General features: G+C 44.9%; 3 protein-coding genes across 3 annotated transcripts; all 3 read right to left on the reverse strand.

Annotated features, from left to right (window-relative positions):
* Positions 1–3830: 3830 nt before the first annotated feature.
* CCL16 (C-C motif chemokine ligand 16) lies at positions 3831–6865 on the reverse strand. Its single transcript, XM_060081946.1, has 3 exons — positions 6790–6865; positions 4371–4491; positions 3831–3942 (listed from the first exon to the last, which is right to left on the reverse strand). The coding sequence occupies exons 1-3, from the start codon at positions 6863–6865 to the stop codon at positions 3831–3833; spliced, it is 309 nt and encodes a 102-aa protein (XP_059937929.1).
* Positions 6866–9213: 2348 nt separating this feature from the next.
* LOC132478639 (C-C motif chemokine 14-like) lies at positions 9214–12629 on the reverse strand. The gene is made up of 3 exons (XM_060081945.1): positions 12542–12629; positions 9818–9932; positions 9214–9358 (listed from the first exon to the last, which is right to left on the reverse strand). The coding sequence occupies exons 1-3, from the start codon at positions 12627–12629 to the stop codon at positions 9214–9216; spliced, it is 348 nt and encodes a 115-aa protein (XP_059937928.1).
* An 11902-nt stretch (positions 12630–24531) lies between these two features.
* Positions 24532–28076, reverse strand: LOC132478444 (C-C motif chemokine 4-like). Its single transcript, XM_060081606.1, has 4 exons — positions 28019–28076; positions 25695–25745; positions 25101–25212; positions 24532–24700 (listed from the first exon to the last, which is right to left on the reverse strand). The coding sequence occupies exons 1-4, from the start codon at positions 28074–28076 to the stop codon at positions 24532–24534; spliced, it is 390 nt and encodes a 129-aa protein (XP_059937589.1).
* Positions 28077–70656: the final 42580 nt, after the last annotated feature.

Consider the following 70656-nt stretch of genomic DNA (forward strand, 5'->3'; position numbering starts at 1 on the left):
CCACAAGACTTCTGTGAATCCCCAATGACTTACTTCACATTTTCCCATCTCTGGTCTAGAGGTGCTGGCCCCGTCTCACACCTCTGGCTTTCAAAGGCAAAACAGTCACTTTTCTTGGTTCACTCAGAGCAATTTCATCCCTTACCCTGAAATCTTGGTCCCAGTCTATGTCCTGGGAGAGTTTCCTGCCTTCACTGGGATTACAGACACATTTTCTAAACAATGGTTGTTTCCTCCACGAGAGGGATTCTTGTTCTATCTGCTAAGAGACTAACAGCATTTTACTGCCACGGTAAGAGGCAGAGTTGGGATCTGAACCTGGATTTGTCTGCTGAGTGTGGAGCCAATGCTTTTAAACCATTGCATCAACCGTGTCCCCCATATCCTCATTGAGGCTGCTGGTGACTTTCAGTGGTTACTCACATACAGGTGCAGGCACACGTGTATTTTCTACAGGGGAAATGCTTGCTCGTCTGGCCCGTCTCAGGAGGCTGCTCCGAAGGCCGAATAGCATTTCTTACAGGCCAGCCAGAGCTAGCCGCGGGACATCTGGTTGTCCTGTGCAAGTCCTCACTTGCACTAGATGGATGCACGAGAGGGGGCGTGCGGCCAGACCTCTCGGTGCCAGGTAAAATGCTCTTTGTACTGCCCAGAGCTGCTTCCTCACTTTCTTCCCTTCCTGTCCCACGCACTGTTTCCTCATGTTGCTATGTGTGGCCTTCACCCCTTTCTCTGACAAAGGAGTGGAAACCCCACTAATCCAGGCCTTATTGTCCACCCCCTTCCAGTCGATCACCTTCATCCACAAGGCTGACAGTCATGTAAGCTGTCTGGGCATAGGTTAATGTGAGTGAGGTCTTCAATGTAGGATGCTCAGGGCTGGGAGACCCCTGTGTGTCAGAATGAGGAGGTCCTTCCTGTGTGTGTGTCTGTGTTCATGCACGTGAATGTTTAAAGCCAGGCATTTATCTACCTTGAAAAGCCTAGGAATAGCCCTCTTTAAAAACAATTGAGGGACTTCCCTGGTGGTCCGGTGGTTAAGACTCTGTGCTTCCAGTGCAGGGGGCACAGGTTCGATCCCGGGTGGGGGAACTAAGATCCCACATGCAGAGCGGAGTGGCCAAAAAATAAAAACAAACAAAAAAACCCAACAAAAAACAATTGAATGCACCTGAGATAAGTACTTTTGGTCCTGAACTGTTAGGAGTTTCTGGCAAGCTTTATATTATGTGCTAGGATAAGAATTTGACTTTGTATATAGATTTTCAATTAGGTTTTTGGACTGACATCTCAACCCTGAACTCCTCTGATAGACAAAAAAAAAAAAAAAAAAAAAAAAAAAAAAGACAAATAATGACATTTCTGTTCCAGCTTGCCAGAATCCTGATCCTGGCCTTTGCTTCTTGTTTTCAGCCTCAGTTTGTCCCTAAGCCCTTTGAACTCGGGTTCCCTGATTTTGACCCTCGCGCTGGCTAAGGACTTTGAAACCTCCTGCTTGGGTGTACACACTGAACTTAGTCTGGCTCCTGTGTCAGTCCAAGCCCTGCCACCCCTCTATGTTCACTCTGGCCCCTGCGAGCAAAGGTCCAGCCTGGCTATGTTGTATTTGTTGGTGATTCTGTCATCCCTGGGATGTGAGCTCCTGGAGGATGTTTGGTCACAGTCAGCTGTAAGCTCTCAGCTTTGATCGCAGGGAGGGTGGAGAGAAATCCCTGGATATAGGAGCAGCTCACAGCCTGGGGGGGATTAGAGCAGGTAGCACTGACCCCTGTGGGGGAACAAGGGGAAGGCCAGAGCCTTGGTCCCTTACCTACCCCGAGCCCCTGCCTGGCCAGCGTGGTGATTGACAGGTCACTGCACAAGTTAAAGTGATTTTGGCACAAGTAGCAGAACCCAAGACCTGCTAACTCTGGCTCATGTAAAGAAAAGGGGGTACTCAGATACCTGTGGACAGATTAATGAATGAACAAAACAGGGTAGATACATACAATGAAATACTATTCAGGCCTAGAAAGGAATGAAATCCTGACAACATGGTTACATTTGGAAAACGTTATGCTAAGTGAAATAAGCCAGTCACAAAAGTGTCAAATACTGTATGATTCCACTTATATGAGGTACCTAGAGCAGTCAAGTTCATAGAGATGGAAAGTAGAATAGTGGTTCCTGAGGGCTGTGGGGAGGGAGGAGTGTGAAGTTGTTGTTTACTGGTACAGAGTTTCAGCTTGGGGTGACGAAAACGTTCCGGAGATGGATAGTGGTGATGGTCGCACAGCAGTGTGAAAGTACTTAGTGCCACTGAATTGTACACTTAAACATGGTAAAAATGTTGTGTATGTTTTAACACACACAAACCAGAACTGACCTAAACCAACGAAAAGTTATTCCAGAGGTGCTAAATGCCACCATGGCCCTTTAGGAATTAAAACAAAACAGGAATAGTGGGAAGAATGCTGGGGCATCTCATGGAACTGAGATTCACCAAACCTCCAAGCCCGGAGTGGGGACAGGAAGTAGGTCAGCTCCAGGGCCTTCAGTGGATGAGTTCACAGGGACAATGAACTTCCCTCGGGACGATGCTCGAACAGCAACCAGTACTCACTCGTTTCTCTGGTCCAAATTTCATCTTTCTAAGAGAGAGTCTCATTGGCCATCTGGAGTCAGGTGGCCATCTGGATCGATTAGCTTCAGTTGTGGTGGGGAGGCAGGGAGGCAGGATGATGCAGTACCACTGGGGGCCACTGGGGGCAGGCATGGGTCAGTTTATCAGAATCCAAGTCATTGGATGGCCAGTCTTCAGAATGATCACTTCAGCAAATTTATTTGTTTCTCTAATTAAATAGCTTTAGTTGCCTGATTTTGCTTTGCGTGCATAACACCATTTTGGGGGAATGTTGGATTTTGTCTGAGTCCACTCCCTGTTGTTGAGCTGGGGACAGAGGGGTAGGGAGAAGGGGAGATTGAGTATATATGTCTGGCCTTGGTACCATGTAAACTTCCCAGTCCCCCAAATTGACAAATTTCTCAGGGGAATGTGGAGAAGCCCCTGAAAAAACTGTGATCAAGTTTCTGCCACCCTAGCAGAAAGCAGGCAGGAAATTAGAAATCAAGTTGGCAATAAAGCAAATTTTATTTATTGAATGGTTGCATTTTAGATCAAGATTTTTTTATCCCCAACCTGGTCTAAGGCCCTTCCCTTGCCATGCAAAGCTTAGAGTGGGAGCTAGGGATTCACATCTCCTTTTCTGTTTTGGCACTGTCTGTACACACGTCACCCTGGGGTAGACCCAATATCAGGGGATCCAGCAAAACCTCTGCAACAGGGACAAAAACCACTAGTATTTGAATATTCCCACCCTGGCCTGCTAAGAAAAAAGTTATGTTTTCAAAGAAAAGATAATAGAAGAAAAAAGAGACCTAGAAAAGGGATAAGGGTGGACAGGAAAAGTCTAGAGTCCTCTGGGTCTCAATAAGTGAGAGGCCAGAGGTGGTCTGATCATTTAGAACGGCTGGAGTGATGTGAGGATCTGAAAGCAGAGCAAGGAGGAGGATGTGAAAGATGCTTTTCTGTGCGTTAAGAATGTATCCCTGCTCTCCTCCCTTAACTTTGGCATTTCCTCCAGAGACTGAGAATATATTTGAAACACTTTACTTTGTAGGATCACTGGCCTGCTTCTCTGAATGTAACTCTGTCATTCAGACCACAAGGCTGCCTGCATTTTCACAGGGTTGCACCTTTTTTCCCCCAAACTTGGGCTCCCACTGAGGCCTGGACACCATGGGGAGTTGAGGATCTGGGGCTGACCTTTCTCAGATCGAATAATGTTAACCTAGACCAACCTCCTGGAATGATGCAAAGATAGTCTGGGATCCTTGATGTATTCTTGGACCCATTCGTTACTGGGGTTGGTACAGATCTCTCGTTTCCTTCTGGTGATGAAGCTGTGGAGGCAGAGTTAGACTGTCATGGGTCATAGCGTATGTTGGGGGTCCAGTCCACACTCCCCCATTTCTAGCTCACAGCGGGCTTGCCTCATGCCCTGGACCACCTCCCTAGGCCTCCCCAACCTGGGTCCCCTCGGAAGGCCTCCCTCTCTGGCCTCTAGACCTCATCATCTCTTCATTCAGCCCCTTCCCCACTCAGCCTAGACCCTCAGGCTTGGATTTCATTATGGCCACCATTTCTTGGGCCACACAGCTATAAGTGGCAAAAGTCAAGAACAAAACCCAGGCCTGTCCCGTGAGAGTCAAAGCCCAGGCCCTTAACCACTGTTCCCCTGTTCTAGCATGGAGACTTGGTTCTGTGCACCCCATTCCAGCCTTGGGCTTCCCTTCCCTCTCCATAGAAATGTCTGCAGAGCGGTGCTTACATGATTGCTGGCAGGTAACAGTTGAGGGCCTTTCTGTATCTCACCACCACTTTTCTTGGCAATACTTTCTCATGATACGTCAGGCAGCAGGTGGGTGGAGGGTTCACCGACTCAGGAATTTCTGAGGGAATGACATTGAATGCTGAGCCAAGGAGGTAGAGAGGGAGCCCATGGCTGCCCACTTCCATGTCCCATCTCTTGCATTCCGTTTTTCTGATGGCAAAGCCATTGATCAGCAGGGACTGATGGTAGCTTGATGGATAATGGAGAAAGTGAAAAAGATGAACCTTCTGTAGAACCTTCAGCCTCTGGACTGAGTGTCACCAAGTACAGAGGACTGGGGTAATCACATTTGCTGATGAACTTGACTTGGCAAACACATATTGAGCTCCTATTACATGCCAGGCTCTATGGGGTTCAGAACATGAGGAAGACACAGTCACTACTCTTGTGTACCTTACAGACCAGTCTGGGTAAAAGAGAAAATGAAAAGATAAACTCTACAATAGAACGTGGTCTGGGATAGAGTAGAATTTGACACAAGATGCTATGGGAACAGAATGAGGGGTACCTAACCCAGCCTGGGTGGTTGAGGAAGAAGTCCCACAGCAGGTGGTGCCTGAGTTGATTCCTGAAGGATGAGTAGGATTTAGGCAGACAGAGGGGTTGTGGGATCTGGAAAAAAGAAATGCATGGAGGCCTGAGGTGGGGGAAGCCCAGTGTGTCTGGGGGGACGGAACAGTTCCAGGAGGCTGCAATGCAAGGTGGGAAGGAAGATGTAGGAAGAGAGGATATTGAAGAGGGAGGGGAGGGCCACACCTCTTCTGAGCTGTGATAGGGAGCCTGGATTCTGTGCTAGAGGCACCGGAGAGGCTGAGGTCAGGGAGGAGGCTGAGATGGGGAGATGAGCAGGAGAAGTCAGGGCAGGAGGAAAAGGCTTATATTTAGGCTTCAGAGTCAAAGACAGCTTGGGTTGGAGTCTCGACTAAGTAACGTGAATCATGGGCAAATTTCTTAATCTCTCTGGGTGTCTTTACCCGTTAAACGAGAGTAAAAAATTACATCCTAGAATCGTGGTGAGGATTAGTTGAGAGAATGCTTGTAAAGCCCTTAACTCAGAGTCTGGCACAGAAAGACACAGCGCTTGCTGTAATTAAGAGCTAATGGTTGTAATGGCCACTCTTCTGGCCTGGAAATGGCTCTTTCCCCCTCTCTTTGACACTCACAGGATAAGAGACTCGGCTGGGTTATCACTGTGTCTCCCTTGGGCTCCCCTGACTGCTCATCAGTTGGGGATATCACCTCACCCGGCACCCAAACCTGCAGAGTGCAAATCCCTGACCCTTGCTTCCAGCTGGTGGCAAAGCCTGAGACTTCTCGAGAGAACCATTTGGCGGATCCGTGCTTCGGGTGGGCCTTTTCCTCTTCCTGCTTGACCTTCCCAAAGGGCACTGTTGCCCCGTCCCACCCACCAGAGGCACCTCTACCCACAGTGACCCTGGTTCTCAAGGCAACGTTTCCAAAGACCAGGGGCACCCTGAGAGCGTGTGGGCAGATTACATGGTGTGTGTGACCCTCGCTCCCCTGAGTGTTTACACAGGCAGAATCGGGCCAGGCTATATGCCAAGGGCAGCCTTAGGGACAAAGAAAGGGCTGGGGCAGTTGGAGGCGGGTATGTAGAAGGCCTGAGTGTCTTGGTCCCTTCCCTGCCACCAGCCTCATAAATGATGGTAGAGGCAGAGGTAGGGAGTGGGCAAAACAAACCCCGTTCTCCATAGGTCCCAAGCATCCCATAGTTCCAAAACCTCAACTTCCTTCAACCAGTTTTCTCTTTTCTACAGACTTTATTTAGTCCTAGGCTGGGGGATGGAGATGGGGGCCCAGAAATCCGCAAATGGTACACGTGGGCATCCCACCAGGACTTCTTTTGGCTGCCGTGATAGTCCCAGCAAACTACAACAGACACTGCGAGCAAGGGGTGTCTAGGTTCAGACTCCCCGTTCCTGGGCTTAGCCCCAAACATCACTCATCCCTGACTCCCTTCATCCTGCCCTCCCAGAGGATCTATGGCTTTTTTCATCCACTTGCCTTGCCTTCCTCCTCATCGCATACATTTATTATTATCTCTCCTGCTTCTTCCTTGGCTCTTCCTCCTAAATGATCATTCCTGCTGTCTGTCTTTGGGATTCCTGATGTAACCTTGACCCAGCTTCCTGAGACTGCCCAACCCCAGAAGGATCTGGATCGCAGCTCAGCTCTACTTACAAAGGGAAGAGTTTGAAGACAGCAGCTCTGTGTGCAGGAGGGAAGAGGCCCCAGGGCTGATGACAGAGACCTGACAGCACTCTTAGCATCACCTCGCTGCCTGCTGCCCCATTCGCTTTTCTCACTGCCGCCCTACAGGGACAGGTGGACTCACCTGGCTGGCTGTGAACAGCAGAAGTAATGGTGAGGATGAGGATGAGGAGAGAGAGGGCCGCCACGGAGACCTTCATCCTCTCAGTGGGGTAGTTAGGCTTCGGAGGCTGAACGGACAGTCTCCTTCCTGGTCATCCACGCTGGGCCCTCAGCTCTCTGGACTCTGACCACTTCAGTGGACGGAGGAGGAGAGACCACGGACCCTCCCTCGGTGTTTGCTGAAGGGGAGGGCGGTGGAGGGCGGGGTCTGGAACAGAGTTGAATTCGGTAAGGTTTGAATCCGTGTGAAGGAAAAAAGAGAGAAAGGGGAAGTGTGGAGAACGTGCTGTGTGTCAGCACCTTGCATGCCCCACTTCACTTAATCCTCCCAGCGGGGAGTAGAGATTTTCACTCCCATTTTGCACATGAGGCCACTGAGGCCTAGAGAGGTTAAATAAATTGTCCAAGGTCACATGGGTAGGAGGCAGATAGGCAGTCCTGAAAACCAGATCCGTGTGGTTTCACCATGTTCCCTGCACCCCATCTCTATGTTGGGGAAAGAGGAGGGAGGAGGGTTGAAACGACTATTTCCCCAGGTGATCGGTCTTTGGGAGGGCAAACAGAAAGCAGGATTAGAGAGAACACAGACCGAGGCAAAGGTAGGGTTAGTGCCCTCGGAAAAGGATGTGTGTCCACCCCCCCACCAAGGACACATGATTGAGCTCACACTCTTTCTTGTCACAGATTATGCTACAAATGTCCACCCCCCCCACCAGCCCCCAAAGTGCCTGATCCTGAGTCCCTGTTTGTTGCTGAAATGTTTGGCTTATTTGTCAATGTTCTCATTTATCTCTTTGGACCTTGGACTTGGAACCAGTTTTACGTCTAATTGGCTGATCCCTTCTGAGTGCCCTCCGTGTGGGTTAATCCAATCTGCCACCATGGCCAATCATGGCCAGCAGAGGGCATCCCAACATCATGTACCTGACAACCTGCTTCTGGGTCCGGACTTCCAGCTGCGGCCCACCCCCACCTTTGGCTAAGCCTGGACCTGCCCCTCAGCATCTTAGCTCTTCAGACTGCCTCAGAACCCTGTTCCAGGCTGAAGGCAGCGTTCAGAGAAGAAATGAAAGATAGAGGGGATTTTGCCTTTGATGGACTCTGAGTTTTAGAGACATGAGGGAGTGTTTCAGGAGATGGGAGGAGAAGGAGGCAGGGGAAAAACAAGGACTATGAAGATACCTGTGGGTCTTGCTGTTTGGCATGACTGCTTATAAACAGGAAAGAAACGTACAATGCAATTAGTCCTGGTGTGTTCAAGGCAGTCAGTGGTGGTGAAGCTGTGGCTTTTTATGAAGCTAGGGAGGGTACGTATGTGAGATACCCCATTGACCTCTGTTTATGGAGGAGAGAAGGTCTGAGGAAGTCTGCTCTACCTTTAGTGTGCAGGCACCCTCTTGGCCCTTGTCTGTGGAGGGCTGGAGGCCAGGAAGGGTGGTCATAGTGCCTACGCTGGATGTGCTCTTCCTCTTTGTATGCAGAGCTCCTTCTTGAACCTGGAAGATGGGGGCATCCCCCACTTTGGGGGCAGCTGGGTGTTATTCCTGGAGCATAAGCTTCCTCTTGACTCCTGAATCATTCCATCTATCCATGCATCCATCCATCTACCCATCCATCCACCCATCCATCCACCATCCATTCATCCATCCATCCATTCATCCATCCATCCATCCATCTATCCACCCACCCATCCATCCTTCTACCCATCTATCCATCCATCCACCATCCATCCATCCATTTCCTGAGCACCTGGTGTGGGTCAGGCTTTTTGCTATGCCTTGTGCAGGACACAAAACTGAGTAAAACAATAGAGTGCAACCTGATGTATGTAAGTGGGTGGGGAAGAATTGGATAAAATATGTCCATGAGTCGTTCCTATCCCAGTCAGCAGGGAACAGAGGCCTTGAGACCAGCCCAGAAAAAGACTATGGAGTTTGCTATAGAGAGGCCTTTATGAAGATTTACCTGCAAAATCAGGTGATAATTCTTAGCTTTACACTTGTGAAGCTTAAATAAGGTAATGCACATAAACTGCTTAGCAGAGTGCTTAGAATATAGAAGGCGCTACAAAAATGGTATCTGTTATGATTGTGGTTATTATTGTGTAAAGGTAGCTTTTACACTGTCTTCCTCATTTTCTGCTCAGTTTTCCTCTACCTCCATCGCAGGCCTGACCCATTTTTTGGCACCAGGCTCTGGCCAAACTTTTGCAGAGTGATGCTTGAGGCTGAGAGTGCCACCCTGTGCTGGGCTTACCAGTGTCCTCAAGTCTACTGCCAATGGGCAATTTAGTAGAAATGAATGAGGGCAGGGAAGGGCATGAGGGTCTTTAATTCAAGGCAGGGCAGCTCCCAGGAGGTGTCTGGGGCTAAGATGGGAGAGGGGTTCAGCCCCGTCTCTTTAAATTCTGAGCTTTGTCCTTCTCCGCTACTTCTGGGTCACTCAGATCTCCTCCAGTTCCTTTGATATAGTGCTGGACCCAGTCATCGCTGGGGTTGGCACAGATGTGTTGGCCCTTTTTGGTGATGAAGCTGTGGAACAAGAGGGGAGAAGGATGACAAACCGAGGGTCCGGCAGCCAGGAAGCAAGAGCCCAGCCTCCCTTCCTCACAAATGCCTCATCCAACCCAGACTGGTTCTCCTTCCTTCGTGAGAGGTAGCCCAGGGCCAGCGTCCTTTCTGAGGCAGGCCCTTCAGCCCCTCAGGGCCCCTGGACCCATCTAGTCTCGGTGTCCCCACCCAGGAAGTGCCCCTTGCCTCCCCTTCCCCTCCCCAACACCTCCCCATCCATGGCACCAGCTTCCTCCTGGCCCCAGCTGGCCCCAGACAGCCCAGAAGCCCCCAGGTTGCCTCCTGGCTGCCTCTCCCTGCGTGGACATTCCTGAGAAGCACCCTGGGGAGCCCCCATTCTGTGTTCTCCCTGCCCCCCTCTCCCCTACCCAGGCCCTGCTGGCTCCCCCTCCTCCAGTGTGGTGTATGAGTGCCACCTACACAATTCCAGGCTTGGAGCACTGGCTGCTGGTCTCATAATAGCCTGAAATCCACTGCCGCCTGACTGCCCGGGTCACGTAGCTGAAGCAGCACTCGGTGGGGTGGTAAGGTCCTCCTGAGGAGAAAGCATGAGGGGGAAGCTGAGATCAGGGCACTGGTTTGTTTGTTTTTTTAATACACTTGTTTATTTTACTTGTTTATTTTTTGCTGCGTTGGGTCTTCACAACGCGAAGAAAGAGAGACTAGAGAAAGCTGCACGCGGGCTTTCTCTAGTTGCGGCGACGGGGGGCTACTCTTCGTTGCAGTGCGCGGGCTTCTCATTGCGGTGGCTTCTCTTGTTGCGGAGCACGGGATCTAGGTGCACGGGCTTCCGTAGTTGTGGCTCATGGGTTCTAGAGCACAGGCTCAGTAGTTGTGGCGCACGGGCTTAATTTCTCCACGTCATGTGGGATCCTCCCAGGCCAGGGCTCGAACCCGTGTCCCCTGCATTGGCAGATGGATTCTTAACCACTTCGCCACCACCAGGGAAGTCCCAGATCAGGACACTTGTTAAAGGTGACGGCTGCTGGCTGCCTCTGCCCCCGAGCCGGTGAAGGAGGGGACAGCCCCCAGAATTCCAAGAGAGGGCTGTAGAAAAAACTCAGTCTTCTGGTCTCCCTTTCAGACTGTTCCCGGGGCTCCCCTTTCCCTCTTCCTCCATTAGTGATCACTCTGCTTTCCATTCTCCACCCCCACATCCCCACCCCAGAAGGACTGGCTGATGACTTTGAACTCCAGATGGAAGAGCAGCAAAGCCCAGATCTCAGTGAGCACACGCCATCCCTGGGGGCAGCTGGCAGAGGTGCTCCCAAAAGGAGGGATATGGGAAGAAATCCCAATAGGGATTGGGATGCATGCCATTTGGGAATGCAGACCCTGCCCCTCCCATTGTCCCCATCCTGCCCGTGCACTGCAAAGAGGGCAGGATGCCCATACCAAGCCCCAAGGACAATGGCCCGGGAGCCAGGACACCCAGATCTGCAGGACACCCCACCTCGCCTCTGCGGGCTTTGCACCCATCACCCCTCATTCCCTCCTCGGTCTCCTCATCTGTGAAGAGGCGGTTAACTGGATTGGTTGTCTTTACATGAAGTTTCCTGGAGGCACTGATGCACTTGAGAGTTCAGTCTTGGGTATAAGACCCCATCAGCCTTTTTGTCTGTTTTACATTTTGGGCCTCCTGTGTAAGATTTTGCTTGAAGAGAAGGTTTCCTGATCTAAAACACTTTTTAAAAAATCACTATTTTTCGGTTATTTTTTGATTCTGAAATTTCATGGCTCTTACAGGAGGTGCAAGGGGGTGACAGCAAAGTCACACCAAGATTGAATTGTGGGGGTAGCAGGAAGGGCCTTTCAGATCAAGGGCCGTGCAGTTATCGGGCGCAGTGACTGGGGCTGTGCGTGTTATGTGACCAGCCTGGACAGACATGTGGGTGTGCACAGCGATGATCTCGGGGTCACCGATGGTGACCGGGTGCTTGGGTGGAAAGGGAAGGGCTGGTCCTCTTATCCAGCACCATTGCCAGCAGCATCCTCACTCCCCAAAGAGCGAAATAAGGGACCCGCTGGTCCCCGGGAACCACTGCCACTGCATTCCTCTGAGCTGTCTGAGTGAATTCTCAGAGAGGCAAATCAAACTGTCCAGATTCTGTCAACTTTAGTCAGGTTTATTTCAACAACTTTCTATGTTTCCCTTCAGTTTCTGAAAAGGAAATAAAGTAAAATTGCAGAGTGAGGAATAGTTTTGGCTGTCTGTAAAGGCAGCTCATCCTAAGAAATAAGCTGAAAAAAGGTGGCCTGGGGATGCCCCCAACTGTTGCATTTCCCCCTACCACATAACTAAGCGATGCTGCACTCATGGGGTAGGGCGGACCCTGAAAGCAGCCTGGGTCCAAATCCCAGGAGGTAAATGGACATAGTGGCCTCGAGAGGCTCCAAATACTGTTCCCCAGTCTCCCTGGGGATAATGACCCCAAATGGGATGGGCCAGTCTTTTGCTTAATGGTGAAGAGAGGTGAACTGAGGGAGTGAAGAGATAGCCTGGCCTCACTGCAAGGCATTGACAGGAAGGGGACTCATCCCGGGCAGGGTGAGGATGAAACCAGTTTAATAAGACACCAGACCTTATATACATACAATGGAATACTACTCAGCCATAAAAAAGAATGAAAATTTGACATTTGCAGCAACATGGATGGACTTGGAGGGCATTACGCTAAGTGAAATAAGTCAGACAGAGAAAGACAAATAACTGTAGGATATCCCTTATATGTGGAATCTAAAAAATATAACAAACTAGTAAATATAACAAAAAAGAAGCAGACTCACAGATATAGAGAGCAAACTAGTGGTTACCAGTGGGGAGAGAGAAGTGGGCAGGGGAAAAGTAGAGGTAGGGGGTTAAGAGGTACAAACTATTAGGTATAAGACAAGCTACAAGGATATATTGCACAACATGGGGAATACAGTCAATATTTTATAACTATAAATGGAGTATAACCTTTAAAAATTGTGAATCACTCTATCGTACACCTGTAAGTTATATAACATTGTACAGCAACTATACTTCAATAACACAAAAAAGGTACCAGACCTCCTTCTAGAGCCCCTTTCTCCTTGTATCCCCGGCAACCCTACTCGTGCTTGTTTCCCCACAAGAACCAGGTTGGAAGGTATTGCACTCACCTGAATAGGATTCAGTCTTGGACCCCAGGGCGATGGTGATGACGACAAGGAGGAGGGGGAGGGATGTGGCTGCCATTGAGACCTTCATCCTCCTGTGAAGGGAGTGGCTGCAGGAGGAGAGCTGACCTGGTAGGGGCTTCGGAGGCTCCTGGGCTGAGGAAGTTTTGAGAAATGTTCACTGAGGCAAAATATTTTTTTAAAATAAGGGAACTAAGATTTCAAAGGGAAGTAGGAAGCAGTAGACTCCTCAGCAATTTCATATCCTGCACATTTGTTGAGGGTGGAGTGAAGGAAACACAGAGAGCCGAGATTTCAGGGAGGAAATTGACCTCCATCCCCAGTGGGAATACGTTTAACCCTTTGATATAAGCTCTTCCTTAGTCGTAGGACGACCATGAGCACAGTGGTAGAGGAGACTGTCTCAGATTCAGTGAAAGATCTCCAAGGCTGGGATGTGTCCTGTGCCCAATTCTGGTTCCTGGCCTCAGAGCAAGGCCGTATGGGGGCTGGAGATTGGAGGGGATTTGGGGTAACAGGATGAGGCCTGGAGCCCCCACATCAGGTCTAAGAAATCCTCACTTAAGCTCTTCAGCAGAACCTTTGGCTCCCTACCTCATCCCCGGCCTTTCACTGTCTCCTGGGGTGAAGGAGTGTCATGGTGCTCAGCAGATAATTTATTTAACAAGCATTATACTTTAAGGGTTGCTATACACAATAGCTGCTGTCCCAAACGCTTCATGAATATGAGCCCTTTTAAGCCTTTTATCAGTAGTTGAGGAAACTGAGGCACAAAAAGCATCCATTACTCCCCCAAGATTTGACAGTTGATAAGTGGAATCGGGCTTCAAACTCAGGCAGTCTGGCTCCCAAGTCTGTGTCCTTAATCACTCTGCTGTGGAGAAGAAACACGGGAGCCTCCAACGAGCTGTCTCTAAAACTGTCCTGCCTGGCGTGGCTTCTCTAGAAAACCTTTATTCTGAGACCTTTCTGAGTTCAGAGAGTGGATCCCTTTGGGACCTTCTCCCAGTTTCTGACTTTCATTACAGAAAAGCTTGATGGGAACCTAGAAAATGCTTCATTCAGGGATGGCTAGCAGGTCTCATTGATTAGTGGTGGACTGGCACTCAGTGTTGGAAATGGTTCTGAGGCCATGTCCATGCGTCATGTGACTGATGTGCTTTCTGTGAAGGTGCAGCTTGCGTCCTCCTTAGATTTGTCTAAACAGGCTATTTACTGAGGAGGAATTAGAGCTCAGGAAGGGCCAGAGACTTGCTCATGTTCACGAAATGATTTGGACGCAGGACAGACCCACCTCTTCACACTCTCCGTCCGGTGGCCTTGACCGTGCTCTTCCTGGGGGACCTTGCCCTATTCTTGCTGTTGTGGTTAGAAGGCTGTTTCCATCTTCTCTCCTCCACTCATCACGGGAGGGCAGGCCTAGCAGATAGCAAGTGATCTGTAAGTATATGTTTTAGAAGGATGAATTGAGCTGGTCTAAGTATGTATATCTCACAGGAAACAGCTGAATTCTCATGCTTAGGTGCCAAGACAGTAATTTATTCGAAATGTTCTGTGTTTGTTATCAATAATAACACTATTTAAACTCCTCAAGTCAAGTGATAGCAATTGTCGTTAGGAACAATCTAAGGAAACAAGATGTTTCTGGGAAGAATATGAGTTGGGAAGAAATAATGATTATTTTGTTTTTGTGGAGACTAGCCTACTTGCCAAGTTGTTGCTGGGATCTTTACAGGAAAGTCCTTTATTTTTCAAGCAGTTATTGAATTCCTACCCACATTAGTCTGGTTACACTTATTGCTATAATGAACAACCCCTAAATCTCAGGGGATTCGTTACATGAAGGTTTATTTCTGGCTCATGTCACAGTCCAGTGTGGGCCAGCAGTGGGATGAGTGTGCGTTGAGTGTGTGTTGGAGAAGGCTGTTTCATGCACCCATTCAGGGACCAAGTCTTCTTCTATCTTGTAATGCCGCCATTTTCCACAAGAGGCCTCCAAGTTTACTACAAAAGGGGAAAAGCAGAGAGGGATGGGCAGATTTTTATGGCCCAGTTCTGGAAATAGTATAAATTACTTTCACTTACGCTCCATGGGCAAAATGAAGTCACCTAGCTCCAACTTAATGGCAAAGGTGTGCCCAGGGAGAAGAGAGAATGGGTTTAGTGACCACATCACTTCTTTGCCATAATATCATGGGCTAGGCTTGGAGGTGACCCTGACCTCAGAGGACTCATAGCTTGAAGAGGGACTCAAAAAAGTAAATGAAAATTGCAAAACAGTGGGATGAATGGACTTCGGTGGCAACATAATCAGAGACCTTAAAGGTTCTCCTGTTGCCCATTGGTGAGTATGCAGTGCCTGTTTAAAAAATGTTAAAAATATCGGACTTCCCTGGTGGTGCAGTCGTTAAGGTCCTGCCTGCCAATGCAGGGGACACGGGTTCAAGCCCTGGACCGTGAAGATCCCACATGCCGCGGAGCAACTAAGCCCGTGCACCACAACTACTGAGCCTGTGCTGTAGAGCCCACGAGCCACAACTACTGAGCCCACATACCACAACTACTGAAGCCCTTGTGTCCAGAACCCGTGCTCCACAACAAGAGAAGCCACTGCAATGAGAAGCCTGCACACTGCAATGAAGAGTAGCCCCCGCTCGCCGCAACTAGAGAAAGCCCACACGCAGCAACGCAGACCCAATGCAGCCAAAAATAAATTAAAAAAATTATTTTAAAAAATGTTAAAAATGTTTTTCAAAGCAACACATATGCACTGATTTAAAAAAATTGAATAATATAGAAATGGTGGGTGGGACCCTTAATACGTTTACTTCTTTGCTTCATTGCCTGTGTGTGAGAAGTCTTCCAGCTCCACTGGCCTCAACCAAGTGGGTCATGCCCTCTGTCCAAGCACTGGCTCACACCAAGAGAAAAGGGAATGAGCTATATTACTTTTAAAATCTTTTTTTTCCTTTACTTTAAAAATCTTGTCTGTGGTTCTAAAAGTGAAATAGTAAAAATATGGATTTGTTTTTTACAGCTTTAAAGCACATATTTTTCTAGCTATTTTGCCCTTCTAAGATTTTTACTTTTAAAAATTCAAAATTGGTTGTCAGACTTATTTAGCCATATTTAAACTTTTCCCAATTGTATATTTCTTTTATAATTAAGTAGCTTTTTTTTTTTTTTTTTTTTTTTTTTGCGGTATGCGGGCCTCTCACTGTTGTGGCCTCTCCCATTGCGGAGCACAGGCTCCGGACGTGCAGGCCCAGCGGCCATGGCTCATGGTCCCAGCTGCTCCGCGGCATGTGGGATCTTCCCGGACCGGGGCACGAACCCATGTCCCCTGCATCGGCAGGCGGACTCTCAACCACTGCGCCACCAGGGAAGCCCTTAAGTAGCTTTGATAAGCTTCATCATGAAAAAAATTAAGAATTAACACAAGTCAAAAGCCTGCCCATTTTGTTGTTTGTCCTTGAAAAAACAATGAAGATTCATTTTTTTTCAATTCTTTGAAATTATTTTTTGGTTACTAAAGAAATATGTGCTTTATATAAAAGTTGCAAACAATGCTGAAGTTACATAGTTGAGAGTGAGAGTTCCTCTTCAAATTTCCACTCCACCCTGCAGCATCAGCATTACCTGGGAACTTGGTGGAAATGCTGATTCTTTGCCCCACCTAGTCCTACTGAGTCAGAATTTCTGTATTTTTGTTTGTTTTTGCGGTACGCGGGTCTCTCCCGTTGCGGAACACAGGCTCCGGACGCATAGGCTCAGCGGCCATGGCTCACGGGCCCAGCCGCTCCGCGGCATGTGGAATACTCCCGGACCGGGGCACGAACCCGTGTCCCCTGCATCGGCAGGTAGACTCTCAACCACTGCGCCACCAGCGAAGCCCAGAATTTCTGGGTTTTAACAAGCCCTCCAGGTGATTCTTTTTTTTGCGGTACGCGGGCCTCCCACTGCTGTGGCCTCTCCCGTTGCGGAGCACAGGCTCCAGACGCACCGGCCCAGCGGCCATGGCTCAAGGGCCCAGCCGCTCGGCGGCATGTGGGATCTTCCCGGACCAGAGCACGAACCCGCATCCCCTGCATCGGCAGGCGGACTCTCAACCACTGCGCCACCAGGGAAGCCCAGGTGATTCTTATGCATGAAAAATTTCAGAAGCCCCAAACTATAGTACAGCTTCCTAACTGATGTTCTTTACTGTACTGGTCTCTTCAGCCTTTGGGCCTCCTGACTGGGGCGGGGTAGGCCAGAGTCCCAGGCTGGTTGCCCCCAGTACAAAAAAACTCATCATTGTAATTCAGTGTTGCATAATAATTTAGAGATTTAGTGATGAATTAGATATGATTTTTGCACACAGATGTCATACCTTAGTCTTATTTTCAGTCTTCTCTATACCCTGAAATAGTCTTTTTTTTTTTTTTACTTTGTTCATGGAAGTTTATTAAAGTCATTGAATAAGTCATTGGACAAAGGGGGTTAATGACAGTTGAATAACACTGAAAGCTCATGCAAGACAGCGATTTTGTCCTTTTCACCATACATTTCCCCAGTGCCTAAAAGAGTACTTGACATATAACAGGAGTTCAGAACCAATTTCTGAATAAATATTCTAACTTTATGAAAGTCACTGTATCATATTCTCCTCTTATACACTGAAATATACTTGAAGGGCAGGAATGTGGTTTGTTTTGGTCTCATGGTTTTCCTAATGCCTACCATAAAGTATAACATAAAGTAGTCGCTCCATCATTATCTGTTTGAGTGATGATAAATATCTGTTTCAGGATTCCAGAGAAAGGGAGAGAGATGCTCTGGCTGGGATAGTGGGGGAAGGTTTTATGGTGGCATCTAAATTGAACCATGCAGGATGGGTTGAATTTTTCTGAGAAGGTTGAAAGGAGAGGCATTTCTGGCAGAAGCACCACAGAAATCAAGGAAGCAAAAGAGAACATTGTTTTTTGAGGAACTCTGAAAAGAGAGTATTACATAATTGACCTAACATAACATGCCATTTTCTCCTCAAAGAGCTCAGAGAACTGTTGTGATTGACCAGATGCTTGGTCAGAAAGGAAATTCTCAGTTTCCACCCCTTATTTCTTTCCAGCTGCTAGAGTCCTGACCAAAAGCCTTGATAAGGAGATACCTGGCCCTCTGCTATCCACACTGCTCAGGTGGTCTGGGCTCGCCATTCATTCTGCTGAGCTAATAACTCGACCAAAGAAACCACACACATTGCCCTTAGGCTTAGCATTTTTTAATCCAGTAACTCTTTGAGATCTTCAAGCCTCTGATAAAGTAAAGTAATTAAAGTAATTATTGATATGTATCTTCTTTTTTTTTTACATCTTTATTGGAGTATAATTGCTTTACAATGGTGTGTTAGTTTCTGCTTTATAACAAAGTGAATCAGTTATACATATACATATGTTCCCATATCTCTTCCCTCTTGCGTCTCCCTCCCTCCCACCCTCCCTATCCCACCCCTCTAGGTGGTCACAAAGCAGGGAGCTGATCTCCCTGTGTTATGCGGCTGCTTCCCACTATCTATCTACCTTACGTTTGGTAGTGTATATATGTCCATGCCTCTCTCTCGCTTTGTCACAGCTTACGCTTCCCCCTCCCCATATCCTCAAGTCCATTCTCTAGTAGGTCTGTGTCTTTATTCCTGTCTTACCCCTAGGTTCTTCATGACATTTTTTTTTCTTAGATTCCATATATATGTTAGCATATGGTATTTGTTTTTCTCTTTCTGACTTACTTCACTCTGTATGACAGACTCTAGGCCCATCCACCTCACTACAAATAACTCAATTTCGTTTCTTTTTATGGCTGAGTAATATTCCATTGTATATATGTGCCACATCTTCTTTATCCATTCATCCAAATATGGACACTTAGGTTGTTTCCATCTCCTGGCTATTGTAAATAGAGCTGCAATGAACATTGTGGTACGTGACTCTTTTTGAATTATGGTTTTCTCAGGGTATATGCCCAGTAGTGGGATTGCTGGGTCATATGGTAGTTCTATTTGTAGTTTTTTAAGGAACCTCCATACTGTTCTCCATAGTGGCTGTACCAATACACATTCCCACCAGCAGTGCAAGAGTGTTCCCTTTTCTCCACACCCTCTCCAGCATTTATTGTTTGTGGATTTTTTTTTTTTTTTTTTTTTTGCGGTACGCGGGCCTCTCACTGTTGTGGCCTCTCCCGTTGCGGAGCACAGGCTCCGGACGCGCAGGCCCAGCGGCCATGGCTCACGGGCCCAGCCGCTCCGCGGCATGTGGGATCCTCCCAGACCGGGGCACGAACCCGCGTCCCCTGCATTGGCAGGCGGACTCTCAACCACTGCGCCACCAGGGAAGCCCTGTTTGTGGATTTTTTGATGATGGCCATTCTGACCGGTGTGAGATGATATCTCATTGTAGTTTTGATTTGCATTTCTCTAATGATTAATGATGTTGAGCATTCTTTCATGTGTTTGTTGGCAGTCTGTATATCTTCTCTGGAGAAATGTCTATTTAGGTCTTCTGCCCGTTTTTGGATTGGGTTGTTCGTTTTTTTGTTATTGAGCTGCATGAGCTGCTTGTAAATTTTGGAGAATAATCCTTTGTCAGTTGCTTCATTTGCAAATATTTTCTCCCATTCTGAGGGTTGTCTTTTTTTCTTGTTTATGGTTTCCTTTGCTGTGCAAAAGCTTTGAAGTTTCATTAGGTCCCATTTGTTTATTTTTGTTTTATTTCCATTTCTCTAGGAGGTGGGTCAAAAAGGATCTTGCTGTGATGTATGTCATAGAGTGTTCTGCCTATGTTTTCCTCTAAGAGTTTGATAGTTTCTGGCCTTACATTTAGGTCTTTAATCCATTTTGAGCTTATTTTTGTGTATGGTGTTAGGGAGTGTTCTAATCTCATACTTTTACATGTACCTGTCCAGTTTTCCCAGCACCACTTATTGAAGAGGCTGTCCTTTCTCCACTGTACATTCCTGCCTCCTTTATCAAAGATAAGGTGACCATATGTGCATGGGTTTATCTCTGGGCTTTCTATCCTGTTCCATTGATCTATATTTCTGTTTTTGTGCCAGTACCATACTGTCTTGATTACTGTAGCTTTGTAGTATAGTCTGAACTCAGGGAACCTGATTCCTCCAGCTCCGTTTTTTGCTCTCAAGATTGCTTTGGCTATTCAGGGTCTTTTGTGTTTCCATACAAATTGTGAAATTTTTTGTTCTAGTTCTGTGAAAAATGCCAGTGGTGGTTTGATAGGGATTGCATTGAATCCGTAGATTGCTTTGGGTAGTAGGGTCATTTTCACAATGTTGACTTTTCCAATCCAAGAACATGGTATAGCTCTCCATATATTGGTATCATCTTTAATTTCTTTCATCAGTGTCTTATAATTTTCTGCATACAGGTCTTTTGTCTCCTTAGGTAGGTTTATTCCTAGATATTTTATTCTTTTTGTTGCAATGGTAAATGGGAGTGTTTTCTTGATTTCACTTTCAGATTTTTCATCATTAGTGTATAGGAATGCCAGAGCTTTCTGTGTGTTAATTTTGTATCCTGCTACTTTACCAAATTCATTGATTAGCTCTGGTAGTTTTCTGGTAGCATCTTTAGGATTCTCTATGTATTTATATATGTATATGTATTATTTCCATTTTGTTTATTGTTTTGGGGTTGTTTTGTTGGTCTTTTTTGTTCCTTTCTTCTTGTTTTGTTCTCTTTCCTTGTGATTTGATGGCTATCTTTATTGTTATGTTTGGATTCCTTTTTCATTTGTGTGTGTGTATACTTATTACAGATTTTTGGTTTGTGGTTACTATGAGGTTTTTATATAGCAATGTATATATGTATACATGATTGTTTTATGTTGCTGATCTCTCATTTCAAATGCATTTTAACAACCCTGCATTTGTACTCTCCACCCCTCATGATTACTGATTTTGATATCATATTTTACATCTAACTGTTTTGTTTATCCCTTAACTGCTAATTGTAGATGTAGATGATTTTACTACTTTTGTCTTTTAACCTTCCTACTAGTTTTGTACATGGTTGATTCTTTACTATATATTTGCATTTACTGATGACTATTTCCTTTCATAATTTTCATGTTTCTAATTGCGGCCTTTTCTTTTTCACTTGGAAATGTCCCCTTAACATTTCTTGTAAAGGTGGTTTGGTGGTGCTGAACTCTTTTAGTTTTTGCTTGTCTGTAAACGTACTGGTCTTTCCATCAAATCTGAATGAGAATATTTCTGGGTAGAGTATTCTTGTTCGTAAGTATTTCCCTTTCATTACTTTAAATATATTGTGTCACTCCCTTCTGGCCTGTAGAGTGTCTGCTGAAAAGTCAGCGAATAGCCTTATGGGAGCTCCCTTGTATGTCATTTGTTGCTTTTCCTTTGTTGTCTTTATTTTTTTTTATTTTTATTTTTTTTGCGGTATGCGGGCCTCTCACTGTTGTGGCCTCCCCCGTTGCGGAGCACAGGCTCCGGACGCGCAGGCTCCGGACGCGCAGGCTCCGGACGCGCAGGCTCAGCGGCCATGGCTCACGGGCCCAGCCGCTCCGCGGCATATGGGATCCTCCCAGACCGGGGCACGAACCCGTATCCCCTGCATCGGCAGGCGGACTCTCAACCACTTGCGCCACCAGGGAGGCCCTGTTGTCTTTATTTTTTAAAATATATTTTTAAAGTTTATTTTCATGATGTTTATTTTGTTTTTGTAATTTTCAGGTGTCAATTTATTTCTCCCTGAACATCCTGGTTGAAATTCCACCCTTGACTATTCCAATGCACTCTCTCTCTTTTTTTTTTTGGCCGCACCGTGCAGCATGCGGGATCTTAGTTCCCTGACCAGAGATCAAACCTGCTCCCCCTGCAGTGGAAGAGTGGAGTCTTAACCCCTGGACTGCCAGAGAAGTCCCCCTTTGCTGCTTTGAATATTCTCTCTTTATCTTTAAATTTTAATTATTGATACAATGTGTCTTGGTGGGTTCCTCTTTGGTTAATCCTGTGTGGGACTCTCTGTGCTTCCTGGACTTGGGTATTTGTTTCCTTTCCCAGGTTAGGGACATTTTCAGCTATTATGTCTTCAAATATGTTCTCAGCCCCTTTCTCTTGCATTTCTGCTTCTGGGACCCCTGTAATGTGAATATTTGTGTGTTTGATATTGTCCCAGAGTTCTCTTAAACTGTCCTCATTTCTCTAATTCTTTTTTCTTTTTTCTGTTTGGCATCAGTTATTTCCACTACTCTCTTCCAGCTGGCTGATCCATTCCTCTGTACCATTTAGTCTACTGTTGACTCCTTCTAGTGTGTTTTTCCTTTCCGTTGTTGTATTCTTCATCTCTTTTTGGGTTTACTTTATATTTTCTAACTCTTTGTGAAAGACTTCTCACTTTTTTTTTTTTTTTTTGCGGTACGTGGGCCTCTCACTGTTGTGGCCTTTCCCATTGTGGAGCACAGGCTCTGGACGCACAGGCTCAGCGGCCATGGCTCACGGGCCCAGCCACTCCGCAGCATGTGGAATCTTCCCGGACGGGGGCACAAGCCCATGTCCCCTGCATCAGCAGGCGGACTCTCAACCACTGCGCCACCAGGGAAGCCCGACGTCTCACTTCTTGCTCTGTGCATCCATTCTTCTCCCAAGTTCTTTGGTCATCTTTACAGTCGCTACCCTGAACTCTTTCTTGGGTAGGTTGCCTATCTCCACTTCACTTAGTTCTTCTTCTGAGGTTTAATCTTGTTGCTTTTTCTGGTGCATCTTCCCCTGTCACCTCATTTTGCCTGAGTTGCTCTTTGTATTTTTATGTATCTGGTACATGAATTATATTTCTTAACCTTGGAGAAGTGGCCTTCTGCAGGAGACGTCCTGTGCATCCCAGCAGTACATGCCCCTCTCATCATCCAAGCTGTATGCTCTAGAGGTTCCCCCATGAGGGCTGTGTGGTTCCTTCTGTTGTGGCGGGCTCTGTGGGTGTCTGATAGGCTTAGTTAGCCCTGGTCTGTTTGTTTGCCAGGTTCTGCCTTGTATGGAGCTGTTGGCTGCTGGTTAGTAGGGCCTGGTCACAAGGCTGCTGACTGCAGAACTCCAGGGAGCCCCAGGGCGAGTGCTGGCTCACAGGTGGGCAGAGTCAGGGTCTAGAAGACTCCAGGGTGTTATCTGCCTACTGGTGGGTGAAGCCAGGTCTTGGGGTTAGTGCCAGACTACTGGCAGGCAGAGCCGGATCCTGGAGTCTGGTTGCAGGGCTCAGGGATCCCAGAGCTGGTGTCAGATCGCTGGTGGTGGGGGTGAGCAGTACCTGATACAATTGGCTATGATGATGTCCGGGTTGTCCCAAAGCTTGTGTTGGCCTGCTAGTGGGCAAGGTTGAGGCCCAGCTGGTCCCAAGGTAGGGTCTGGCCTGCTGGTGGACAGGCTGGTTTTGTAGGCTGTGGGATTGTGGTTTTCTTGCATGTGGTATCTGCCCCCTGGTGGGTGAGGCTTGTCCAGAGGCTGAAGCAGGCTTCCTGTAGGGCAGAGCTGGGGACCTGAGGATTCTGGGGCTGGTGCCTGCCCACTGGTACATGGAGCTGGGTTCTGGAACTCTGGTGGGTGAGGCCATGTCCAGAGGTGGCTGTAGGCTCAGGGGGTCTTAAGGCAGCCTGTCTGCTGATGGTGAGGCTGTGTTCCCACCCAGCGACTTGCTTGGCCTGAGATGTCCCAGCAGTGGTGCCTACAAGCTGTGGGCCAGGGCAGGGCTGGATCCTGGAGCAATAAGCTAGAGGGAAGAGTCCACAGTGGTGCCCCCCAGCGCCAGTGTCCACGTGGTAGAAGGAGCTCCCAAGGATAGCTGCTGCCAGTGTCTGTGTCCCCAGGGTGAGCTGCAGTTGCCTCCTGCCTTTCTGGGAGGCTCCCCAAGATCAGCAGGTGGGTCTGACCCAGGCTCCTATCAAATGTTTGCTTTTGCTCTGGGTCCTAAGGCCTGTGAGATTTTGTGTGTGCCCTTAAAGAGTAAAGTCTCTATTTCCCCCAGTTCTCTGGGACTGCCAAACTTAAGCCCTGCTGGCCTTCAAAGCCAAATGCTCTGGGGGCTTGTCTTCCTGGTTCAGGACCCCTGGGCTGGGGAGCCTGATGTGGGGCTCAGTCCTCTCACTCTTGTGGGAGAACCTCTGCAATGGAATTATTTTCCAGTCTGTGGGTCACCTACCAGGGAGTATGGGACTTGACTATATCATAAGTCTGCCCCCCACACGTCTTATTGTGGTTCCTTCTTTATGTCATGTAACTTGTAGCTTTTTACCAAGCACAGATGCAAGGGATTTTTGTCTAGTAGAAAAAGATAATCCCCAAAGTTACAGATTTATTGCCCTATAGCAGCGGTCCCCAGCCTTTTTGGCACCATGGACCAGTTTTGTGGAAGACAATTTTTCCACAGATGGGGTGCAGGGGAGATGGTTCAGGTGGTAATGTGAGCACTGGGGAGCGATGGGGAGCGGCAGAAGCTTCGCTCTCTCACTCACCTGCCACTTGCCTCCTGCTGTGCAGCCAGGTTCCTAACAGGCTGCGGACTGGTACTGGTCCACGGCCCAGGAGTTGGGGACCCCTGCCCTATAGGATATTCATTTGTTTTTCTCTAACTTAGCATTTCAGAATGCCATCCCCAATAACTATATAAACCTCTGTTCCTCAGATGATCTTTGAATCAGTTTAATTGTTCCTTCATTAATGACTTAAATACATCTTTGACACATATTCAATCTATATTTGAGTGTCATGTTTTTAGCTTTTAAAAAGCTCTACTATGATGTCTGTTTTGACAAAAACGCAAATCCAAAGTTCAGCAATTCCGACAGATTCGTTTTCCTCTTAAAGTTAAATTGGATACTCTTTATTAATGCACCGCTTTTGTAACCAGAACAGAACAGAACAGTAATTGTTGCTTTTTAAAAAATAATTCAGGCCAGGGCCCACCTAGGAGGTAGTCAGGGCAAGAGAGATAGAGGTGAGGGGGCTGACTCCAAGTATCCCTTCTCAAGAGATAGTGTTCTCAGGTCCTTGATCACTGATCTTAGCTTCAGGTGCAACATGCATTTCTGAACTTGCTCATCTTTGGGGTTAGCACAGACCTGCTGCCCCCTCTTGGTGATGAAGCTGGGGAGCAAAGGGGGGAAAGGTTACAAACAGAGGAGGGTTCAACAAATGGGGATGGGGAGGCCCATCCTCCCTGCCCCTCAGATTCCCCACTGGGCCCAGCCTGTTCTTTCCTTTCTCTGCTACAGGAGCTCAGAGTGGCCCCTCTCTGAGACCCTCCCTCTGGCTCCAAGACTCCCTTAGTGACTCATGGAGTTTCCTTGGGCAGCGTTGCTCCTGCTCTCTCCTTCCTTCCCTAGCTTCCCACTTCCCTGGGAACATCTCATACCTGATGGATCCTAATGAGGACATAAGCCTCAGCTGACCTGGCAGGAGCCAGAGGGTGGGACTTTTCTGGACATCCATCCATCAGATGCCCCCCTCCACACCCCCAGACATGGCCAGTGAACTTGGCACTTACATGACAGCAGTCTGGGAACATGCAGTGGTCGTTTCTACATAATCTTTCATGAATACACATCGGATTTTTCGTAGGGTGTAAGAGAAGCAGCAGTCAGTGGGACGGTGAAAGCCTACAGCAAGAGAAAGGGTCACTTAAGGACTGAGTCTGAGGAAAACTAGATCCTTTCCCCCTTTCCTCCTGAGTACTGGGAAGGGTAAGAAGGTGCAGGACTCAAAAGGGATGTTTTCCTTCTCTGCCAGCACTTGCTGGTGTCTCCTTGCCTCACTCTCCCCAGGGTTGAGCTGTGTGTCTGAGGGCATCCAGGCAGGGCCACAACAGAGCGGGACCATTCCTCCCAAAAGAGGAAGGGTCTGAGGCCTGCAGGGGGCATCACAGAGTACCCCTCCCCCCTCCCCCAGATGAGCCAGCTCTTGGGACAGCCAGATGGAATAGAAGTCATCTACGGAAGAGGCCACCTATGGACCCATGGCCCATCCTGAAATTCCTTGGAGATGTTCACCACCCATAGGACCCTCCTCTCCCCCCAGGCCCTGTAAACGAGGTAGACTGAAGCCATTGAGCAGATATATATATACTGTAACAAAACTTTACCTCCTTGAGACATCGAGTGTTGTTCATTCTTCAGGTTCAGCATCAGGTGTTCTATTTGAGAGAAACAGTAGAGAAGGGAAGAAAAATTACTGGGAAGCAGTTGTTTCAACATCTCCATCTATCTCATTCCTCAACCCCATCCCCTGGTAGGGAGACAAGGATGCTGGACCACTGGACCAGACCTGCCTCCAGGCCCATTTTCTCTATCAAGGCCCTGAGACTTTTCAGGGAACTTTTGAAAAAGTTTGAGACATGAAAACATTCTATTGACTGACTGGAATACAAAAAGCAAATTGAAAATCCAACACGAATAAATCAGTTGATTAGCTACATAATGTGATACAGTCCATAATGTTTTCTACACATTTTTGGAATTCACAGGACTCTGGAAGCAGACAAATTTTTCATTAAATGATTTGGTGGCTCAATGTCACCCAAAGTGAAGTGAGGCTATCTACAGGCTTTATTTACTCCTTTAACATAGGAGTAAATGTGTTTGCTGCAGAAATATTACTGTGTTTGGTTAATGTGTCTCTCAGACTCTGTCAGGGATGTTAAGTAATGTCCAGGTATGTGTTACCTTTTTAAAAATACATATTTTTAGAATGTGATAAAATGTACATAATATAAAGTATACAATTTTAATCATCTCTAAGTGTACAGTTCAGTAACATTAAGTACCTTCACATATTGTGCAACTCATCACAATCCATCCATGGAACTTTTTTCATCTTGCAAAACTGAAACTCTGTACCCGTTAAACAATAACTCCCCATTTCCCCCCACCCCATCCCCTGGGCCACCGCCATTCTACTTTCTGTCTCTGAATTTAACTACTTGAAGTACCACATATGAGTGGAATTATACTATTTGTCCTTTTGTGACTGGCTGATCTCACTTATCATTATGTCTTCAATATTCATCCATGTTGTAGCATGTATCAGAATTTCCTTATTTTTTCAGGCTGAATAATATTCCATTGTATATATATACCCTGTTTTTCTTTTCTTTTTTTTTTTTTTTTTTTTGCGGTATGCGGGCCTCTCACTGTTGTGGCCTCTCCCGTTGCAGAGCACAGGCACCGGACGCGCAGGCTCAGCGGCCATGGCTCACGGACCCAGCCGCTCCGCGGCATATGGGATCCTCCAGGACCGGGGCACGAACCCGTATCCCCTGCATCGGCAGGCGGACTCTCAACCACTTGCGCCACCAGGGAGGCCCAATATACCCTGTTTTTCAATCCATTTTTTTGTCAATGGACACTTGGGTTGCTTCCCCCTTCTGGTGATTAAAATTCATGCTGCTGTTAGCATGGTTGTACAGGTATCTCTTCATGTATCTGTTTTCAGTTTTTTGGGTATATCAAGAAAAGGAATTGCTGGGTCATATTTTATTATCTTTTTAAAACCTGAAAAATTCTGCATTCCAAAATACATCTAGCCCCAGAGATTTTGATAAGGGGTTGTAGACCTGTACTATACTAATTAGGCAAACACAACTAAACTTTTAGCTCATTTCCTATATAGTTACATATAAATTATATTACATGAGGCATGTGCACACACTTCAACATGCTTGATATGATGTGTGTGGGGCTTGCAAAATAAAGTCTTAAATGACATGTCTTTCCATAACAGCTTGCTAACTAGCTTGTATCCTAATGCCACCACTTATGGCTGTGTGATCTTGAGCAAGTTACCTACGGTTTCTATGCCTCAGCTTTCTCATTTGTAAAATGAGAATAATAATAATAATAAGCAAAACCATATAATTTGCTGATAGTCTACCCCACAGCATTGTTAGGGGGATCCAATGTATTAATATCTGTAAGACACTTAGAACAGTGCCTGCTTTCATATAGGAAGTACTACATATTTATTTGTTAAATAAATAAATAAATGTGATTAAGTAGACTTGGGTGAGTCACTTGCCTGGCTTGTCCAATTTCCTCCCTGAAATGATAGTTTTACACCAGAGGGTATATAATAGCTCTAACATCATAGAATTCTATACCTCTTTCTACAGATTTACAAGTTTACTACAGTTCTCTTGATCTAGCCCATAATGGTCCTATATCAGCTAAGAGAAAGTGTCAGATAATTATGGCCATGAAAGGGAGAGAATTGTTTCCCCAGGTGGGACCAGTCACCTGTATACAGTTTTCCCCAGGGATCGAAGGCTGCAGGGAGAGGTCTATACCTACTGCTGCTGCTTTTAACCAAGTATCACATCCCTATTGGGACAAAGGTGTCCCTCTGTGTCTCCTCCCTGGACTGAGAGTCACCATCAACCTGCCCACCTGTGAGAAGGCTCACTGAACTCACCAACTGCAGCCTGGGCAGCAAGGATGAGGCAGGAGAGGGCAGCTACTGAGGTCTTCATCTTCCCCGTGCACAGCCAGGACCAGCCTGAGGACTCCTGAGCTCTCTGCTCTCTGACTCCCTCAGACCCCAGCTCTGCCCTTGTATTTATAAGAAGAGGGGGACCAGGAAGTCACAGGGCAGAGGTCAGAATGCTGTTCTTTGGCTGAATAACAGACAACACACTATTTCTAAAATAGGGAACAAGGCTGGGAAGGCAACAGGAAGTAGAGGGCAAGGATGACTTGAGGCTTTCCCAACTGCCCAACGGATACAGGCAAAGGGAGGGACTAGTTTATGAAGGATACTTCCTCTAGGAGGGTCACTGAATACTTTAATCAGAATTTTTTCCTTGGGAGTTAACCCCATTCAAGGGCACGAGCAGCCTGTTATCAGGGGTGACCAGAGAGGATGCTCTAACGTGTGAACCCGGTCATGTGACCCCTCACTTTGTTTCACCCCCACATCCAATCCATTAACAAATACTATTGGGTCTACTTTCAAAAATGTGGCCAGAATCTTATTATTTGTCACCACATCTACCCTCTCCATCTTGTCCAAGCCAACCTTACCTCTCACCAGGATTCTTGCAAAAACCTCCTAATTTGTCTCCTTCCTCTGCCCTTGCCCTGTTCCACTTCATTCTCAACATTGCAGCCAGAGTGATCGTGTTAAAATATAACTCAGATCAAGTCAATCCTGTCTAAACCCCGCCGATGGCTTTTTAATCTCCCCAGTGTAAAGCCCAATCCTAATAGCCTACAAGCCCCTATGTGCTCTGGTCCCTGTTTTCTCTCTGTTTTCAGGCCCTATTACTTCCCCTCACTCATTCTGCTTCAGTTATAAAGGCTGGTTCAGAGACGTTTGTTCCCTCTGCCTTCGTTACTCTTCCCTTAAATTACTGTATTACTTTCTCCCTAACTTCTTTCAGCTCCTTACTCAAATGTTATTTTTCTGGTTAGTCTTTCTGGGACACTCTATCTAAAATTATAATCTCCCTCTGCCCAAATTTCTTGTCTTAATTTTTTCTCCTGTGCACTTAACATTATCTAATATACTATATACTTTACTTGTAAATCTTTTATATCTGTCTCTTTTTCTAGAACATAAACTCCATGAGAGCAGGGATTTTTGTATCTTTGTTCCTAGTTTAAATTCCCCTGAAAGCAGAGCAATGGGGTGAAGCTCAATAACTTGGGAAGTATTCCTAGGAGCAGGAATGAGAGCCTGGACCAGTTGGTGGGGATTAGCGTTTGATTCTGCTGGGACTTTTTTTTTTTTTTTTTTTTTTTTTTTTTTTGCGGTACGCGGGCCTCTCACTGTTGTAGCCTCTCCCGTTGCGGAGCAAAGGCTCCGGATGCGCATGCTCAGCGGCCATGGCTCACGGACTCAGCGGCCATGGCTCACGGACCCAGCCGCTCCGCGGCATGCGGGATCCTGCCAGACCGGGGCACGAACCTGCGTCCCCTGCATCGGCAGGCGGACTCTCAACCACTGCGCCACCAGGGATGCCCTCTGCTGGGACTTTTTGAAGTGCCTTATGAATGCATTGCAGAATATTTTGCCTGGAGGAAGAAAGGAGAAACATTTATCTCCTGGCTTTCATCCCTGTGGCATTTTAAAATATGGCCACAAATTCGTTGACATGCTTCTCATCAGACAGTGGGGTCTATGTTTTCTCACCTTGAAGCAGAGAGGTCTTGTGACTGGTTCCATCAGTGGAGCATGCCATGTGACCTCTGAAGCTAGGGTGTGAAAAACCATGGGGTTTGAACCTTGATCACTGGGGACACTTACTCTTGGGGCCCTGAGCCACCATTTAAGAAGAGTGACTAGCTTGAGGCTGCCATGCTGTGAGGAAGCCCAAACTACGTGTAGGTGTTCTGGCTGACAGTCCCAAATGAGCATAGCCTTCAAGTCGTCCCAGCCTAAGTGCCAGACATGGGAGTGAGGAAGCCTGTAGATCTGTACTGCCCGATATAGCAACTACTAGCCACATGTGGCTACTGAGCACTTTAAATGGGGCTAATCTAAATTGAGATATTCTGAAAGTATAAACTATGCACTGGGTTTCAAAGACTTCGTACCCCCCCAAAATGTAAAAAATCTCAATAATTTTTTATATCGATTACATGTGGAAATGATAAGGTTTGGGATATATTGGATTAAAGAAAATACATTATGAAAATTATTTCATCTGATTTACTTTTTAAAAAAAAATTTTTTTTAAGCCATGCCACGTGGCTTGTGGGATCTTAATACCCCAACCAGGGATTGAACCTGGGCCAAGGTAGTGAAAGTGCCGAGTCCTAACCACTGGACCGCCAGGGAATTCCCCTGTTTTACTTTTTTAATATGGCTACTAAAAAATTTAAAATTACATATGTGACTTGCATTGTATTTTTATTGGACAACACTGCTCTAGATGGTTCCCCATCCCTTTGAGTCATTTCTTGCTAATTGTGTCTTCCCAAGCATGCCCCAGGCATCATCAGCAGAGATAAGCCGTCTGGGCTGTGCCCTGTATGAATTTCTCACCCATAGAATTTGTGAGTAGAATACAATCATGGTCATTTTATACCACTAAACTTTGGGTGGTTTGTTACACAGCAATAGATGGTGGGGACTGTGGTCACTGGCCAGTGGTGGATCACAAATATTAAATTCCTCACACTTCTGGTTTGCTAATGCATGCGTGTTATATTCTATCATGATTTCCACAGCTCAGGATCAGAGGAGCCCCAGGGCAGGAAGCTAGAGTTATGAGGCAGGAGACCTGCATGAAGTTTGTATAAATCTAAGAAAAGTGATGACTGAGCAGTGGCTGAGTTAAAGGGTGAGGTGGCAAGGATGTGAAGTAATACACAGTACGGTCCACCCTTTGCTTCCCTCCAATGTGTTTGTGCCTGTATTACGTCTAATCCATCACAAAGCCTCCTTCAAGATGGTTGTATTAGTTCTTTCAGGTTCAAAAGAACCCATACTGTGTACTCACACTAGTACATCTCTACTACCCACCCCTGCCTTCTCCCCAGGAATCCAGCAGAGCCTAATGTTGCAGGGTTGGGAACCACAAATAGATGACTGGGAATTATGGAGAGAGGGGCCAACCCCTTGGTTCCTGAGTGTTTTAGCCACTGGCGACATATCATCTGACAGCCTTTGATTCAGTGCATATCCTGCATTCTGGGAAGGTCCCAACCCTGAAGTTTGTTGTTGCCTCAGCTAAATTATTAACACCCCACCATTCTCTTGATCTGGCTGCTTCTGGGTGATTAAGTATATGCTAATACCAGTAGATCCCATATACCCACTGACTCACACCATTTGCTATAAAATGGATCCCTTGACTTGAGCCATGGTACAAATACCATACTGAGTGATCAGACATTCTGTAAGTCCTTGGACCATTGGCAGAGGTACTTCTGGTAGGGAAAAAAACCCCACCTCTGGAGCACGTGTCAGTCCTGCAACGGTTGGATTGTTCTCCCTTGCAGGGTGGCAGAGGCCCAAGATAATCAACAGGTCACCATATGGCTGTATTTTCTCCTTGGAGGTGGGTGCCATATTGAGACTTGACATCTATTTCTGCTGCTGGCAGGTTAGGCATTCAGCAGTGGCAATAGTTAAATGGGCCTTGATGAGAGAGAGCCCACACTGTTGGGCCCACGCGTAGCCGCCATCCCTGCCACCATAGCCAAGGGCCTGTTGCACTAGCACTGTCGTGGCTGAGGGAAGAGGCTGGCTGGCTTCCATGGGACAAGTCATTCTATCCACTCGCTGACTTTCTCCCTTGTTGTGGATGTTACCCAGTGACTTCCAAGTCCCTGTAGTCATGAGTCCTTGTCCAGTACCTCCAAGTTGCATGTTCCTGAGTACCGAACAGATTCCTTCAGGTTCTCTATGTCAGCATCAGAGAGTCCCTGATACAGGAAAAGAGGGGTATGCATGATGGCAAGGTGAGGTGCTGTCAGATTATACCTATGTGGAGCTGGACAAGGCCTGTGCAGGACTGGTTGCTGTAGTGGTGCCCAGAGTAAGAGATGGCACTGACGGACTAGAAGTGGTGTGTACAGAGGTGTCTGACACAGTACCGAATGCAGGTTTGTTCAGCAAAAGAAACAATGAAGGCGCAAATGTCCAATTTCACAATATACTGCCGTTTCTTGACCTCCCTGGTATAGAAAACATTTTGTGAGTGGTGTTTGTGTACTTCCTGAGTCTTTTATTGATTTTCCTCCCCTCCACCACCAAGCATCATTGGTGACATTTAAGAATCACATCAGCTCTATTTGCTACTTAGCTTGGCATAACCGAGGGAGCAGGCTGTGCATCTCCGCATAAGCTGCTCCAGCCTCAGCGGTCTTCCAGAGCTGATGATAACAACAGCCAATGCTTCTTGGACACTTACTACGCTCCAGGAACTGTGCTTTGGGCAGTTCCTTTGAGATGAGGTGTTTGCTACATGAAGCACTTACTATCATTATTTCATAATACTGCTTAGGACACCCGCTATCTTCTTCCCTTAGAGATACCAGATATCCTGTCATCTCTGCCTGTAAGCACTGCTCTTGCCACATTCCAGGATCTGGGCTTGCACAACACGTTTGTCTAGCATAAGCTGAGCTGCCCTATCCTATTACAAAGTTAGCATATTTGAGCTAAGATGTCCCCTCGCTGGGGTAGCTCATCTTCTTTCTCAGACCTGCACTTAGTCTACGGGAATTTTCTGCTGTTACTTTCAACTTTCCCCTCACTCCTTTCTCATCACTCCATGTGTTATGTGTCTGCATGCTGGGCAGGTCTTGAAATCTGGATGGTGTTCCATGCACAGGTCCCTTTTCAGGAGAGAGGGCTGAAGTTGTGGTTCTTCCCTGCATTGGTTGCTGTTCCTTGAGTTTCCAAGTGAAACCATCCCAGGTGTCTGGCCTCATCTGATGGATGTGTGGTGAGTAAGGAAGGTCCCTTGAGTTCAGGTTGTTGTCCCAAGCAAAGGTGAGGTAGTGATCTAGTTCTCTCTCAGGCCAGGTGCGCATCCCACTGGGAAAGGCATTCTGGGGTATGCGATCTTTCAACACCTTCAGGGCCACAGAAGAGAGGCCTTGGGGCTGGAACACTTCCTTCCCAAGAGATAAAGTGCTGCACAGCTGTGCTGGGTTTATTGCCTTATGTGGGATTATCTTTCTGTGTTCTGGACTCAACCTGTGCTCCTTTGTTTTGCCTAAGCCTCTACGACATAGGGCACCAGGCCAACCCTTCTACCACCTGTTCCTAGTGGGGAGGGAATGGGACTCTTCACTTGTAGCCCAAGAGAGGTTGCAGATTGTTCTCCTAAGTTGGCTGCAAGATGGTGACCACTGCCTGTGGGGAGGAACGACACTCACTGTTGAAGCTGATCTTGCCCTGTCTCTACTCTACGCGAGTGAAGTGTTCCATCCAGCACCCGTGTGCGTGGTGTCCTTTGTGGCAACTCTGGCACAAACCATGCCATAGGTTGACATCCTGGGACAGCTGCTCCTGGTGGCAGACAGCAGTTATCCCCTGCCTAACACATCCCAACTTTCAAAGTGCCAGGACTGGTACTCCTTTAAGACCCAGACAGGAGGGGACTATGCCTGGACCCCATGCTTTGGAGCCTTCTTCATATTGCAAACACACACTAAATAAATTCATCAGAGAACACAAAGGAACCTCCGTCTCTTGGGATGTGGTACTCAGGGCTGGCCTGGCATGACCTTCAATACTAAACATCCACTCTTGTGACAAACACAGTTCATGCCTCAAGGGAAAATGCTTTTCCACCTCTCCTGCCGTATGTCTTTGAAAGGCTGTGAGTCCAAAGGCTGTGAAGGCTGATGTGTTGCCACTGCCAGCACTGGAGGCCGACACCCCTTTGGACCGCGGGGAAGATTTGAACCGCAGAAGCCTTTAGGTAAGAGAAAAGATAAGCCAGCTAGCTTGTCAAAATCTTTCCTCGCAGATGGTATGAACACCATACATTCTTGCAAAACAAGCAGTGCTTCCCTGGCGGTGCTCCATGTTCATTTTCTTGCTCGTTTTTGTGCTCCCGTCTGTGGCGATGCACTCCCAAACTAGGGCTGTATATGCAGTAGTTTCACAGGGCTGCAATATTAAGCAATTTGTTGTACTTTTAAATGTTTGTTTGCTCTTTTGTAAAGTTCAAATATTGGCATACCTGACATGGAGGCCTCCTTATGGATTCTTACCTTGGGTCCTGTAAATGTTAGGGCAGGCCTGACCAGTACCCACAGAGACGGGTAGCTGACTCCTGGTCTACACCACTTCCTCCGTATCCTTACTGTAAATATCTGCGTTTAGAAATAATCTGTGTGTACCTCTTCCATCCTTGTGTATGATCTTAAACAGCCTCACTATTGTACATGGGAAAGCCTTTCCTTTTAAGTACTAAGGGGAATAAAAGATCCAACCCACACGTCTTCTTGTTTCTCCTGATGTCTACAAGACTGGGCCCATGCCCTCCTTAGAGAAACACAACAAATCCAAAGAATAGCATTCCATTCAAGAGTCCACAGCTTGGGCTTCCCTGGTGGCACAATGGTTGGGAATCCGCTTGCCAACGCAGGGGACACGGGTTCGATCCCTGATCCGGGAAGATCCCACATGCCGCGGAGCAACTAAGCCCGTGTGCCACAGCTACTGAGCCTGCGCTCTAGATCCCGTGAGCCACAACTACTGAGCCCGCGTGCCACAACTACTGAAGCCCGCGTGCCTAGAGCCAGTGCTCCGCAACAAGAGAAGCCACTGCAATGAGAAGCCTGCACACCGCAATGAAGAGTAGCCCCTGCTTGCTGCAACTAGAGAAAGCCCACGCACAGCAATGAAGACCCAATGCAGCCAAAAATAAATAAACAAAAAAATGAGAAAAAAAAAAGAGTCCACAGCTGAAGTCTGTTCTATAATGTAGAACTGAAACTGCTCTGTGGTCACACATGGATAGGGGTCCTCAGATATCTTCTGACCATTTCCTGTGTGCCTTGGTGATATCAAGTCAAATAAAGAGATTTCCATTTTGTACCAAGCACTTCTCCTAACTCTAGCTTGGCTATTAGAGATTAGGTCTTGGTTTAAATATTTGACTTCTTCCTTCCTTTGGTAGTTTATGTACAAAAATGGCTGCAATAAATCCCCCCACCCCATATGCATACCCTTGGGAAGTTGTTTCCCATACTGACTCTGGTCTTGGCTATGTGACTTACTTTGGCAAATGGGACAGTAGAATGTGTGACGCAAACAGAGACTTGAAAAGTGCTATAGCCCATTGGGACTTGTGCTAGGTTTCTGCTGGGAACCGTTATGCAATTATGTGTACCAGCCCATAGTAGCCTCTTGAAGGTTAAGCAACCACATGGAGAGCTGTCCCAGCTGAGAGGTCATCCTAGACCATTGAACCCCAGCTGAGTTGCCTCAGACCAGGAGAACCATCCGTTCAACCCACAGAATTGTGAGAAATAATAAATGCTGGCACTTAAAAGCAGTTTTAGATTCATAGCAAAACTGAGGGGAGGTATAGGGGTTTCCCTTATACCGCATACCCCCAAAAAGCACAGCCTCCGCCATTATCAATAGTCCCCACCCGAGTGGTACATTTGATACAATTGGTGAACCTAACATTGACACATCATAATCACCCAAAGACCATAGTTTACATTACAGTTCACTCTGGTGTTGTACATTCTATGGGTTTGGACTAACGTATAGTTATGTGTATCCATCATTATGGTATTATAGACTGTTTTCACTGCCCTAAAAATCCTCTGTGCTCTGCCTGCTCATCTCCCCTTCCACCCACCTACCCCCAACCCGGCAATCACTGATTTTTTACTGTCTCCATAGTTTTGCCTTTTCCAGAATGTCATAGAGTTGGAATAATGCAGTATGCAACATTTTCAGAGTGGCTTCTTTCACTTACTAATATGCTTGTAAGATTCCTCCCTGTCTTTTCACAGCTTGATAGCTCATTTGCTTTAGCACTGTCTGGAGGTACCATAGTTTATTTACCTGTTCACCTACTAAGGGACATCTTGGTTGCTTCTAAGTTTTGGCAATTATGAATAAAGCTACTATAAACATCTGTGTGCTGGTTTTTGTGTGGACATAAGTTTTCAACTCCTTTGGGTAAATACCAAGGAGCATGATTGCTGGATCATTTGGTAAGGGTATGTTTAGTTTTGTAAGAAACCTCCAAGTTGTCTTCCAAAGTGGCTGTACCATTTTGCATCCCCACCAGCAATGAATGGGAGTTTCTGCTGTTCCACATCCTTGCCAGCCTTTGATGTTGTTATTTTTCCAGATTTTGGCCATTCTAGTAGGTGTGCAGAAGTATCTTGTTGTTAATGCTTGTTTTTTTTTCCTGTAAAGATTTTTTTGATGTGGACCATTTTTTTAAAAGTCTTTATTGAATTTGTTACAATATTGCTGCTGTTTTATGATTTGGTGGGTTTTTTTTTTTGGCTGTGAGGCATGTGGGATCTTAGCTCCCTCACCAGGGATCGAACCTGCACCCCCTGCACTGGAAGGTGAAGTCTCAACCACTGGACCGCCAGGGAAGTCCCAATGCTTGTTTTAATCTACTAAATTTTAGGGTGATTTGTTTTGAGTAAAAGCTAACTGATAATTTCCTCTTTGGGCAATGAAGATTGACTAATCTGTATAAGTTTGCTGAAAGCAAAAGTAATACTTCCTCTTTCAAGAGGAGGCTTATTGCTTTTTGTTGTTACAGAGATAAAACAAATAATATTAACTGTTAATCCTTTTTAAAATGTGCAATTTAGTGGCATTTAATACATTCACAGTTTGTGTAACCATCACCTCTGTCTACTTCCAGAAGATTTTCACCACCCCAAAAGGTATTTCCTACACCCAGTAAATAGTCACTTTCTTTCTCCCCTCCCCCAGCCCCTGGCAACCACTAGTCTGCATTCTGTCTCTATGGATTTGCCTATTCTGGATGCTTCATATATAAATGCAATAATAATATATGTTGCCTTTTGTGTTTGGATCCTTTCATTTAATGTTTAATTTCATGTTTTTAAGGTTCATCCAGGTTGTCACAGGGATCAGTACTTAATTCTTTTTACGACTGAATAATATTCCATTGTATGGCTATATCTCATATATATATATATATATATATATATATATATATATATATATATATATATATATATTTTTTTTTTAACGTGGGCCTCTCATTGCTGCGGCCTCTCCCATTGCAGAGCACAGGCTCTGGACGCCCAGGCACAGCGGCCATGGCTCACAGGCCCAGCCACTCCGCGGCATGCGGGATCCTCCCAGACCGGGGCATGAACCCGTGTCCCCTGAATCGGCAGGCGGACTCTCAACCACTGCACCACCAGGGAAGCCCCCTCATATATTTTTTTATTTTTATTTTTATTTTTATTTTATTTATTTATTTTTGGCTGCATTGGGTCTTTGCTGCTGCATGCGGGCTTTCTCTAGTTGCAGTGAGCGAGGGCTACTCTTTGTTGTAGTGCGTGGGCTTCTCATTGTGGTGGCTTCTCTTGTTGCAGAGCACAGGCTCTAGGCATGGAGGCTTCAGTAGTTGCAGCACACAGGCTCAGTAGTTGTGGCTTACGGGCTCTAGAGTGCAGGCTCAGTAGTTGTGGCACACGGGCTTTGTTGCCCCGCGGCATGTGGGATCTTCCCGGGCCAGGGATCAAACCCATGTCCCCTGCATTGGCAGGCGGATTCTTAACCACTGCGCCACCAGGGAAGTCTCTCATATTGTTTATCCATTCATCATTTGATGGACATTTGGGTTGTTTCATAATTTGTGGATATTATGAATAGTGCTGCTATAAACATTATGTACACATATTTATGTGAAAATATGTTCATAGATCAGGGTAATGCTGACTTCATGGAGTGAGTTAGGAAGTATTCCTTCCTCTTTTATTTTTTGGAAGAGTTTGACATGTTAATTCTTCTTTAAGTGTTTGGTGGATTTCACCAGTGAAGCTATGTGGTCCAGAGTTTTTCTTTGTTGGGAGATTTAGGCTTATTTCTTTTAATTAAGCTAGTACTTGTTAAGAAGGCCTACTATAAGTATGAGTAAAGATGGTTTTATTCTAGTTGGGGTGGAGATGAACAGGACTGAGGAAGTCCCTGCCATCTAGAGCTGTGAGGCCTTAGGGCCCAGTGAGGATTTCAGAGGAAGGCAAGAGAGATTCCTTGATTAGAAGGAGGAGAAAAATTCATGAAAGGGATGGCATTTGAACTGGTTCTCAAACATTGGACTGAGACTTTATCCAATTTTAAAAGGCAAAGAAAGAAGGAAGAACATTCTAGTCAGAGGTAACTGCAAATAGTGGTAATAACAAAGAGTTGTAATAGGACACAAACCACTTACTGTTTTGAAAATATGTTATCATTATATCCTCATTACAACCCTGTATCATAGGTACAGTCATCATCCCTTTTTAGGGATGAGGATACGGAGGCACAGAGTAGTGAAGTACTTTGCTCACACGGCTAGAAAGAGGCAAAGCTGGGCTTCAAAACAAGGTCTCCTGATACGAGAGCTCACCCTTTCAGACAAAGGCATGGAAAGGATAAAATGTGACGCATGTTTTGGGCGTGTGCACACCACGCACATAATGTAGAAATGAGCACAAACATTTAACGTGGTAATACTTTCAGACAATTCCTTAAAGTAGATCAATACTTTAAGACCAAGAGGTGTTTTTTAGAAAAAATAAAGTAGGGAGATTTACATCTGTTTATTTCTTTCCAGCACCCTTCTTTCTTCTGGAAGCTCTGCCCTCCTTCTCTGAGGGAACTTCTCTGCCCACGCAGCTGTTAGTCCCATGGGGCTCTTGTCAATCCTTTGTCTCAGGTGGGGACCCACCTCCCAAGCCCAGCAGCTGTGGTCCTTCCTAAGTAGTTCTCAGCTTATAAGGAAGGGGGGAGGCAGCTCCGTTGGCGGGGAGGGGGTCCTGTGGTGGTCTTGGGGCACCTGCAGAAGAGCAAGTGGAGTCAACCCCACAGTGTTGAGGAGCCTTTGCCCTGGGACTCGTTTTCCCTGAGCCACCCTGGCATTTGCTCTTTTTGAGTATTTGAGGACATAAACCAATAAGCTATTTTTGTTCTTCTCTAGGACATTTAATGTGGGCTTTCTGTCACACGGGACTAAAAGTAAAGGAGCTTCCATCCCCCACTCCTGGGCTCCTTCTTGTGTCCTGCTCAGGGTTCTGACCTGCCCACCTTCACTTCTAAGCTCCTGACCTGTCAGAGGCCCAAATGAAACCACACAAATTCTTGATGTGTCCAGCACAGTTTTGATGGAATGGCCCTTTGCGCTTCCTGCAAGGCTCTGCTACCAAATCTACCCTAAGGCCTGGAGCCCCCTGGCTTCTTGGGGCCCTGGAGGGCTGGGAGTCAGGGCAAAGCTTTGAAAGAGAACAGAATCCAGCACAGCAAGTGAGAGCTGAAAGAAAGTGATATTGGGGTTAAATCCAGAGCAGGACAATTCCCAAGCTCTGGCTGAGGTGAGCAGGGTTGGGTAGTGTAATAGGGAAGAACAAATCTGACTCCATACTTGTACTGTTTCTTTTACTTTGACCTCTGTATTCTATTGTTTTTGCTACAAGTTAAGAATGTTGCCTATAGCCTGAAATATACAGGATAGCCCATTCTCAAGGCTCTGACCTTTAAAGGTATAACACTTTTCCATTCATATAGAGATAAAAATTTGCAGAACAAAGAATAACGTTTGTCTTGTTGACGGCTTATAGGAACATTGTGATGGGACCTACATGGACAGCTGCAAGAACAAAGGATTCCAACACCAAGAAGTTGGCAACAACCAACCACACCCTCTCCCCTTTTACTATAAAAGAAGCCTGAATTCTAACTTAGGTAAGATGGTTCTTTGGGACATTAGTCCACCATCTTCTTGGTCTGCTGGCTTTCCAAATAAAGTCACTATTCCTTGCCCCAACACCTCATCTCTAGATTTATTGGTCTGTCGTGTGGCGAGCAGTACAAGCTTGGACTCGGTAATGGTAGGAGGGGCCTCGGGCATCTGCTTTTCCTGCACCCTGAGCTGGGATGCCCCAATTGCTTTGGGGCAGAGGATAGAAGTCTTAAAAGAGTTTGGCACAAACTGTTTGGGATTTTTTGAGAGATGGAAGAGAGAGAGTATGGTCAGGTCAGCCACTGGTTCTGCCCCGAGAAGTGTGGTGTGAGGCTGAGCTGTGTCCACTAGGACATTGAGACCTGCTTCTCTGTCCCTGGGCATGTTGGGGAAAGGAAGGAGGAGGAGGTGGCAAGACCCTGGAGGGGGTATGGCCTGGGCCCTTTTCTGGATGCCTCTTCCTCCTCCTCCTTTTAATTTATTCTTTTCCTCCTCTGCTCACTCCTCTTTCTTTCAGACCCTCCCCAAAGCTGGATTATGCCCAGGGTGGGCCACAGCAGGGCAAGACTGTCCTCCCTGCGAAAGGGATGGGTCACCACCATTTCCCAGTCCCCGAGATCTCAGGAAGATGCTGGGACAGGAAGGGGAGGTTTGTCTGTATGCAGCAGAGCCTTGATCATGAAGCAGGAAAACTAGATTTGCCCTTGTTTCTGCTTCTGAAGGCTGTGTGACCCCAGACAGGACACTTCCCTTTTCTGGGCCTCTTCATTGAAACTGCAAATAATACCAGATGGGGCATTGTATGGGGGTATTGGGATATGGGTTCATGTCTATTGACATAGCTGATTGCTAAAATTCCCAACATTTGGGCAATACAGGCAGATGATATTGTTGTTGTTGTTGTTATTGTTATTATTCTGTTACAGATGAAGAACCTGAGCCTCAGGAAGCCTAATGACTCAGAGAAGGTCACAAGCTGGTCAGCAGCAGAGCTTCTAGACTGGAAGCTCCCTGAGGGCAGAGACTGTGTTTCTGCCACACTGTATCCCAGCATGTTGAGTGATAGGTGACACAGAGCGGGGTCTCAAAAAATCATTGAGCACGTTTCAGTAAATGGATGATTGATGAATGAATGTGCCAGGTTGAAACCTAAGTTTGTCTGATTCTAAAGCCTATGATTGTTCTATTATGTCTTATCTATATGATAATAATTATTTTGGCAATAATTATTATTAATTCCTTACTATGGGCAGGGTTGGAACTTGGGAATGGTTAGTGAGGTACTGACCTTGAGCACAAAATTTAAGGGGGCACCAAAAGAAAAACACCTCAGTAATCAACGTAAGTAACATTTTAATAAAATGTCAAAATTTAAAATAAAGACAGGATCAGTAACAGTACTTTGCCAAGCCATATTGGAGCCTGAGGCAAAAGGAAAAATCAGCATGAGCTTTCTGTAAGAACATCTACTTGTTTGTCCATCTATCGATCTATATGATACATATTTACCAAGTGCCTACCATTTGCCAGGCCTTCTGCTTGGCACCGAGAATACCACGAAGAATCAAAAGATTGTGATCCCTGTTCTCCTGGAGACAAACATTAAATAAATAATCACAAAAGTAGGTAGATACTTATACATTGGAATAAACAATACAATGGAAAGGAATATATTCAGAGCTCAGAGAATGCCTCTCTGATAAGAGAACATCTGAGCAGTGTTAGGTAGGTTGAAAAGCAAGGAAGACAGGAATACAGGTAAGGGAAATAGCTTGTGCAAAGGTCCTGAGGCAGGAAGTCCTAGCACATATCAGGAAGTGAGTGTGGCTGGAACCCTGAGAGCAGGGGAAGGGAGTTCCTGATGGGGCTGGAGAGGGGGCAGGAGTCAGATTGCACAGGCAACACCAGGCCTTGTTATGGAGATGGGGTTTATCCTGAGGACAACACAAAGCATTTGGTGTTTTTGGTTTTTTTTTCGCGGCACTCGGGCCTCTCACTGCTGTGGCCTCTCCCATTGCGGAGCGCAGGCTCCCGACGTGCAGGCCCAGCGGCCATGGCCCACAGGACCAGCCACTCCACGGCACGTGGGATCCTCCCGGACCGGGGCACAAACCCGTGTCCCCTGCATCGGCAGGAGGACTCCCAACCACTGCACCACCAGCGAAGCCCCTTTTGTGTGTTTTAAACAGGGAAAGCGTGATCAGTTTTACATTTTAGGGAGCTCACTCTGAGTGGTTTGTAGAATGGATTCAGGGGGTGAACGGTGGCAACACCAGTTAGGAGGTTGCTGCAGTCCTCCAGGTGAGAATGATCAGGTGGGACGCAGCCCTGGCCATGGGAAGGAGGATCTTGATGATGGCAGTGATTGGCTGGGACGCCCAGCTCATCTGCCTAAGTGGGGTGGGGTCGGGTCTCGGGACCAAGGGCTGCTTACTGTGGTGAGGAAGCCTGGAGGAGCAGCAGGTCTGCGTTGCCAAGGTAAGCAAGACCCATGACTCAGTTCCTTCAGAATGGGTCACTCAGATACCAGATGGGCATAGCCACCCACAGCAGTGGCTTTGTGTTAACTGGGCAGGACCATCCTCTTAGAGTTTGTCCAATAAGACACATTACTTCAAAGACCTAGCCTCACTGGGTCTCAGTACCCTCATCCAGAAATGGGAACCTACGTCACGGGTTGGGGCGGGGGTGTCAACTGAGGTGTCATCCACAGAGCACCTCACACAGTACCTGGCACAGAGGAGGTGCTCTGCAAGTCTAAGCCCTTTTTCTCCCTCCTGTGATCAGGTGTCTCCCCTTCCTGGTGGGCCAGGTGGCAATGGGCTGTCTGTAGGATTACAAGTCTCGGGTTTTGTTAGCACCCCTGGATGCCTTCTTCCCTTCCCAAGCCCAATCTACCTGTTGGCCCTGCAACATCAGACCTTTCCCTGTGCCCAAGAGTTCCCGCCCCATTCTCCCCTGCCCTCCCTTCCATCCTTCCTGGAAGGCTCAGGTGGCCCCAAAGCCTGGAAGCTACCAGATGTTCTCACTTCATGGATGATTCCTGACTTTTGGTTTTGGGCTTTCAAGCCCTGTTAAAATGCTCTGGTTAGTTACTCCCACCCTAGTATGAAAAGAGGCTCAGAGAGCTGATTTCAGGATGGCCTCTGACTGAGAAAAAAATTAAAGGCACTGGGCAACTAAGGATTAGGGCTGTGGAGATGCCCTAAAAGGGCCTAAAGGAGAAAGCTGAGGACAATAGAGGCAGACTTTACTCATTTCCTGATTTTTCCCTTCTTCAGATTGGGCAACCTCCTTCCTCTCCCCAAAGACATGTCAAAAAAGATGTTAAATACTACTCATACCGGCATGATACCACCTTGATACAGATTCACAGAGAAGGTACTTTTTGATTTTTAAATCCCTGAATTCACATTGCAGGTATTAAAGGTGGGGACTCGTTACTAAATTGTTTTATTTTCATCATTTGACAGATGATTAAAATAACGAACGTTATGTGTTTCTGCTGGGTTGCAAACTTCTCTGGAGCCTCCAGGGTGTACTCTGAAACTGGCCCCTATACTTGGAGGGCAGGGAGAGAATGAAGAGAGAGGCAGCTGCTCCAGATTGGTTGATGGCAGGTTTAAAAAGCAAGGGAGGGACTTCCCTGGCGGTCCAGTGGTTAGGACTCCGGGCTCCCACTGCAGGGGGTGCGGGTTCGATCCCTTGTCAGGGAACTAGGATCCCGCATACCATGAGGGGTGGCCAATAAAATAAAATAAAACTCCATAAAAAGCAAGAGCATTTATGCATGAGGCTCGTCTTGGACGCTGCAAGATAGTAGATCTCTGCACCTGCCCGGCCAGAATCTTAGAAGTTTATATAGAGGCCATAACTGGGCTCAGGCACAGACACCATGCAGATGGTCTTAACACCACCTTAGTCTCTCAAGGCTGCATCCTTGGGCAGCTTCTGGAAGCAAGGAAGTGAAGCTGAATGCACATTCCAAGGACAGAGGAAGGGGGTGAGCAGCCTCTGATCACCCAGGTCCAGCTTGCAGGTCAAACTCAAGGTCACATCCTCTCAATGACCTCCCCCCTACACTCCACCCCTAGTGACCATGACCAGCTCGGACAATCTCACATGCCCCCCTTCTTCCTCAAGGGTCCTGAGAACCAAACCAAGAGGTTTCACTAGCATGGTGGTGGCTCCTTCTGGGCCGCTGTCAGGCTACATTGGAGGCAGATGCCTCAGCAACAATACAGGCACATGCAAGAGAAGCACAGGTTAAGACAATAATTCCCCAAATCAGTGGCAGCTTTTCCCACCAAGAGCCCACTGTCCAGAACCATTGATTTATAAGTCCCCTAGGCTGGGGGCGGGATCACTCAGGGCATTACTGTGTCCTCATGTGATTTAATAAAGCCAACACAGTAGCAGACAGAAGACTCACCAGGTATGAACACACAACCTTCTGCTTGGCTAATGACACAGGTGCCTCCTGGCGAGGCAGTGATGATGTCCAAGGCCATCCTGTGTTGGAAGACAGCTTTTCTCATTAGAGACATGTCAGTGTTCAGTAAAGACGGGCTTTGCTGGTCTTCATTCAAGGCTTGCTGGGGGGATTTAATAAGGGCCTCTGTGTGTGCTACAATGCCCTCCAGGCTGATGGAGGTGGCCAAATGATGGTACTGGTGGGAAACAGAACGTGTGTCCCCGGCCTCAAGGAGAGGGAGGTGGCAGCTTTAGGAACTTGACCTGGTTGTGCGCCCCATTCATCTTGGCCAGGGGACGCAGCGCTGTCAGGTGTGAGGAGATGGACTGGGGGCGGGACAGGCCAGACCAGGCTAGGGCATCAGCTTCCTGATTGCCAGGGGGTGTCAGTGCCTTCTGAGTTGGAACATGGAAACAGTGAGGACTGCCTCAGGTCTTGAAGGTGAACCCAAACATCTTTCCACCTATCCTGACCCCACAAGGGCTTGTTCATGATCATCTACCCCTTGGCTTCCCTTTGTCCAAGCCTCAGGGTTAGTCCCTTTAGAACAGCCGGTCAGTGCAAAGGGTTAACAACCAGGGCTCATGAGTGCTCACCAGCCAAACTGCTCTGAGTGCAGCCCACTGGCTGCTGTGGTTCATTTCTCCCTGAGAGGCTCTCTGTGGACCAGGGCTGTGTACACCACTAAGAGCTGTTGCTCTGTGGGGTTATTGGCTTTTTTTCCCTCTTAGCATAAAGCCTTTGAGCTCCATCCAAGTTGTTGTGTGTATTAAGTATTTGTTTCTTTTATGGCTGTGGCTGGTAGTATTCCATGGTATGGATGTACTAGTCTATTTAAGCATTCACCCACTGAAGGACATTTGGACTGTTTCCACTTTTGGGTTATTACAAGTAAAGCTGCTCTGAATATTTGTGTAGTTTTTAAGACTAATTTTAGCCTCATCAATAGTCTTGTCTCCTCCTATATAAATAACTTGGCCTAAAATGACCCACAGAGAAAAAGAGCCAACACCCCCCCCCAAAAAAAAACAAAAAAAACGAACAAAGCTGTAGGAAAATCAACCTTCTGTCCTCTGCTAATAATAAAGTTAAATATATCAAATCAAAATCTTTAAGAAAAGTATATAAGCTCTTGATCTTTTCTTATGAGTCAGATATTAAACTGTCCATTAGGCAAAATTTAGGGTGAAACCCAAACTGAAAACCTATTTTTTTCTCTCAAAATTGTGATTCACAAATGACGTTGACAACCAGGTGCTGGGGGAGCATTCACCATCAGTTGATTTATTTGTGGATTGACTGACCAGCTGACTAACAAGTAGTTACTGAGAGGCTACTAAAGCCCAGGGCAAGACAATAGGAATAGTGGTGAGCCAAATGGAGATGTGTTCTCATGGCAACTAGATAGTGAAGAAATAACCACACAAATAATCTCAAATTATAAAATGTGATAAGTGATCTGAAGAAAAAGCCCAGGATGGTCTATAAGAGAATAGGAAATCCTAAATTGGGTTTGGGGACAAGGGAGTTCTCTCCTAGGTATTGCCATTTTGGCTACGATCTGCATAGTGAGAGTGAGCTAGGGACAGGATAGGAGGAAAGCACTCCAAGAAGAATGTTGAGAAAAACTGAAGGAGTTTGAAATGAACTGCCTTCTTCCAAAAAAAATAAAAGGTTGCTGGGTGTCTTCTCTAGGGTACTCTTCTGGATGATCTGATTTTGAAAGGGCTTGTACCTTTCATTGTCTTTGCATTGTTTTAGGACCTAGTAAATTGTAGAAAACTTAGAGCCATGCATATAATCCTTATCTACAGAACTGCAAATGAATTTTGTCTGGTGGAATACAATTGATTATTGCCCTGTGTATATTGACCAAATTTGCATCTATTTGTAAATTTATTTCAGCTTTCCTCATTACTAATAAATGTGTATGTTGTTTGCATTCTCCATTAAGTTACTTTTCATGTGTGGTACAAGGAAAAGTCCAGCCTCATTCTTTTGCATATGGGTATACGGGTTGTTCCAACACTATTTGTTGACAAGACTATTCTTTCCCCATCGAGTTGATCTGGCACTGTAAATGAATTAAAGAAGAAGGCCATTAGACTGAGGTAGTTCTAATATCTTAGCTGCCTATATAAGCAAACCAAATCTAAGCCTATAAGTGCTTCAAGGTTAAGAAATTGAAACTTAAGGAAAACCAATCACAAACAGCCAACTAGGGTTTCCCAAATAAGGCAACGGCTTAAGCTATAGCCAATCAAATAACTTCCTTGTTTTGCTTTTGCCTTTTCTCTGTAAAAGTCTTTCCCCCAGTTCCTGCTGGTGGAGCGCTGTTAACCACTGTGGTTTGATGCTGCCCACGTCTAGTTGATTTTTGCTCAAATGACTCCTAAAATGTTTAATATGACTCGGTTTATCTTTTAACAGCACCCTTGTCAATAATCATTTGGCCATAAATGCAAGGGTTTATTTCTAGACTCTCAATTCCATTTTATTTATCTATATGTTTATCCTAATACCAGTACCATACTGTCTTTTTTTTTTTTTTTTTTTTTTTTTTTTTTTTTTTTTGCGGTACACGGGCCTCTCACTGTTGTGGCCTCTCCCGTTGCGGAGCACAGGCTCCGGATGCGCAGGCTCAGCGGCCATGGCTCACGGGCCCAGCCGCTCCGCGGCATATGGGATCCTCCTGGACCAGGGCACGAACCCGTATCCCCTGCATCGGCAGGCGGACTCTCAACCACTGCGCCACCAGGGAGGCCCTGTCTTGATTAGCTTTGTAGTTTGTTCTGAAGTCAAGAATTGTGAGTGCTCCAACTTTGTTTTTCTTTTTCAAGATTTTTTTTCTTTTGCTATTCTTGGTCTCTTGTATTTCCATACAAATTTTATGATCAACTTGTTATTTTCTGCAAAATAACTGCCTTGGATTTTGATAGCAATTACACTGAATCTATAGATGAATTTGGGGAGTATTACTAACTTAACAATATTAAATTTTCCAATCCATGAACATGAGATATCTTTCCATTTATTCGGCTTATTTCTAATTTCTTTCAATGATGTTTTGTAGTTTTCAGTGTACAAGTCTTGCATTTGTTTTGTTAAATTTATTCCTAAGTATTTAATTCTTTTTGAGGCTATTGTAAGTGCAATTGTTTTCTTTCTTTTTTTAACATCTTTATTGGAGTATAACTGCTTTACAATGGTGTGTTAGTTTCTGCTTTATAACAAAGTGAATCAGCTATACATATACATATATCCCCATATCTCCTCCCTCTGTGTCTCCCTCCCACTCTCCCTATCCCACCCCTCTAGGTGGACACAAAGCACTGAGCTGATCTCCCTGTGCCATGCGGCTGCTTCCCACTAGCTATCTATTTTACATTTGGTAGTGTATATATGTCCATGCCACTCTCTCACTTTGTCCCAGCTTACCCTTCCCCCTCCCTGTGTCCTCAAGTCCATTCTCTACGTCTGTGTCTTTATTCCTGTCCTGCCCCTAGGTTCCTCAGAACCATTTTTTTTTTAGATTCCATATATATGTGTTAGCATACGGTATTTGTTTCTCTCTTTCTGACTTACTTCACTCTGTATGACAGTCTCTAGGTCCATCCACCTCGCTACAAATAACTCAATTTCATTTCTCTTTATGGCTGAGTAATATTCCATTGTATATATGTGCCACATCTTCTTTATCCATTCATCTGTCGATGGACACTTAAGTTGCTTCCGTGTCCTGGCTATTGTAAATAGAGCTGCAATGAACATTGTGGTACACGACTCTTTTTGAATTATGGTTTTCTCAGGGTATATGCCCAGTAGTGGGATTGCTAGGTCATATGGTAGTTCTATTTGTAGTTTTTTAAGGAACCTCCATACTGTTCTCCATAGTGGCTGTATCAATTTACATTCCCACCAACAGTGCAAGAGGGTTCCCTTTTCCCCACACCCTCTCCAGCATTTATTGTTTGTAGATTTTTTGATGATGGCCATTCTGACTGGTGTGAGGTGAGTCCTCACTGTAGTTTTAATTTGCATTACTCTAATAATTAGTGATGTTGTGCATCTTTTCATGTGTTTGTTGGCCATCTGTATGTCTGTGGAGAAATTTCTATTTAGGTCTTTTGCCCATTTTTTGATTGGGCTGTTTGTTTGTTTTTTGACTGTGTTGGGTCTTCATTGCTGTGCGTGGGCTTTCTCTAGTTGTGGTGAGCAGGGGCTACTTTTCATTGCGGTGTGTAGGCTTCTTATTTGTGGTGGCTTCTCTTGTTGCAGAGCAGGGGCCCTAGAGTGCGCAGGCTTCAGTAGTTGCAGTGCATGGGCTCTAGGGTGTGTGGGCATCAGTAGTTGTGACTCAAAGGCTCTAGAGCGCAGGCTCAGTAGTTGCGGCACATGGGCTTAGTTGCTCCACAGCATGTGGGACATTCCCAGACCGGGGATCAAGCCTGTGTCTCCTGCATTGGCAGGCGGATTCTTAACCACTGTGCCACCAGGGAATTCGAGGTTGTTTGTTTTTTTAATATTGAGCTGCATACGCTGTTTGTACATTTTGGAGATTAATCCTTATCAGTTGCTTCATTTGCAAATATTTTCTTCCATTCTGAGGGTTGTCTTTTCATCTTTCTTTTTAAAAATTTATTTATTTGGCTGCATTGGGTCTCAGTTGTGGCAGGATCTTCATTGCAGCACGTGGGATCTTCTTTGTAGCCTGTGGGCTCAGTTGCAGTGTGTGGGTTCTCTAGTTGTGGCACATGGGCTCTAGAGCGCATGGGCTCAGTGAATGCAGTGCACAGGCTTAGTTACCCTGCGGCATGTGGCATATTAGTCCCCAACCATGGATCGAACCCATGTCCCCTGCATTGGAAGGCAGATTCTTAAACACTGGACCACCAGGGAAGTCCCTGTCTTTTTGTCTCGTTTATGGTTTCCTTTGCTGTGCAAAAGCTTTTCAGTTTAATTAGGTCCCATTTGTTTGTTTTTATTCTCATTACTCTAGGAGGTGAGTCAAAAAAGATCTTGCTGCGATTTATGTCAAAGAGTGTTCTGCCTATGTTTTCCTCTAAGAGTTTTATAGTGTCTGGCCTTACATTTAGGTCTTTAACCCATTTTGAGTTTATTTTTGTGTATGGTGTTAGGGAGTATTCTAATTTTATTCTTTTACATGTAGCTGTCCAGTTTTCCCAGCACCACTTATTGAAGAGGCTCTATATTCTGGCCTCCTTTGTCATAGGTTAAGTGACTATCGGTGTGTGGGTTTACTTCTGGGCTTTCTTTCTTTTTTTTTTTTTTTGCGGTACGCGGGCCTCACACTGTTGTGGCCTCTCCCGTTGCAGAGCACAGGCTCCGGACACGCAGGCTCAGCAGCCATGGCTCACGGGCCCAGCCGCTCTGCGGCGTGTGGGATCTTCCCGGACCGGGGCACGAACCCGTGTCTCCTGCATTGGCTGGCGGACTCTCAGCCACTGCGCCATCAGGGAAGCCCTGGGCTTTCTATCTTGTTCTGTTGATCTTTATTTCTGTTTTTGTGCCAGTACCATACTGTCCTGACTACTGTAGCCCTGTAGTATAGTCTGAAGTCAGAGAGCCTGGTTCCTCCAGCTCCATTCTTTTCGCTAAAGATTGCTTTTGTTATTCGAGGTCTTTTGAGTTTCCATACAAATTGTAAAATTTTTGTTCTAGTTCTGAGAAAAATGCCATTGGTAATTTGATAGGGATTGCATTGACTCTGTAGATTGCTTTGGGTAGGATAGTCATTTTCACAATCTTGATTCTTCCAATCCCAGAACATGGTATATCTCTCCATCTGTTTGTGTTATCTTTGATTTCTTTCATCAGTATCTTATAGTTTTCTGTGTACAGGTCTTTTGCCTCCTTAGGTAGGTTTATTCCTAGGTATTTTATTCGTTTTGTTGCAATGGTGAATGAATGGCATTGTTTCCTTAATTTCTCTTTCTGATCTTTCGTTGTTAGTGTATAGGAATGCAAGAGATTTCTGTGCATTAATTTTGTATCCTGCAACTTTACAAATTCATTGATTAGCTCTAGTAGTTTTCTGTTGGCATCTTTAGGATTTTCTGTGTATAGTATCATGTCATCTCCAAACAGTGACAGTTTTACTTCTTCTTTTCCAATTTAGATTCCTTTTATTTCTTTTTCTTCTCTGATTGCTGTGTCTGGGACTTCCAAAACTATTGCAAATAAGAGTGGCAAGAGTGGACATCCTTGTTTTGTTCCTGATTTTAGAGGAAATGCTTTCAGTTTTTCACCATTGAGAATAATGTTTGCTGTGAGTTTGTCATATACGGCCTTTATTATATTGAGGTAGGTTCCCTCTATGTCCCTTTCTGGAGAGTTTTTGTCATATATTGGTGCTGAATTTTGTTGAAAGCTTTTTCTGCATCTATTGAGATGATCATATGGTTTTTATTCTTCAATTTGCTATATTGAAGAATCCTTGCATCCCTGGGCTAAATTCCACTTGATCATGGTGTATGATCCTTTTAGTGTGTTGTTGGATTTGGTTTGCTAGTGTTTTGTTGAGGATTTGGGGGTCTATGTTCATCAGTGATATTGGCCTGTAATTTTCTTTTTTTGTGATATCTTTGTCTGGTTTGGTATCAGGGTGATAGTGGCCTTGCAGAATGAGTTTGGGAGTGTTCCTCCCTCTGCTATATTTTGGAAGAGTTTGAGAAGGATCGGTGTTAGCTCTTCTCTAAATGTTTGATAGAATTTGCCTGTGAAGCCATCTGGTCCTGGATTTTTGTTTGTTGAAAGATTTTTAATGACAGTTTCAATTTCATTACTTGAGTTTGGTCTCTTCACACTTTCTATTTCTTCCTGGCTCAGTCTTGGAAGGTTGTACCTTTCTAGGAATTTGTCCATTTCCTCCAGGTTGTCCATTTTATTGGCATAGAGTTGCTTGTAGTAGTCTCTTATGATGCTTTGTATCTCTGTGATGTCAGTTGTAACTTCTCCTTTTTCATTTCTAATTTTATTGATTTGAGTCCTCTCCCTTTTTTCTTGATGATTCTGGCTAAAGGTTTATCAATTTTGTTTATCTTCCCAAAGAACCAGCTTTTAGTTTTATTGATCTTTGCTATTGTTTTTGTTTGTTTGTTTCTATTTCATTTATTTCTGCTCTGATCTTTATGATTTCTTTCCTTCTACTAACTTTGGGTTTTGTTTGTATTTCTTTCTCTAGTTGCTTTAGGTGTAAGGTTCCGTTGTTTTTTGAGATTTTTTTTGTTTGTTTCCTGAGGTAGAATTATATTGCTATAAAGTTCCCTCTTAGTACTGCTTTTGCTGCATCCCATAAGTTTTGGGTTTTTGTGTTTTCATTGTCATTTTTTTCTAGGTCTTTTTTGATTTCCTCTGATTTCTTCAGTGAGCTCTTGGTTATTTAGTAGCATATTGTTTAGCCTCCATCTGTTAGCGATTTTTACAGTTTTTTTCCCCCCTGTAATTGATTTCTAATCTCTTAGCGTTGTGGTCAGAAAAGATGCTTGATATGATTTCAGTTTTCTTAAATTTTCTGAGGCTTGATTTGTGACCCAAGATGTGATCTATCCTGGAGAATGTTCTGTGTGCACTTGAGAAGAAAGTGTATTCTGCTGCTTTCAGGTGGAACATCCTATAAATATCAGTTAGGTCTATCTGGTCTAGTGTGTCATTTAAGGATTGTGTTTCCCTTATTAATTTTCTGTCTGGATGCTCTATCCATTGGAGTAAGTGGAGTGTTAAAGTCCTGCACTATCACTGTGTTACTGTTGATTTCCCCTTTTATGGATGTTCGCATTTGCCTTACATATTGAGGTGCTCCTATGTTGGGTGCATAAATATTTACAATTATTTTACCTTCTTCTTGGATTGATCCCTTGGTCATTAGGTAGTGTCCTTCCTTGTCTCTTGTAACAGTCTATTTTAAAGTCTATTTTGTCTGGTACGAGTATTGCTACTCCAGGTTTCTTTTGATTTCCATTTGCATGGAGTATCTTTTTCCATCCTCTCACTTTCAGTCTGTATGTGTCCCTAGGTCTGAAGTGGGTCTCTTGTAGACAACATATATATGGGTCTTATTTTTGTATCCATTCAGTCAGTCTGTGTCTTTTGGTTGACACATTTAATCCATTTACATTTAAGATAATTATTGATATGTATTTTCCTATTACCATTTTCTTAATTGTTTTGGGTTTATTTTTGTAGGTCTTTTTCTTCTCTTGTTTTTCCTGCCTAGAGAAGTTCCTTTAGCATTTGTTGCAAAGCTGGCTTTGTGGTGCTGATTTCTCTTAGCTTTTCCTTTTCTGTAATATTTTTGATTTCTCCATTAAATCTGAATGAGAGCCATGCTGCGTAGAGTAATCTTGGTTGTAGGTTTTTCCCTTTCATCACTTTAAATATATCCTACCACTCCCTTCCGGCCTGCAGAGTTTCTGCTGAAAAATCAGCTGATAACTTTATGGGGATTCCCTTGTATGTTATTTGTTGCTTTTCTCTTGCTGTTTTTAATATTTTTTCTTTGTATTTAATTTTGATTCGTTTGATTAATATGTGTCTTGATATGTTTCTCCTAGGTTTATACCATATGGGACTCTCTTCCTGGAGTTGATCGACTATTTCCTTTACCATGTTAGGGAAGTTTTCAACTACAATCCCTTCAAATATTTTCTCAGACCCTTTCTCTTTCTCTTCTTCTTCTGAGACCCCTATAATTTGAATGTTTGTGCGTTTAATGCTGTCCCAGAGGTCTCTGAGACTGTCCTCAATTCTTTTCATTCTTTTTTTCTTTATTCTGCTCTGTGGCAGTTATTTCCACCATTCATTCTTCCAGCTCACTTATCCGTTCTTCTGCCTCAGTTATTCTGCTACTGATTCCTTCTAGAACATTTTTAATTTCAGTTATTGTGCTGTTCATCACTGTTTGTTTGTTCTTTAGTTCTTCTAGGTCCTTGTTAAATGTTTCTTGTATTTTCTCCATTCTATTTCCAAGATTTTGCATCATCTTTACTATAATTACTCTGAATTCTTTTTCAGGTAGATTGCCTATTTCCTCTGCATTTATTTGGTCTTATTGGTTTTTACCTTGCTCCTTCATCTGCAACATATTTCTCTGTCTTCTCATTTTGTCTAACTTACTGTGTTTGAGGTCTCCTTTCTGCAGGCTTCAAGGTCATAGTTCCTCTTGCTTCTGTGTCTGCCCCCAGTGGGTGAGGTTGGTTCAGTGGCTTGCGTAGGCTTACTGGTGGGAGGGACTGTTATCTGCATTCTGGTGGGTGAAGCTGGATCTTTTCCCTTTGCTGGGCAGAGCTGCATCAGGTGGTGTGTATTGGGGTGTCTGTGGGCTTAGTCCGACTTCAGGCAGACTGTCTGATGATGTGTGGGTTTGTGTTGCTCTCTTGGTTGTTGTTTGGCATGGGCCATTCAGCACTGGAGCCTGCAGGCAGTCGGGTGGAACTGGGTCTTGGAGTTGAGATGGAGACCTCCGGGAGAGCTCTCGCCAACTAATATTCCCTGGGGATGGGAATTCTCTGGCATTCCAGCATCTTGGACTCGATGCTCCCACCCCAGAGGCTCAGGCCTGACCCCTGGCCTGGGAACCAAGACCCTGCAAGTCACACGGCTCAGCAAAAAAGGGAAAAAATAAAATAAAAGAAAAAAAAGGGCGGGAAGAAAACAAATGAAAACAAAGACTAATGAAACCCAAGACAAATAGCAAAGACAAAAACAAGCATACAGCAACAGCAACAATTAAAAACAAACAAACAGACAAACAAAACCCCACAGAAATGGTAAAAGCAAAACCATACAAATAAAAACAAACAAACAAAACACACACATACAAAATAAGGAACAGAAACAAAAACAGAGAAAACAAAAAACAAGAGAACAACCAAACAAAAGAATCCCAAAATGAAATCGAACAATTAAAAACAAAACTAAGAAACACAAGAAATAAAATGGAAAACAAAAGCAGAATACAAACTGAAGGAAAAAACAAAGAAAACAAAACAAACACACAAAAACGATAAAAAGTGATAAGAAAAGAACACAGAAAAAAGATAAAAGCAAAATTTAAAAAAGGAAAAAGAAAAACAAGGAAAAAACACAGAACAACAAAAAAGTAACATAGAAATATAAAAAAAACTAAACAAAAATAAAAGCAAATAATAATAAAAACAGCAACAGAACAAAACAAAACAAAAAAATAGTAAAAATTATATTTTCCTGGGGTCTCAGCTCTCAGTGTCCTTGCCCCTACCATGAGTCACAGCCAACCTCTGCTCCCCCAGGAGGCCCTCCAAAACCTGTAGGTAGATCTCTGGTCCCTCTGTGGGCACTGTGGGGGCGGCTCAGACTCTGACCTGTCATAACTCCTGAATGTACTAGTCCTGAAAGTTCACAGCTGCTGGAGCTAGATGGGTTTCATTTGTGGGAACACTCATCCATTCAAATATTCCATAGATACAGGGTTTACCAAGCCAATCATGGTGATTTAATCTGTGTTTTGTGCAGCTGCATGGAAAGATTTTTGTTCCTCTTCCTTAATCACCCCATTGTTACCGAAACAGGAGTCTGTTCCTGAGGCTGCCCTGGAGCAATTGGGGCTGCCCTGGTGAGTACAGGGCACAGAGGTGGCATGACTGCCTGGGTTATGGGGGCCCCAGCAGTGACAGGTGCACAGGAAAAATGTCAGCCACGGGCACGAGAGATCCGGCCCTAGTGGGAGCCTTTCTTAGCACCTGGCAGCTGACATGAGAAGGTCAGCCCTGGTGGAGGCTTTTCCTAGTGCCTGGCTGGGCAGAGGCCTGGCATGTGGGGAGAGAGAGGCTGCAATGGTGGCTCCACCCCCTGCACATCACTCAACAGTGGTGCCTTGCTTCTATGGCAGTCTGGGTCTCCTCCACAAACATTCCTGGTTGCGGATTTCCTCCCTCCCATCCCCTCAGGCTGTCTCCTCACATCCAACAGCAGTCCTCCACCCAGGTTTGTGCTCGAATCCCCACATTCCAGTGCACCGGCAGACACATGTCCCAGTCTGGGGCACACAGAGCTGTGGCACGGACCACTTGCGTACGTCTCACTCTGTCCTGTCTGCCACAGACCGGCCATTTCACCCTCTTCCAACAGCCTCAGATGCTCCCCTTCTGTCCCAACTGATTTCCCCATCAGTGAGGGAGATTCCCAGGATGCAGGAACCTCTCCTCTGCTTCCTCTCCCCACCAGGGACTCAGATCCCATCCCGCTTCCTCTCCTCTTCTTTCTTTCTTTTTTTTTTTTTTTGCGGTATGCGGGCCTCTCACTGTTGTGGCCTCCCCCGTTGCGGAGCACAGGCTCCGGACGCGCAGGCTCCGGACGCGCAGGCTCAGCGGCCATGGCTCACGGGCCCAGCCGCTCCGCGGCATATGGGATCCTCCCAGACCGGGGCACGAACCCGTATCCCCTGCATCGGCAGGCGGACTCTCAACCACTTGCGCCACCAGGGAGGCCCTTTCTCCTCTTCTTTCTTTCATCCTACCCAGTTATGTGGGCATCTTTCTTGTCTTTTCTGGTGTTCAAGGTCTTCTGCTAGTGTTCAGCCAGTATTCTGTGAGAGTTTTCCAGGTGTAGATGTATTCCTGATGCATTTGTGAAGAGAGATGAACTCCACATCCTCCTACTCCTCCGCCATCTTGGTTTCTTCTCATAAATGATGTTTCTATGTGTAGTGACAAGATTTTAGACTCAATAACACATTGAATGTTCTCTAGCACATACAGACGGTTGATAATAGAACACATGAAAAGAAGGGAACATGAACACAAAGTAAAGGGCCAATGAAAGTCATTTAAAAATGGAAAAAAATGCTATGACTATTTAATATTTAAAAGTTATCATTTAAAACTAGAAATTTAAAACACAGGAAGCATCAATTGCAAACTCTTAGTAGTCTTTACCTTTGTTTTGTAGCAAATATTCCAGACATAGAACATTTTTTCCATACTGGGTTGGACAAATTGTTGAAAGTATGTCCAAACGCATTTTCACGTTGGAGTTTGAGTACTTAGTGCTTCATATAAGCTCATTTCCTATTTTAACAATGGGAATATCTTGTCTGCTTGTCCTGAATTTCTTTTTTATTCAAATTGATATTGCTTTGGCTAATTTAGATTTTATATAAAAGTTAGCCAATGTTTCTGGTTTTATGTCCTAGTATTCCATGACATTTATGCATTTTCTCTTTGTATTTCTTCTATTAAAGCATTTATAAAGAACTATAGCCTTTAGCGATTATTCAAACACTGGGCAATGTCAGCAGACATTATTATTCAATAACATAATATCCACATCTCCTAGCAAGAAACACAGTTGAAGTTGCCCATTTAAGGACATATTTTGTTTCCCGAGCTTGTTATTTCTTGAAATACCACTTACATGATTTGTGAAAGTATATTAGTTTTACAAACTCATTAGCATTTCTTAGCAGCAGAGCTATGAAACTGTACCATGGCAACAGTCTCAAGCTGTTGGATGGAGACCACCTCTCCCATACATGCTCCTGCCCTGATGTCAGCAAATTCCTTCAAGTCAGTAACATCTCTCTGTTGAGTGTTAAGCTTTATTCTTTCAGGAGAATTAAAATACTTTTTTCCATTTTCCCAATTGCTCAACTGAGTTTTCTCAGGACTTGGAATTTAGAAATACATATAATTTCCTGAGAAATGCTGAGAAGGAATTCCCACATGGAAATGCTAGTGGATGCCCAAGGTGGGCCACAGCAGGGTGGGACTGTTGCCCTGCATCTGAGAGGACCCTCCCTCACAGGTCTCAGGGAGGAGGGGGGGATGCTAGAAGAGGGGAGTTTGCTTGGCCCAGAGGAGCAGGGCCTTGGCTAGGAGGCAGGAAAGCTTGACTTGTCCTTGTTTCTGCTCCTGAGAACTGTGTGACTCCAGGCAGGACACTCACCCTTTCTGAACCTTTGTCCTTAAAATGGCAAATAGTAGTAATGGGGCAAGTACTGTGCAAATTGATTTTTATACTGATGATTGTTTTGTGCAATAAAGGCCTTACTACCCCTGTGGAACAGACGAGGAAGCTGAGGGTCAGCCAGGCTAAATGAGGCACAGAAGGTCACAAGCTGACCAATGTGGAGCTTCCAGACTGAGGCTTCCTAGGAGCAGATGTGTCTGCTTCTGCCCACTGCTGCATTCCAGGATGTTGCCTGAGTGAGTGGCACAGAGTAGGCTTTTAATATATATATATATATATATATATATATATATATATATATACTTATTGAATGAATGAATGAATTCAATTTGTATCTATGTTTTCCTGACTGTAAAGCCAGTTAATTTCTCCATTCTGTTTTGCTGTTCTCTGAAGAAAAAAAAGCTTCCACTTACAGACGGTCCCTGATTTAGGATATTTTGACTTTACGATGGTGTGAAAGTGATACACATTCAGTAGAAACTGTACTTTGAATTTTGAATTGTGATCTTGTCCTGAGCTGGTGATAGGTGATAGATCCTCTCTCGTGATGCTGGGCAAGACAGCTGCAGCTCTGGGTCGGACATGGGATCACCAGACTCAACACCGACACACTTATAACCACTCTGTACCCAGACAACCATTCTGGTGTTCATTGCAGTGCAGTGTTAAAAAAAAATTACATGAGCTAGTCAACATTCTATCATAAAATACGCTTTGTGTTGGATGATTTTGCCCAACTGTAGGCTAAAGTAAGTGTCCTGAGTACATTTAAAGTGGGCAAGGCTAAGCCGTGGTGTTTGATAGGTTAGGTGTATTAAATGCATTTTCGACTTCTGGTATTTTCAACTTCCAATGGGTTTATCAGGAGGTAACCCCATTGTAAATTGAGGAAAGTCTGTACTAAGCCTCTACTACAGGCCAGGTGCCTGGCTTAGTTCCTGAGGTGACTTATCTCCCTTCCTCACACAACCGTTTGAGAAATTATTACTTATCCCATTTCCAGATGAGAAGTCATACAATGAGAACTGAAATTATGGGAGAGCAGTAAAAAGCCCTTTTGCAGTCAAAGTTCCTGGAAAATAGCCATCATCCCTTGAACTGGCAGGATGTCACATGGAAGTCCTAGCATGGAGTGTTTTCTGTCTCTGATTTTGGTTGCAACTCAGCTTGGGAGAGTGGTTTCCTGGGAAACCTCCTCCTAGGGCCCCGGCTCTGCCACCTTCTCCCCTAGCTCCAACCCACAACAGAGAGGCAACTGGGCCTGTTGAGGGCAGTGAGCTGGGAGTCAGGACACCTGGGGTCCAGCCCTGCCTCTTTCAGAGTCACCTGCTGCTTCCTCTTCCTGTATTCCACTGATACTTATTGAGAGACTACTACATGCCAGGAGCGACTCTGTGCTGTATACACAGTGAGCCAAGTCTTATAGGGAGAGGAGGGAAGTTGACACGTGTGTCTCAGGTTCAGATGCCCCCGCAGGCCTGTCAGAGAGCAGCTGGGTATGGCCCAGCAGTGGGGAGCCCTGAGGCCTGGACAGCACCCCTGTCTAAGGGGACAGCATTACCACCTCAGTTCCAGTTGGAGGTTAGCTCGTGGAAACTTGGGCTCAGGTCTGCTTGGTCTTCCATATTTGTGAAAGAAACGGGCAATATAGATTTTTAAGTGTTTCCAGTTTTTCAGTGTTGGCAACCAGTCCAAATCTGATAAAACCCCATTAAGCCGTGAAGACAGTTTCATCCTTTGTGGTTTCCTCTCTCCCAGTTTATGCTCATGCCTGGCTCCTGTGTGTCCCCAGGAAGCAGCTGAGCAGATAGCCTGGAGGGCTGTGGATCAGCTTCTCTAAGTTGGGGACCAGAGGCCAGGAAGGCTGTACTGAGGCAGGTTTTCCCCACCCCAGGGGAGGCAGAAGTGAGTCGCAACCAGAAATGGGGAGATATCCTTGGTAAAGATGCTGTCTGTTTTGCAGTAACTTCCAGGCTGCTTTTTCTAGGCCACCCTCATCGCTCCCTGCAGCCCCTCTCCCACCCCCTCCAGCCACAGTGTTCTTTTTGTTCAGAGCAATGAGGGTAAGAGGTCTCACCTTTATCGGCCTCGGAGTGGAGGGCAGCCGGAGTGAGGAGGAAGGCCAGGGTAGCCAGGCTGACCCTCATCCTTCTGGGGGCCAACCAGCTGCAGGAACAGGGGTTTCCGGCTCCTTGAAATCTAGGCTCTGAGCCTCATTTATAAGAGGTTGCTGCTCAGGAAGTCACATGATAGAAAAATCCAAGACTGCACGGGAGTTTTGATTCTTTGGAATTGTGACCAGTGAAGTATCTAAAATATGAGAACTAAGTCAATTCAGCTGAAGAAAAGCGGAAGGCAGAGAACGACCCTAGGTTTCACAGTTGCTTTATATCTTGAAGGTGGTGGTAGGAGAGGCCCAGAGACCAACGGCTTTGTTGGAAACTGCCCTCCTTTCCTGCCTCTCCCCAGGGAGCCTGGTTGAGCCCCCTGGGTGAGCCCAGCCTCAGGTGTGGACCACGAACTCAGAGGCCTGGATGACTGTCTCAGGATCAGCAACTACAGGGCCTGCCAGGATAGGGATGTGAGGGTACAGTGCTGTGTCCACCCTGAGCACAAGACTCAGGCCTGATGGGGGTTGGCAGTGGGGAGCTGGGTCCAGAGAGGATCCTGGGATGGCCGGGCCTCGCCAGCCAGGATTGGACTGGAACCCCTCACCTAGGCTGAGCTTAAAGCCCTTGCCCCCTGCCCAGCACAGGGGGCTTGATCAGATCCTTAGCAACCAAGACAGGGGCACGGGGCTCTCTGCTCAGCCAGGACTGAGGGACAGGTTTCTTCTGGATTGAACTGGGGGAGCCAGAGGCAGGGCAGTGTATTCCATAGAATAGAGTTGTAACTTGTCACCCTCAAGTTTGTGCTGCAGGGTCCCTGCAAAGGACACCACAATGACTTAGTAACCGAGAGGTAGGGTACCAACCATCTTGGTTTGCCTGGGGCTCAGGGGGTTCCTGGGATGTGGGACTTTTAGTGCTGACACAGGGATGTGTTGGTCACCCCCCTGGAGGTCAGGCAGAGGTGACTGTCCCCATGTCCACTCCCACCAAATTCAGATCAGGCACCTGTGTGGTTTTTAAATTTCTCTTCATTGTGGTAAAATACACATAACATAACATTTGCCATCGTAAACATTTTTAAGGGTACAGTTCAATGGTATTAAGTACATTCATACATTGTGCGACCATCACCACCATCCATCCACATCCAAGATGTGTTTCCACATCTTGCAAAACTGAAACTCTATCCCATTAAACAATAACTCCTCATTCACCCCTCCCCCAGCCACTGGAAATCACCACTCTGCTTTCTGTCTCTATGAATTGGACTACTCTAGGTACCTCGTATGTAAGTTGAATCATACAGAGTTTGTCTTTTGGTGACTGGCTTATTTCTCTTAGTATAATGTCTTCAGGGTTCATCTGTTTTGTAGCATATGTCAGAATTTCCTTTCTAAGGCTGAATAATAGTCCATCGTATGCATATACCACATTTTGCTTGTCCATCCGTGCATGGACACTTGGGCAGCTTCCACATTTTAGCTATTGTGAATAAATGTTGCTATGAATGTGGCCATACAAATACCTCTTTAAGAACCTGTTTTTGATTTTTTTTTTTTTTTTGCCTGTGTACCCAGCACTGGGATTGCTGGGTCATATGGCAAATCTATGTTTAATTTTTTTCAGCAACTCCCACATTGTTCCACAGCCATTGTACCATTTTATATTCCCATCAACAGTGCACAACAGATCCAATGTCTCCACATCCTCACCAACCTTTGTTATTTTCTGTATCTTTGAGAGTCATTCTAATGGTGCGGGGTGATATCTCATTGCGGTTTTAAGCACCTGTGTTTTTATCAGTTTTATATAATAGGGTTCCAGTGTGTTTGCAAAGAAAATGACCCCTACTAAAAGGAAAAATTTAACGCCCTGTTCTAATGGAAAGAGCAGGAACTTTTGATCTAGTCAGAGGGAGGCATTGTTTTGTCCTGCAGTCCACCACTTACAAGCTATGGGAACTTTTGAGTACTTTCATTAAGTCTTTAAAGCTTTGCATGGTTACTGAAAGGTGTATATAACATAATCTGAGTGAAATCTTCCTTATATGTCCATATTTAGACCTTCCTTAGGGCTGAGGTTCATTCATTCAGTAGATTTGCAACTTCTTTTTTACTTTTTAAATTTTTTATTTATTTTAAAAATTATTTTTAAAATTTAATTTTTTCTACTCATGTTTATTGAACCTCTGCTGTATGCCAGGCACTTTCTAGGCCCTTAGGATACAGAGGCAGACAAAAAAAGCAAGGTTTCTGCTCTTCAGGTGCTCAAATTATAGTAGGGAATCAGACAAAAAGGGAGTAGGAGATGGAGTTAGGAAAAGAATAAACCAAGGTGTTGTGATAGAGCCTGAGGGTTGAGTGGAGGTTGCTTAATAATCCAGTCAGGGGAGCCTCTTCAGAGGGGGTGTCATTTCAATTGGGACTGGCTTGTTGAGGAGGAGCCGGACTTGCAAAGATCAGGGGAGGTTCGTCCTGGGAGGGGGAACATCAAGGGCAAAGACCTGGAGGGGGGAATGGATTTGGGGCATTTGAGGAATAGACAGAAGAGCAGGTGACTGGAGAGAAGGGGTGAGGGGTGAGAGGTGAGGTCCATCGTCCAGGTCCTTTGGGCCTGGTCACTCAACAGTTTGCATCCCATTTCACCCATGTGGGCCCTGAAGGTAGCTGTATCCTGCAGAACAGGTGGGTGGATGTAACAGGAACACTTGTCATTTGCTTTAAGGGAAAACAAGGAAGAGAAGACCACGGAATCATCCCCCTTAGACTTCAGTCTCCCTCCTGTAGGTAGATGGAGAGGGTCTGAGCTGCCTGGTTTCTTCCAACAAACAAAAGCCTAAGTGGGAATCAGTGCCTTTCCCCATTCTCTATAAGTTCAGAGAGATGGAGAGGCATGTAGTGGATGCCTCTGATGGCTGCCTTTCTCCTCCCTGCTGACTGTGGGCGACTGGGTATGCAAAGGACGGGGCGGGTGGCAGGCAGTGGCCTTTGTCCCTTAGTTAGCAGAACATCAGATGTGGGGGAGGTGTGGGACACGCAGGGGCAGAAGGATGAAAGAAGCCGACTCATCCCAGAACTTGGGTCCCTATGCCAACTCCTGGGTTCTCGAATCTAAGTTCCTGGTGACACTGAGTTACCTGCCTTCCATGCTTTTGTAAGCAACATGCACCCTCCATCCTCTTGCCTAACTGACTCTACTTCTCTATTCAAAAAAGGAGGGCTGGAGTGGGGGAGGGGGCTTGGGGTGGATTAAGCCTCCAAGAGATTTTTTGGGGGTAAAGTTGCTGTTTTTGTCTTTGTACTGGCAATACGATAATGTGTCAGCCCGCAATAGATTGTATATTAGCTTCCTGAATTTTATTGTTTTCCCAGCTGGTTCCAGGGTACTTTTATTAAATGCTGGAGATCAGAGCCTTTGTTTACAGCTCTTTCCAGCCCACTGTTCCTCAGATATCTGCTGCTGCCAGAGAAGGAAGTGGAGTTGCTTCCGCCACACTTGCCCTAGCTGCACCCATGCTGACTTGCAGTGAACACTTCCTTTTTAAATTGCCAACAAAGGATTTCTTACCAAGAATTGCTTAGGTATGGAATCTTGCCTGTGCCTGACCAGAGGTGGCTGACCACTCTCAAGTTCATGGAATCCATCTTCTTTCCTATTCCTTCTCTGGAAAGCCAACTGCTGTATGCTCATCTTATATTCTACAACCTCTTTGCCTCCCCCAAATCCACAAAGATGATCAGTATCTACTGTAAGTTGTCTGGGCTGCTAGAAGGGACTTCATCCAAGCCAAGGAATGAAATGTCATACAATCTACCTACCCATATTGGGCTTCAATTTCTTCTTATCCATGGGAATTATGCCCATTTAGACTGTAATGGACAGAAAAGGGTCAAATAAAAATTGGAGACCAAGTGTCCTGCTTTATCTCTTCCACCTGTTTAGTTAACACTCTCTGTGTTCATTCATTACTTCACTCATTTACCCTTTCATTTATTCTATAAAGAATTACTGAATGCATACTATGAGCTGAGCATTGTCCAGGCACCAGAGATTCAGCCATGAGCAAGATGCACAGGGTCATCTGCAAGTTTAAGTAAGCAGTAGGCCTTTGGCACGTTCTTCTTAAAATGAGGCAAAAGAAAAACTTTCATCATGATTCATTATTAAAAAAGCAACACTATGGAGAAGTTTAGAAAATACTTAAGCAAAAAGAAGTAAGCAGAATACGCTGTGGTCCCACAGTGACACTTTTAGATGTATCTTTTCCCTCTGCATGCTTTCTCCTGAGCTGGGATCATACACAAAAAAATCAGTTTCATAGCCCATGCTTTGACAAATTGTGAATAATACAATTTATTTATTATTATAATTTATAATATAATATAATAAATATTATATTTATTATATTATAATAAATATTATATTGTATTAAAATATAAAAATATTTATTATAATATAATATATTATTATAAATATATTATAATATATATTATATAACATTATAATAAATATATTATAATATATTATTATATTTATATTAATTTTATTATAATACAATTTATTTCATATTAAGATTCTATATGTGACTTAAAATAATTTTTTAACAAAAATGGTGCATACTTCTTATAGAATTTTTAAGAAAATCAGAGAAGAGGAAAAAGTCACTGTTTACCACTATTCACATTTTGCTGTGTAATTTTCTAGTCATTTTTCTATATATAATCATTATGCATATTAAATACATATACCATTAAACAAAAAATAGGGCCATACTAAATCTTCTTTTCTATAACTTGATTGTTATCATTTTATAATTTTTTTTTTAGTATTGAGTAGGCATAAAATATAGATTGAAAATAAAGAGAAACAACACAACAAACATCCCTGCACCCATCACCTCATGTGGCCCTCTGAAATTCTGTCCCTTTTCCATTTTTCCTCTGAGCAATCTCTCTTCCAAACACTGTTTAAGCTATACTTTTTCTTTTCTTGTAGTTTTATTACCGACTCCAAGCTTGTACGGCTCACTGCAAAACAGGCCAATAAATCGAGAGAGAAGTTTATGGGGCAAGGAATAGTGACTCTATTCAGAAAACCAGCAGCCAGAGAAGATGGTGGACCTGAGTTAGAATTCAGGCTTCTTCTTTTTTTTTTTTTTAACATCTTTATTGGAGTATAATTGCTTTACAATGGTGTGTTGTTAGTTTCTGCTTTATAACAAAGTGAATCAGTTATACATATACATATGTTCCCATATCTCTTCCCTCTTGCATCTCCCTCCCTCCCACCCTCCCTATACCACCCCTCTAGGTGATCACAAAGCACCAAGCTGATCTCCCTGTGCTATGCAACTACTTCCCACTAGCTATCTATTTTACGTTTAGTAGTGTATATATGTCCATGCCACTCTCTCACTTTGTCCTAGCTTACCCTTCCCCCTCCCCATATCCTCAGGTCCATGCTCTAGTAGGTCTGTGTGTTTATTCCTGTCTTACCCCTAGGTTCTTCATGACCTTTTTTTTTTCTTTTCTTAGATTCCATACATATGTGTTAGCATATGGTATTTGTTTTTCTCTTTCTGACTTACTTCACTCTGTATGACAGATTCTAGGTCCATCCACCTCACTACAAATAACTCAATTTCGTTTCTTTTTTTTTTTTTTTTTTTTTTTGCGGTACGCAGGCCTCTCACTGTTGTGGCCTCTCCCGTTGCGGAGCACAGGCTCCGGACGCGCAGACTTAGTGGCCATGGCTCACGGGCCTAGCCGCTCCGCAGCATGTGGGATCTTCCCAGACCAGGGCACGAACCCGTGTCTCCTGCATCGGCAGGTGGACTCTCAACCACTGCGCCACCAGGGAAGCCCAATTTCGTTTCTTTTTATGGCTGAGTAATATTCCATTGTATATATGTGTCACATCTTTATCCATTCATCTGTTGATGGACCCTTAGGTTGCTTCCATGTCCTGGCTATTGTAAATAGAGCTGCAATGAACATTGTGGTACATGATTCTTTTTGAATTATGGTTTTCTCAGGGTATAGGCCCAGTAGTGGGATTGCTGGGTCGTATGGTAGTTCTATTTGTAGTTTTTTAAGGAACCTCCATACTGTTCTCCATACTGGCTGTATCAATTTACATTCCCACCAACAGTGCAAGAGGGTTCCCTTTTCTCCACACCTTCTCCAGCATTTATTGTTTGTGGATTTTTTGATGATGGCCATTCTGACCGGTGTGAGATGATATCTCATTGTAGTTTTTTTTTTTAACATCTTTATTGGAGTATAATTGCTTTACAGTGGTGTGTTAGTTTCTGCTTTAAGGGGAGGGAGCAAGGAACTGGTTCAGGTCAGACTCAGGAGGAGATGTGTTAATTTCTTCCGTCCTGCAGCCATTCACAGGTGGGCCTGGTTAGGAGGTTTCCTATGAGTAAAAAAAGGTATTTTAGTTGAACACTCATCACATGGGAGGCAGGGTTCCCAGAGGTGGGTCATTATGTATTATTTAAGCTTATAGGCAACATCCTTTATTGATTAACTTGTAATAGAATACAGAGTTTCTTCTCTATTACAGTTTCACCATTCATAGTTGAATCTTAAACAATGTATTTTTAGTTTTGTATGTTTTTGAACTTTATATAAATAGAATCATTATATGTATTCTTTCACAGCTCTTTTTCTCTCTCAACATTATGCTTCTGAGATTCATCCATGTTACTGTGTATAGCTGTAGTACATTTGCTTTCACTCCTGGGGATATTTCAGTATGTGTATATACCATGATGTATTTTTCATTTTCTCCCTTTAATTTTTGCTAATAATTGATTTTATTAATTTATTTCTGCTAATGCCAACAGGGCTGCTGTGAGTATTCTTGTGCTTGTTTCCCAGTGTACATGTGCAAGGGTATTTGTGGGATGTATCTAGGAGTGGGAGTGCTAAGTCTTCAGCTAAGCGTACCTTTACTATACATGATGACAACAGTATTTTCTAAAGCCATAGGACCAATTCACAGTCCAAGTAGCAGTGTATGTATCAGCTGTTCTACATCCTCTCTAATATTAATACTTCTCAAACTTAACCTTTAATTAAATTTGGAGGAAGGCACACAAGAGGAAGAAGGAAGAAAAACTTTATTCTTTCCAAACCCAGAATCCAGAACTGGGAATGCATAGTCAATAAATACTGCTGGTTTGATAAATTTCTTACAATGTCTGCCTGGACCCAGCTCATTGTAGCTGCTGAAATCCCCTGTGTGACTGAAGGGGAAAAGGTGAGGGGACGTGAGAGGGGCCCATGATCTCTCAGCACATTTTGTAAATAATACAGTTTGAAATTGGAAGGGAATTACGACCATAACATAGCACACATACATTTAAAATAAATGTAAACCGAGCCCTAGAATATGTCTGGAAGTGGCTTCTATGATTGCAGGGACCTTGCCTGGCTCAGGTCCCTGTGCCCAATCTGTTCAAGTCTCTAGCTCTTTCCTTGCTGGTTGTAGACACCTCAGGGATCTAATTCCAGTTGCTCATGTATTCCTGGATCCATACCTTGCTGGGGTTGGCACAGACCTTTCCAGTCTCTTACATGGAGGAAGCAATGGTAAAAGGGAGAAGTACATAAAAGAGGAAAATTTCAGCAGCAGAATGCCTATGGGATTCGTTTTCTCTCTTCTCCATGTTTCTCTCTGTTCTGGGGATATCAGAGTCAGTCAATTTTCAGAGTGAGGAATATTTCCTTAAACCCCAAGGTCCCTAGGCCATTTTTCATTGCTCAGGGGGGCTGACTTCCTCTCAACTGCAAAGTTAGCTCTTCCTTGACTCCCTGTGGGCCCTGGGCCTATGCAGAAACACCCCAAGAACCCCTCCTGTGTCCTGCACACTTGATGGGGCCCCAGGGGGCTGGGCCTTCCCAGGATGGTCCCTCCTGTCTGTGCCTTGTGGACTGTGCCCACTCCATGTCCTTCAGGATCTCTCTCCCCAGGGGTAGTCAGGAGGACTGGCCCTGACATAACATCAAGATAGAAGGATCAGCTGCTGGTCTCTAACGGGAAATTTGTGGGGGACTCAGTGAGAAAAGTATGAGAAACAACAAGATATATCCGTTTCATTAATCTTTCCAAATGACCAGTTTCTGACTTTGCTGATTTTTCTCTTCTCTGATTTCTGTTTCATTGCTTACCAATCTTATTTTTTTGAATTTTTAAATTTTATTTTATTTTATTTTTATACAGCAGGTTCTTCTTAGTCATCCATTTCATACACATCAGTGTATACATGTCAATCCCAATCTCCCAATTCATCCCACCACCACCACCCCACCCCCACCTGCCGCTGCTTTTCCCCCTTGGTGTCTGTACGTTTGTTCTCTACATCTGTGTCTCCATTTCTGCCCTGAAAACGAGTTCATCTGTACCATTTTTGTAGGTTCCACATATATGTGTTAATATACAATATTTGGTTTTCTCTTTCTGACTTACTTCACTCTGTATGACAGTCTCTAGATTCATCCACGTCTCTACAAATGACCCAATTTCGTTCCTTTTTATGGCTGAGTAATGTTCCATTGTATATATGTACCACATCTTCTATATCCATTCATCTGTCAATGGGCATTTAGGTTCCTTCCATGACCTGGCTATTGTAAATAGTGTTGCAGTGAACATTGGGGTGCATGTGTCTTTTTTTTTTTTTTCTTTTTTTTTTCGGTACGCAGGCCTCTCACCTCTGTGGCCCCTCCTGCTGTGGAGCACAGGCTCCGGACGCGCAGGCTCAGCAGCCATGGCTCACGGGCCCAGCCGCTCCGCGGCACGTGGGATCCTCCTGGACCGGGGCACGAACCTGTGTCCCCTGCATCAGCAGGTGGACTTTCAACCACTGCGCCACCAGGGAAGTCCCATGTGTCTTTTTGAATTATGGTTTTCTCTGGGTATATGCCCAGTAGCGGGATTGCTGGATCATATGGTAATTCTATTTGTAGTTTTTTAAGGAACCTCCATACTGTTCTCCATAGTGGCTGTATCAATTTACATTCCCACCAACAGTGCAAGAAGGTTCCCTTTTCTCCACACCATCTCCAGCATTTGTTGTTTGTAGGTTTTCTGATGATGTCCATTCTAACTGGTGTGAGATGATACCTCATTGTAGTTTTGATTTGCATTTCTCTAATAATTAGTGATGTTGAGCAGCTTTTCATGTGCTTCTTGGCCATCTGTATGTCTTAAGAGAAATGTCTATCTAGGTCTTCTGCCCATTTTTGAATATTTTTTTAATATTGAGCTGCATGAGTTGTTTATATATTTTGGAGATTAATCCTTTGTCCATTGATTAATTTGCAACGATTTTCTCCCATTCTGAGGGTTGTCTTTTCATCTTGTTTGTAGTTTCCTTTGCTTCGCAAAAGCTTTGAAGTTTCATTAGGTCCCATTTGTTTATTTTTGTTTTTATTTCCATTACTCTAGGAGGTGGATCAAAAAAGATCTTTCTGTGATTTATGTCAAAGAGTGCTCTTCGTATGTTTTCCTCTAAGAGTTTTATAGTGTCCGGTCTTACATTTAGGTCTCTAATCCATTTTGAGTTTACTTTTGTGTATGGTGTTAAGGCGTGTTCTAATTTCATTCTTTTACATGTAGCTCTCCAATTTTCCCAGCACAACTTATTGAAGAGACTGTCTTTTCTCCATTGTATATCCTTGCTTCCTTTGTCATAGATTAGGTGCGTGCGTTTATCTCTGGGCTTTCTGTCCTGTTCCAGTGATCTATATTTCTGTTTTTATGCCAGTACCATATTCGCTTGATTACTGTAGCTTTGTAGTATAGTCTGAAGTCAGGGAGTCTGATTCCTTCAGCTCCGTTTTTTTTCCCTGAAGACTGCTTTGGCTATTTGGGGTCTTTTGTGTCTCCATACAAATTTTAAGATTTTTTGTTCTAGTTCTGTAAAAAATGCCATTGGTAATTTGATAGGGATTGCATTGAATCTGTAGATTGCTTTGGGTAGTAGAGTCATTTTCACAATATTGATTCTTACAATCCAAGAGCATGGTATATCTCTCCATCTGTTGGTATCATCTTTAATTTCTTTCATCAGTGTCTTATAGTTTTCTGCATACAGGTCTTTTGTCTCCCTAGGTAGTTTATTCCTAGGTATTTTATTCTTTTTGCTGCAGTGGTAAATGGGAGTGTTTCCTTAATTTCTCTTTCAGATTTTTCATCCTTAGTGTTTGGGATTGCAAGAGATTTCTGTGCATTAATTTTGTATCCTGCAACTTTACCAGATTCATTGATTGGCTCTAGTAGTTTTCTGGTGACATCTTTAGAATTCTCTATGTGTAGTATCATGTCATCTGCAAACAGTGACAGTTTTACTTCTTCTTTTCCAATTTGTATTCCTTTTATTTCTTTTCCTTCTCTGACTGCAGTGGCTAGGACTTCCAAAACTACGTTGAATAATAGTGGTGAGAGTGGACATCCTTGTCTTGTTCCTGATCTTAGAGGAAATGCTTTCAGTTTTTCACCATTGAGAATGATGTTTGCTGTGGGTTTGTCATATATGGCCTTTATTATGTTGAGGTAGGTTCCCTCTATGCCCACTTTCTGGAGAGTTTTTATCATAAATGGGTGTTGAATTTTGTCAAAATATTTTTCTGCATCTATTGAGATGATCATATGGTTTTTATTCTTCAATTTGTTAATATGGCATATCACATTGATTGATTTGCATATATTGAAGAATCCTTGCATCCCTGGCATAAACCACACTTGATCATGGTGTGTGATCCTTTTAATGTGTTGTTGGATTCTGTTTACTAGTATTTTGTTGAGGATTTTTGCTTCTATATTCATCAGTGATATTGGTCTGTAATTTTCTTTTTTTTGTAGTATCTTTGTCTGGTTTTGGTATCAGGATGATGGTGGCCACATAGAATGGGTTTGGGAGTGTTCCTTCCTCTCAATTTTTTGTAAGAGTTTGAGAAGGATGGGTGTTAGCTCTTCTCTAAATATTTGATAGAATTCACCTGTGAAGCCATCTGGTCTGGACTTTTGTTTGTTGGAAGATTTTAAATCACAGTTTCAACTTCATTACTTGTGATTGGTCTGTTCATATTTTCTATTTCTTCCCGGTTCAGTCTTGGAA

This window comes from Mesoplodon densirostris, chromosome 18 (assembly GCF_025265405.1).
Source record: "Mesoplodon densirostris isolate mMesDen1 chromosome 18, mMesDen1 primary haplotype, whole genome shotgun sequence".
NCBI lineage: Eukaryota > Metazoa > Chordata > Mammalia > Artiodactyla > Ziphiidae > Mesoplodon > Mesoplodon densirostris.

What these genes read in the sequence shown, in the direction of transcription:
- CCL16 (XM_060081946.1), bottom strand. Translation starts at nt 6,865, where the DNA reads ATGAAGGTCTCCGTGGCGGCCCTCTCTCTCCTCATCCTCATCCTCACC. An exon ending in TGCTGTTCACAGCCAGCCAG is followed by an intron (nt 4,492 to 6,789) that starts GTGAGTCCACCT and finishes TCATTCCCTCAG; the next exon opens with AAATTCCTGAGTCGGTGAAC. An exon ending in TGTTACCTGCCAGCAATCAT is followed by an intron (nt 3,943 to 4,370) that starts GTAAGCACCGCT and finishes CTGCCTCCACAG; the next exon opens with CTTCATCACCAGAAGGAAAC.
- LOC132478639 (XM_060081945.1), bottom strand. Translation starts at nt 12,629, where the DNA reads ATGAAGGTCTCAATGGCAGCCACATCCCTCCCCCTCCTCCTTGTCGTC. An exon ending in CAAGACTGAATCCTATTCAG is followed by an intron (nt 9,933 to 12,541) that starts GTGAGTGCAATA and finishes CTTTCTCCTCAG; the next exon opens with GAGGACCTTACCACCCCACC. An exon ending in TGCTCCAAGCCTGGAATTGT is followed by an intron (nt 9,359 to 9,817) that starts GTAGGTGGCACT and finishes CTTGTTCCACAG; the next exon opens with CTTCATCACCAAAAAGGGCC.
- LOC132478444 (XM_060081606.1), bottom strand. Translation starts at nt 28,076, where the DNA reads ATGAAGACCTCAGTAGCTGCCCTCTCCTGCCTCATCCTTGCTGCCCAG. An exon ending in ACACTCGATGTCTCAAGGAG is followed by an intron (nt 25,213 to 25,694) that starts GTAAAGTTTTGT and finishes CTCTTGCTGTAG; the next exon opens with GCTTTCACCGTCCCACTGAC. An exon ending in TGTTCCCAGACTGCTGTCAT is followed by an intron (nt 24,701 to 25,100) that starts GTAAGTGCCAAG and finishes TTTGCTCCCCAG; the next exon opens with CTTCATCACCAAGAGGGGGC.